The sequence below is a fragment of the Notechis scutatus genome, chromosome 3 (assembly GCF_049901735.1).
Source record: "Notechis scutatus isolate UNSWTSFEM ecotype Mainland chromosome 3, rNotScu1.2, whole genome shotgun sequence".
Taxonomy (NCBI): Eukaryota; Metazoa; Chordata; class Lepidosauria; order Squamata; family Elapidae; genus Notechis; species Notechis scutatus.
In genome coordinates this window covers 196,582,399-196,654,487 of record NC_142011.1, presented here as the reverse complement: position 1 = coordinate 196,654,487, position 72,089 = coordinate 196,582,399, and the positions used below count along the sequence as shown (strand labels likewise).

The 72,089-nt window shown below is 44.5% G+C and overlaps 1 protein-coding gene across 1 annotated transcript; it reads right to left on the bottom strand.

Moving 5' to 3' along the window:
- Window positions 1-38,381: 38,381 nt before the first annotated feature.
- TRIB1 (tribbles pseudokinase 1) lies at window positions 38,382-56,310 on the bottom strand. The gene is made up of 3 exons (XM_026679136.2): window positions 55,597-56,310; window positions 51,442-51,734; window positions 38,382-43,088 (listed from the first exon to the last, which is right to left on the bottom strand). Exons 1-3 carry the CDS (start codon window positions 55,963-55,965, stop codon window positions 42,620-42,622), a joined length of 1,131 nt encoding a protein of 376 aa, XP_026534921.1. The 5' UTR covers window positions 55,966-56,310; the 3' UTR covers window positions 38,382-42,619.
- Between the last annotated feature and the right edge of the window lie 15,779 nt (window positions 56,311-72,089).

Below are 72,089 nucleotides of genomic sequence, written 5' to 3'. Positions count from 1 at the left end.
CTCTTCATACTCTACATAAATGACCTCTGTGATCATATTAAGAGCAATTGCGTTCTCTTCGCTGATGATGTAAAGCTATTCAACACTACAGACAATACTGCTACCCTCCAAAAAGACCTTGACTATGTATCAGAATGGTCAAACAAATGGCAACTTCAAATCTCAACAAATAAATGCTCTGTCTTACATATTGGCAGAAAAAATCAGAAAATAAAATACAAGCTAAATAGTCAAGACCTTGTTGAGGATCCAAACTTTGTCAAGGACCTTGGAGTACTCATCTCAAATGATCTAAGTGCTAGAGCCCACTGTAACTACATAGCCAAAAAGGCATTAAGAGTTATTAATCTAATCCTATGTAGCTTCTTCTCTGGTAATATCACACTACTAACTAGAGCATACAAAACATTTGCTAGACCTATACTTGAATACAGCTCATCAGTCTGGAACCCATATCATGTATCTGATATTAACACAATTGAAAAAGTCTGGAACCCATATCATGTATCTGATATTAACACAATTGAAAAAGTCCAGAAATATTTCACAAGTTCTCCGCTCCTCTACTCATTGCAGAATACCTTATGCCATCAGACTTGAAACTCTAGGCCTAGAAAACCTAGAACTATGCCACGTCCGGTCCAATCTAAATATAGTATATAAAATCATACATTGCAATGTCCTACCTGTAAGTGAATACTTCAGCTTTAATCATAACAATACAAGAGCACACAATAGATACAATCTCAAGGTTAATCGCACCAAACTTGACTGCAGAAAATTATTCAGCAACAGAGTGGTCAATGTTTGGAATAATCTACCTCACTCTGTGGTTTCTTCCCCAAACCTCAAAAACTTTAACCTTAGACTGTCTACTATTGACCTCACCCCCTTCCTAAGTGGCCTGTAGGGGGCATGCATAAGCGCACTAATCATGCCTACCGTCCCTGTCCTATTGGTTTTTTATTTTTCTTATAAGTATCTCATGTATTCAAACTATATTCTGCAAGTTGCAGTCCTGATACATGCTAATGTCTTCAGGTTGGAAATAACTGTTGTAAGTTTGGACTGTTATGCTAAGAGGGTAAGGGAACATTATGTTCACATGATAGCCTAAGCCATAAATCAGCCAACCCTATTTTAGCTTTTTATTGTGCAAACCCAGCTCAGGTGCTCAGTTTATAGTTGCAAAGTATGAGTTTAAAAACCACTTGAATGAATTAAGCTTGTTTAACGTAATGGGATATGAGAATAACCTTGAGGAACAGAAGGAAAAGCAAAAGTCACTTAACAGTTGTCCTGTTTGCAACAAAAATTTTCAGCTCAACTGTAATTGTAAGTTGAGGATTATCTGTAGTGATTTGTGAAGACTACTCAGATCCATGATGACTCTGTCTATGATTGCTTAATTCACAAATATCCTATCTCTTTGTCACTGGGTTTTTATGCTTGCTTCCTCATTATCTTATCTTTGTCTTATATTGCCCAATCAACATTGGTTTGTTTATTCCTTAAGGCAGAACACTGGCTATTTATGATTTCTTTTATACTTAGGTATTCAGGTGCAATAATGTGAATGCTTCAGTCCCCTCCAGCTTTCATTTGAAAAATACCATCATTTGGATCCAGGGACATATTTTAATAGGTGTGGGCTTTTACAGGCTGAAATTTTAAATTTTAACAGGGTAGAAATCTGTTCATGATGATGAGATTAGTTCTCTGACTTTAAGCATTTGCTAACTTCCAGTCCAACTGAGAGTTCTGATTGAGACTATGACCTGTGTCACGAATTGGGCTGGTAACAAACTGGGAAAAATAAGTCCATAATTGTTATGGAAGCCATGAAATCCTAGATCTTCATGAGACATAGCAAAAAAACAATTCCAACATAAATTTTGACAATCATCCAAAGAATCTTGAGGACCAACTTTGAAACCACATCTACCCATTCAGGTCTTGGTGTATTTATTTATTTATTTATTTCTCAAACAAACATGATAACAAGAATAGGTATGAACATAAACATGAACAAAGGAAGTAAATACAGATAAATGGGGACAGTAGGAAAGGGACGGTAGGCCTGCTGGTGCGCTTATGCACGCCCCCTTTAAGGACTTCTTAGGAAATGGGGTGAGGTCCACAGTAGACAGTTTGAGGTTGAAGCTGTGAGGGGTTGAGGCTGTAACAACGGAGTCAGGTAGGGCGTTCCAGGCATTGACCACTCTGTTGCTGAAGTCGTGTTTTCTGCAATCGAGTTTGGAGCTGCAATCGAGTTTTACCTTGAGAGTTTGTATCAGTTGCTTGCCTGTGTATTATTGTGATTGAAGCTGAAGAAGTTGTTGACATGCAAGATGTTATAGCAGACAATTTTGTGAACTATGCTTAGATCGGACCGCAGGCGGCGCAGTTCCATATTGTCCAGGCCCAGAATTTCGAGCCTGGAGGCATAGGGAATACTATTGTGAGTAGAGGAGGTTGCACATGCCCTCTTAACTTCCTCATCTAACCAAGCCATGGTCACTCTCATCTACACACTACTAAAGCTCTGATTCTTGGGCAAAGCTAGTTTTTTAGTTAGTTTACTTTATTTTATTTTATTTTTTATTTATTTATTTTTGTCAATTGCTTACAAGATAATAGGTATAAGTAAAATAGTTATGAATACATGGATACATATAAGAAAACTAAAAAAATTAAAAATTAAAGAAACAATAGGACAGGAATGGTAGGCACGTTGGTGCGCTTATGCACACTCCCTACAGACCTCTTAGGAAAGGGGTGAGGTCAATAGTAGACAGTCTAAGCTTAAAGTTTTTTATCATCATTGCACCTCCTACAATGAAATTAAATGCGTCTTCAGTGTACATTATAACTACAAAAATAAAACACAAACACACATCCTTTGCATTCTATACAATTGAATTGAAAACCCCTGACATTGCATTAATATTGCACTATACAGTAGAATTCAATATAGTTACTGCTCTGGGATAGAAGCTGTTTTTCAGCCTATTTGTTCTTGTTTTTATTATCCTGTATCCTCTGCCAGATGGTAATAGTTCAAAAAAGGGTGCCCAGGATGAGATGGATCTTTAAGGATGTTTTGAACTTTCTTAAGGCTGCGGGAGCTATAAAGCTCTTCCAAAGAGGGGAGAGGGCAACCAATGATCCTCCGATGAGCTAAACTGTGCACCTTAGGCAGAGGTGGGATTCAAATTTTTTAACAACTGGTTCTGTGGGTGTGGCTAAGTTGGTGGGCGTGGCTTGGAGGTCATGTTATTGGCTGGGTGTGGCCAACTCAAATCACTCACATCGAGGCATGCATCTCCTCGCCTGGCCTCTCATGATTGTGGGGATGCTGCAACAGTCGTAAGTGTGAAAAAGGGTCATAAGTCACTTTTTTCAGTGCCATTGTAACTTTAAATGGTCACTCCACACAAGCAAAGTACCAGCAAAGGAGGGGGGAAAAACTCCAGAGAAGTTCCAGAGACAGGAAGTCTAGTCCTGCCAAGAATGTAATAAAGGTTAATGGAGAGGCAGTTTCTGTAAGCAACACCAGAATGTTTCCTTCCTGCCTTCCTTACAGGATTAGACCAGTAATTTCTTCTAACAACCAGTTCTCCGAACTGCTTAGAATGTTAACTACCGGTTCTAGCGAATAGGTGCAAACTGGTAGAATCCCACCCCTGACCTTAGGGCAAAACTTTTGAACCCAAGGTACTTCAAATGGACAAAGGTACAGAATGCATCCAAAATCTGGGATCCATTACTCAAGTGGAAGTGAAATTTGGCAAATGTTGTAAATATTTTATGAGATAAACATTATAATAAATCAGTTTGTGATATAGTACAAAAAGTCATAAAACATTTCCTGTGTTGATTTTGGACTGTGCTATAGTATTCCAGGGAAGTACATCTTTGAATGTATCCCGTAAAAGAAGTATATTAGAGGCTTACCTGTGACAGGTAAGGAAATATCTCTGAAATAATAAAACAATGGGGCATGGGTTATCTACTCTGTATACAGGTAGTCCTTGATTTACAACCACAACTGAGCCCAAAATTTTTGTTGCTAAGTGAGACAGTTGTTAAGTGAGTTTTCCCCTATTTTACGACCTTTCTTGCCACACTTGATAAGTGAGTCACTGGGAGAAGGAGGGGCTTAACCCTCTTTCTACCCATCCAACTTTCTGAGGATGCAGGTCCTCCCTCCTGGGAATCCAGAGTACATTCATCACACAAGCAATCTTCAAAATGGTTGAAGTGGCTCAGGAATGGAAATGAAATCATACGAATGTATTGTAAGAGAGGAAAATTTGTATAAAATTTTGTGCCACTCATCATGAAAGGTTCTTACCAAACATTGCCTACATATTTTTATTGTATTAAGCATATATTTTTTTCCATCTGCTCTTAACTTCAGGAAAGAGTCAGAATAGTCCCTCCTCCAATGAGATTTGTATGAGCCAGAAGGTTGTAACTTGGCCTCAATCCTTCTTGCATTCTAGACGATGCCAAACATTGATTTATTTCAGTGATATTTTGGCTGGTGGGGCGATGCAACCAGCTAATTGTACTGTTGCTCACTGTGTTCTTGTATCACCTGCTAATCTGCTCATTAAAATGTTGTTTGATTGGGATGGTCTACAAATATGGCAAATTATTAACTAAAACTCAGTGTCTATGGAGATTCTCAATCATCCAGGTCATGGTTGTCCCAAAGGTGCTTTTTCAAGAGGCAACTGGACTTTCTTGTTTTTTCTTTGAAGACATTTCGCTTCTCATCCAGGAAGCTTCTTCAGTTCTGACAGAACAGTGGGGAATGGAAGGATTTATACTCCTTGCAGACAGCTGGTCATTTGCATCCTTTTAGAGAGATGTTGAGGCCACTTGGAGGTTTATCTGTGTCCTCAGAGTCACCTGAGTCGTGCTCCTGGTTCCTGTAGTCTGCAATTTTTTCCCCTGGAAATCCAGGTAGTTGTCCAGGTAGTTGAGGACAGGTAGTCCTCTACTGAAAACAATTTTTTTAATGACCGTTCAAAATTATAATGGCATTTTAAAAAGTGACTTAAGACCACTTTTACAACTAATGCGACGTCCCCATGGTCACATGATCAAAATTTGGATTCTTGACAACTGGCATGTATCCCATGTTTATGTGATCACCTTCGCAACCTTCTAGCAAGCAAAGCCCTTTCCTGGACCAACAATCCCTACTCACAGTCACTCATGCCCTGGTCACTTCCAGTCTTGATTCTTGCAATGCGCTCTACATGGGGCTGCCCTTGAAGAGCATCCGGAAGCGCCAGTTGGTGCAAAACGCAGTAGTCTGCATGGTTTTATGCAGACCCCGGTGTGCACATGTGTCACGTCTCCTGTAGGAGCTGCATTGGTTGCTGATTTGCTTCCAGGTGTAATTCAAGGTGCTGGTTGTCACCTTTAAAGCCCTTCATGGCTTCGGACTGGGTTATCTGAGGGAACGTCTCTTGCCGGTCACATCTACACCACCTATTAATGCAGGGAGGCAGGGAATGTTGCGGGTTCCATCCCTGAGGGAGATACACCTGGTGGGACCCAGAAGAAGAGTCTTCTCCGTGGTGGCTCCCTCTCTCTGGAACATCATTCCCCCAGATATTAGAATGGCCCCCTCTCTAATACTCTTCTGGGAGGCACTGAAGATCTGGTTCTGCCAGCGGGCCTGGGGAACCCAGAGCGGGATGGAGCCCATCAAATGGCTCATGTGATCTGTTGTTGTCAGGGCAGGGGTTGGGAGTTGGGGGGTGGTTTTTTATTTTTTATTTTCCAGATTTTGTTCTATTGTACTTTACTAATTTATTTGATTCTTTTAGTTAGTTTTTATTGTTTTTTATTTTTATTTTTTGTTTTAAATATGGTTTTACATTGTGTAAGCCAGCTCGAGTCGCCATGGGTGAATAGGCAGCAATATTAAATAAATAAATAAGTTAGTAAGTTAGTAAGTAAATAAAGTCAACGGAGAAGCCAGATTCACATAACAACCATGTTGGTAACCTAACAACTGCAGTAATTCACCTAATTGTGGCAAGAAAGGGTGAAAAGTGAGGCAAAACTCAATTAACCACTGTCTTGCTTAGCAATGGAAATTTTGAGCTCAATTGTGGTCGTAAGTTGAGGACGATCTGTACATGATCCTATTTTACAATGCACAGGATGGACTTCTGGTTTTCAGCAAAACCACACCATAGTGAACCATTGGTTCACTTAATGACCACCACAAATAAAAGTCGTAAAATCAAGTCAGCCACATAATCAGCCCATTCTACAACTGTTGTAAGTTATGACCATGATGGACAGACTCCATTACAGTCATAACTCAAATACTACCTGTACTTAGGATTGGCTGGTCTTAAGGGTGACACCCCATGGGATAAGGGGCTCCCCAGAGTTAAGTTGCACAATTTCCACAATAGCAACAGCAGTTAGACTTATATACTGCTTCACAGTGCTTTACAGCCCTCTCTCAGCTGTTTACAGAGTCATCATCTTGCCCCCAACAATCTGGGTCCTCATTTTACCCACCTCGGAAGGATGGAAGGCTGAATCAACCTTGAGCCTGGTGAGATTTGAACTGCCAAATTAAAGGCAGCCGGCAGGCAGCAGAAGTAGCCTGCAGTACAGCACTCTAACCACTGTGTCACTGCGGCTCATAACCAGCAATATCATCACCCTCGGAGTGAAGGAAAGACCTGAGAATCTGTCTAAAGGGTCTGTTACAAACATCTTTGTTATGGTATAAATAAACATTTGATACTGTAAGAGCAAGCTTACCATCTGTTTCCCTATACAGAGAACCAGGAAGTGAGGGCACACATAAACACACACACACAAATGTTGTAAGAACACATGCATGGGATAATTGAATCAAGCTGGCAAATAATCTCTCAGCTATACTTGATGGAGTTTGTGTGTAGCCCCAACAACCTAATTGTGTAGACTGGAGAGAAGCAGAACATGAGACTCCCAGCTCTGGATCTGCTTCGCCTTACACACAAAGGGAGTGAACTTTGCCATGTCACTCTCCATTAAATTGCAGGCTGGTGTTGATTGTTTTGTTTTTTAAACCACATTTTTGATATTTTTTTTCTTTCTAGGTAATATTACCCACTCTGGAGATTGGTTTCTACCTGATTTGTTTCTTTGCTTTCCAGTCTGGCCTAGAATTTCCGTGTGTGTGTGTGTGTGTGTGTGTGTGTGTGTGTGTGTGTGTGTGTCTTCAAGTCAGTTGCCCCAAAGGTGCTTTTTTCAGGAGGCAATTGGGCTTTCTTGGTTTTTGTTTTTCTTCGAAAACGTTTCACTTGTCATCCAAGAAGCTTCTTCAGCTCTGACAGAATCCTGTCAAAGCTGAAGAAGCTTCTTGGATGAGAAGCAAAACGTCTTCAAAGACAAACAAAAACCAAGAAAGTCCCATTCCCTCCTGCGAAAGCACCTTTGGGACAACCATGAACTGGATGACTGAGAATCTCTTCAACTGACTTCAAGTCAGTTTTTGATTCCTGGCAACTGCCTGGGCAAGTCTCGGGCTTTTGTTGGCAAGATGTTTAGAAATCATTTGCCCTTGTCGCTTCCTAGGACTGACAGTGAGGGACATGATAGCAGCGTTCCAATATTTGAGGAGCTGCCACAAAGAAGAGGGAGGTCAACTTATTTTCCAAAGCACCGGAAAGGCAGGACAAGAAACAATGGATGGAAAATCATCAAAGAGAGAAACAACCTAGAACTCAGGAGAAACTTCCTAACAATGAGAACAATCAACCAGTGGAACAACTTGCCTCCAGAAGTTGTAGATGCTCCATCACTGGAGATTTTTAAGAAGAGACTGGACAGCCAGCTGTCTGAAATGGTATCGGATCTTCTACTTTAGCAAGGGGCTGGACTTCCAACTCCCTTCCAGCTCTATTCTGATTGAGATTGATTGACTGGCCCAAGGTAATCCAGGTTGCTTTGTGCCTAAATTCAGGGGTGGGCTGCTGGGGGTTTGCGGGGATTCGGGAGAGCCTCTAGCTAAGATTCTGTGCAGTTCAGAGAACCCCCAAATCCCACTCCTGGCTGGCCCCGCCCACCCCACCCTGCCCCTCCCAGGAGTCCCCACGCGGCCCATTTTGGATGCAGGGAAGTGCAGGCCACGCACTCAGGGAGGGCAAAAAACGGGCTTCCTGGAAGTTTGGGAAGGCTGGAAATGGGCCCCTTTCCCACTTCCCGAGAGCCTCCAGAGCCCAGGCAGGCTGTTTTCACCCTCCCAGAGGCTCGAGGAAAGCCCCTGGAGCCCAGGGAGAGCAAAAAAGCCCCCCCCCACCCACCATGGTGCAGGAGGCCAACTAGGCCACGCCCACCATGGCTACACCCACCCAGCAACCCAGGGCAGAGAACCTTTTGCTAAAATTTTTGAAGCCCACCCCTGCCTAAATTGGGACTCGAATCAGTCGCCTGTTTTCCATCCTGATGCCTTAACCACTTACACTAATTTGGCGTTCCGTTAATCCTCTTCAATTCACGCATGAATCAAGTCTGATCCTTCTTAGCTTTAGTTAAGATCAAGCCAAGGCTGACTAAGCATCGGGGTCAGCTGGAACTTACCAGCCAAAAAGGTTGCCCAGCAGGAACAGAACTGGTGGCCCATTGCTCTTTCAAGCCAAAGCGGGTGGCAGATTCCCAGCTCTGAAACAATGTCTTGAGGTGGGGTGGAACAGAACACGAAGAATTAATGACTTCATTCTGAGGAATGAAATGTAACATTTAATTTCAATGTGTGCAATGGGGTCCTATAAAGGGGTGAGATAACACAGAAGGGGAAAGGATGAGGTGGAAAGAAAGACCAAAGGAAAGCTTGACTCATGGTGACTACCTGGGCACGTCCACCTAGTTTTCTTGGCAAAAGGTGTGGAACTAGTTTAACATTAACTCAATAAAAACTTATATTTAGCTTCAATCAGCAGGCACCCATGTGCAAAAGGAAGAAATGATCCAAAAGTGTTTTCTTAGATGGCTTGTGATTTGTAGCTCTTCAGTACAGTTGACCATTGGAGGGCAGTGAAGAGACACAGAAATAAATTCTTTGCTGCCCTCTAATGTTTCTTTGGATTTCTACAACCCCGATTCTGGCAGCCTTAATCCTGACAGGAATTGAGCATGGCTGGCTGAGGAATTCTGGGAGTTGAAGTCCACAAGTCTTATAGTTGCCAAGCTTGGAGACCCCCTGTTCTAGACAAACCACTTGGTTAGATAAGCAGTTATTTGATTGCTCTCTAGCCATTTGAACAGATCAAGTGCTTTGGGAAGAAAACGGTGAAATTATGTTTATCAATGGAATGTGTCCATAATAAATCACTGTGATTCTACCTAGCAGTTCCTCCCAAGTTTCTTGCTCTTCTGCTTCCTCCCCTCCATCTGCCCCCATGCCCAAAATGGATTTTTTAAATACAGGTGCCAGAACAATGTCAGCACCATGACAGGTGAACAGGAGCCAGAATATCTTATTTCCTCAGTGACATCTCCATTACCCAACTTCACATAGTCACATTCCTTCCTTCTCCCAAAAGGTGTAGATCCACTTCTGATGGTTGTTACCTTCCTAAGCAAGGTTTTGCTTAATCCAAGTTGCAAGAATAACTTGTACTTTATCATGAAGGCTCTCCACCTCCAAAGTACTATGAAACAAAGGCCACACCATGCTGGCAAGAAAGCTTAGTTTCTTACAAATAATTTCCCCACCAGTTCTTCTCCTTTGCATCTTCTTTTCAACTTCTCCCTCTACTATTTGAACAGTTTATTCAGGACTTGCTGTTTGGAAGCCAGCTCAACAGAGTGTGTTTAATTGGTTGGCCTTGTTTGGCCACCAGAGGAAACTTGAACCAGATTAGCTCATGAAAAGATGACCACCAGAAAGACACAGGGGCTATAGATTAAACTGGAAGATCAGAAACCATTCTGAGAAACCCAGTTGTCCCCAATTTGGGGTCTGAGCCTGGTGCCGAAGCCAATGAAGAACACCAGACACGAGATGCAGGTTTGCTTCCTTTTATTGAAGCGCTTTATTTATTTATTTATTTATTTATTTGATTTGCCAATTGTTTACAAGATAATAAGTATAAGTGTATACATAGTTGTGAATACATGAAATGGGTACATATAAGAAAAATAAAAGAATAAGAGAAACAATAGGACAGGGACGGTAGGCACGTTGGTGCGCTTTATGCATGCCCCCTACAGACCTCTTAGGAAAGGGGTGAGGTCAATAGTAGACAGTCTAAGGTTAAAGGTTTTGGGGTTTGGGGAAGAGACTACAGAGTCGGGTAGAGTATTCCAGACATTGACCACTCTATTACTGAAGTCGTATTTCCTGCAATCAAGTTTGGTGCGGTTTACTTTGAGTTTGTATCTATTGTGTGCTCTTGTGTTGTTATGGTTGAAGTTGAAGTATTCATTGACAGGTAGGACATTGCAATGTATGATTTTATATACCATGCTTAAGTCAGACCGAAGACGGCGTAATTCAAGGTTTTCTAGTTCTAGAATTTCAAAACCTTGAACAGCAAAAGGGGTCCAGAGGTGGTATTCAGCAGGTTCTGACCGGTTCTGGAGAACCGGTAGTGGACATTTTGAGTAGTTCAGAGAACTGACAAATACCACCTCTGACTGGCCCCACCCCAATCTCTTCTCTGCCTCCCGAGTCCCAGCTGATCAGCTGGGTCTTCTTTTGTTGCCCTGCACAGAAGAACAGAGCTGGAAAGCAGGTTAGTGGGGTGGGGAGAGAATGGGGATTGTGCAGTATCCTTCCCCCAGGAGTGGGGTGAGAATGGAGATTTTACAGTATCCTTCCCCTGCCACGCCCACCAAGCCACACCACGCCTACCAAGCCACGCCTACAGAGCTGGTAGTAAAAAAAATTGAATCCCACCACTGAAGGGGTCCCAGCCAGCAAAATGCCAGCACTCAGACAAAGGATTAAGAAAGCTTTATACCATTTCACTGAAGCAGAAAAAGGGACAAGGCAGGATATATACGGTAAGAAATATCATCTAATAAACATTTTAGTAATGATCTAATAATTTGTTCTATTGGTCTCTGGCCATCCTGATTCCTAAGCCTTGGCTAATGAATGCTCCAGGAATTATTTAATACTCATTCTACTTGTTCCAGGCCATCTCTGTTTCTAACTTTTAGTTGAGGTATGCAGGAGGTCTAACTCTTTGCTACCGCTGTCAGTTCTCTAACTGCCTAGAATGGACACATGCATATTCTCTGTGAATACTTTTTATTCTTGCCAGACTGACTCCACAAATACATGTTTCCCAGTTTTATTTCCAATATATGCCTTGCTTTGTTTTAGTACAGAGGTCTCCAAACTTGGCAACTTTAAGACTTGTGGTCTTCAACTCCCAGAATTCCTCCTCAGCCAGCATAGTTGGCTGTTGTGGTTCACTGGCAGCAGGTGCGGATGGCTGAGGTCTCGGAGAGCGAGGACTCAGATGAGGGGCCTGTGTGTGATGCAGGGATGGGGCCAGGACTATCAGGGAGCCTTCGGAGATTGTAGAGGCTGGCAGCAGTGATGAAGAGGTCCCCGAGGAGCCTGTGCCCAGTGCCCAGTGCACATGCGCGCAGGGCTGCTCAAAGGAAAGAGCAGCTGCAGCAGCATGGGCGACTTGGGAGTAAGGCTGCAAGATAATGGCCCCTCCCTTAAGAGATAAAAGCCAGCTGATAAAGCAGAGTTTTTGCACTCAAGCCGTGTGGACGCTTGGACTATCTTAGTTTGTGTTTGGAGACTCTTTGTGTTTGAAATATTTCTTGACAACTTTATCTAGTGTTCTTGGCAGCCTTGCACAACCTTGGCAAGGCTCATTCTTATCAGAGACAATTAGTTTGAAACAGCCTTTTAACCGTGAAGGAATGGAATTCATAAAGAATCATTAAAAGGTATTGCTGTTACCTCCATTTGGTGTTGGTTTCCTTGGGAAAAGGTTTGGGTCAGAATACTGCCTGAGGAATTCTGGGAGTTGAAGTCCACAAGTCTCTGTGCGGCTATTCCAGAAAATTCTATGGATGCATCCTTAAGTCACTTTGAGTCAAACAGCATTACCACCTTACTGGAAAGAATGGCTAATCTGACTGCTTAATATTTTTAAAAAACGACAGCAATGTTTCCAGCTGTTGACATCTGTGGCAAATGGAAATGCTGCTGAGTCATGATCAAAACTCAAAAGCTTTCAGAGATTCACCGGCTAAGCTATTTTGATACATACATGTGGAATTTATATAATACTGGTTAAACCTTAGGATCGCAACTGGGATCAAGATTAGTCAGACTTCTTAATGCTTGACATGGAAGTCATCTTTTCTTAACTAGAGTCCAGTTAGAGAAAAGTCTAGTCTAGTGAAAAAAAGGACTAGGGGTGACATGATAGCAGTGTTCCAATATTTGAAGGGCTGCCATAAAGAAGAGGGGGTCAACCTATTTTCCAAAGCACCAGAAGGCAAAACAAGAAACAATGAATGGAAATTAATGAAGGAGAGAAGCAACCTAGAACTAAGGAGAAACTTCCGAACCATGAGAACAATTAACCAGTGGAATGGCTTGCATTCAGAAGTTGTGGGTGCTCCATCACTCGAGGCCTTTAAGAAGAGATTGGACAGCCACATGTCTGGAATAGTATAGGGTCTGAGCAGGGGGCTGACGTAGAAATCCTCCAAGGCCCTTTCCAATGCTATTATTCTGTATTCTTTAACCTACTCTTGCTTAGTCTAGTCTAACTCACTGGGTTTTTGTGCAAAGAATATTTAGAGGAGGTAGGAATTTTTCCTCTCACAAAAAAAAAAAAAAACAACAGGGAAAAATACTTATTTTGAATTCATGAGCAGAAAAAGGTTATCTACAAATCTAATAAAATATATTTTATTTACCCCCTTTAGAGGTTGGTGGAGGACTTCTCTCAACTGCTGTGAAAATTACATGATGAGAACTTTTTAAAAAAAACAGTGCTGAAAGCAACAAAAAAAAAAAAATTGAATGATGCTAGTTGAACTTTAAAATATATAAATGGTTACCTAAAACATAGTCTTTCTGTAGAAAAAAAGCAAAGCTTTCAGTTCTTTGTAATTCAAATCAAACAAATTTTGTATGCTATAATATGCTATAAACTAATGCTGTCTTCTGATGACATAAGCAGTGTTTCTCAACCTTAGCAATTTTAAGATGTGTGGACTTCAACTCCCAGAATTCCCCAGTTAATATTTCCCCCTTCCTCAAATACTGACATACAGGCATATAAATGAAAGATTCTATGCAAATGGGGTTCTGTGGCATTCAATTTCTGATCTGTCAAGAGTACGGGATGAGTATTCAACCAATCAAGTTATTAGCCACAATCATGTGATCAAAGCCCTACCCCTTTTTTTTACTTGCAATGTATCACCTATCCAGATGTGTTAGATCAGTGTTTCTCAACCTTAGCAATTTTAAGATGTCTGGAATTCCACACCCAGAATCCCTGATAATTGATGTCCATTCAAAGCTGGTCAAAGTCCATAATCTTTTTTTAATTTGATGTCCAACTTTCTTATAGTTGCTAAAGCTGAGAAATACAAGTTAAATCACAGTGGACTACATCTATCTCCAACATTATGTTTGGAAGAGTTTAGCAGTAAAAGGACACCAGGCCGTCAAAGAACACCGTAGCTGCACACCATTAAAGTTGGTACCAGCCAGAGCACAGAATAATTTCAGAGAAGTAGCAAAAAATCGGAAGATGTGGAGAGATCTGGCCCGTAGAATCTCTAAGAGAGGATGACATCATCATTATCAGAGATAGTATTCAGCAGGCTCTGACCAGTTCTGGAGAACCAGTAGTGGAAATTTTGAGTAGTTCGGAGAATCAGCAAATACCACTTCTGACTGGAGATATTACAGTATCCTTCCCCTGCCACGCCCACCAAGCCACATCCACAGAACCGGTAGTAAAAAAAAATTGAATCCCACCACTGATCATTATCATTATCATTGTTGTCATTTGTTGGCTGCCACGGGAGCCATAGTTCAAACATCTGGAGAGCTGCTTCTGTTGACTCTCATGGAAGCTTCCCTGATATGCCTGCTAATTGTAGCCAGGCAAGTTCCTAAGCAAGTTAGCATTCACAACACTGTCTCGGAGTTGCAAAAGATTACCCTACTTTCAAAGGCCATAGTAAACCTCAGCCAAGTAGACTAGAATTTGAATAGTTTACTAGGAGGCAGAAGCTGACAGTGAAATTTTTCTCTTTCAGGTGACAATTTCTGAAAGAAACTATTTAAAAGGAAAAGAAACACTTGGCGTAATTCTCAAGAGTGAAATGTGATATACTCAGTGAAGATGTAGCTATCTTCACAAACTTTTGAAACTTTGATTTTGGGTTTTACCGATTAGATAGATTTGTAGTTATAGAAATGGCTAGTTTCGATTATTATGAAAAAGTAAAAAGTTGAGGGTAAATGTTAGTGCCTTATTTTACTGCCCCAAAGGAGTTGGAAGTCAATGCCTTTTTTTTCCTTGTTTCCCCCACCATCCACTTTCCCTTTTCCTTCCCTAATTTCCCTAACATTTACTTTTATATTCTCTTTATATGTTATATTATAAATTAATAAAAACTATAAATATATGAAGATGTGGCCATTGTTACGGTTGTAAATGTTCTGCTCAGTCTTCTCATCACCTTTCTATAAGTCTTCCTAGCTTCCAAGCTTTCCATAAAAGAAAACAGGAAGTAAGTCTTCTCTTTTTTTATTCAGTAGTGATTGAATAAAAGTGAGAGTCATGGAAAAGGGTGTGTACACTACATTTATAATCAACAGCAGTATCAAAGCATAGTAGTCTGACTCTAGCAGCTATTGATGTTTGTTATTCTCAAGCTTCAGAAATTGATCTTCTGAAATATTTAACATTTATCCCCAAGCTTCAGAAAATTTATCTTTTAAAACATTTAAAGAAATCTTCCTGAAGATTAGAACTGTTGTAGGGGTGGTGATTATGTTTGGTTGCACAGCCAGCCAGATGTTTAGACTGGATTTGGCATTTTTATCACCTTATCAGGTGGTTGCCAAGGATCTGGGATAAACAGAGGTTGATGTTTAATTGTGTTACAGTTATTGTTATAGAATTTAAGCTCTTCCAAGTGAAGTTGCCTTTTGTGGTTGACTAATGGTGATAACAATGCCAAGGGTGTTCAAGTGATTCTGCAGGTGTTTTGGGATTGCACCCAAGGCGTCTCTCAATCTTGGTACCACCCTTGCTTTCTTGTGCCCCAGTCGTTCTATTTCTATTTGCAGGTCTTTGTATTTGGTTCATTTTCTCCCGTTCCTTCTCCTCTGTTCTGCCACATCCAGAATCCAGACTTTTTTTTTAATCTTTCTTATCAACAATTCTTATTATGCTCCTTGGTACCTGCATTGTGGTTAAGGGAACACTGAAACACCTCTCTGCAACAGCACCATGTTTTGCTTTAGTGGCAGAGTTGAAAGAGCTGTTACCTCAAATGACCGCCTAAGTTGTTTGGGCACTCAGACTGTTCACCACGTTGCAACCTGTCTCCAGCAATAGCTCAGAGCTTGTTTAAACTTTGCACAGAGCGTTGCTCAACTCTACATATTTCCTCTTCCCACCCCCCCACCGGCCACCTCCCAATGCACATACTGATAAAGTTCAACATTTATGCTCTCAAAACAGGTGTTACTAAAAAGACACTATTCTTTCAGAAATGCTGCATTGCCTTCTGTGTTCTGCCAGATATTTACTCCTTTTTTCCTGATCTGAGCCTTGCCAGCATCTCAAAGTCCTATAAAATGGGAATATTCAGCCTGTTCTATACTATTCACAATTATGGACCTCCCCCCTCTGGCCATGTGGAGCTTCTAAAAATCTTGAGGGCATGCCCTCCAGCACCTCACAGATTCTGTTCTTTTGGGTTTTGTAGTTAAGGCACCAGGCTAGAAAGTGGAAAACTGTAAGTTCAAGTCCTGCCTGAGCCATGAAAGCCAACTGGGTGACTTTGAGCCAATCACCATGAGACATTGAGTTCTAATCCCACCTTAGGCATGAAAGCTGATTTGGGGCCAATCACTCACTCAGCCCAACTCACCTCTTAGGGTTGTTGTTGTGAGGAAAATAGAAGGAGGAATATGTGTTGGATATGTTTGTGGCCTTGAGTTATTTGTACAAATAATAAAGGCAGGAAATGATAGCTGATAGAAATGATAGCTAGCTAGATGATTAGATAGGTAGGTAGGTAGGTAGGTAGAAAGAGAGAGAGAGAGAGAGAGAGAGAGAGAGAGAGAGAGAGAGAGAGAGGTATAGATTATAGATAGATACAGATTGATGGAGAGGAAGAGGGAGAGGGAGAGAATTACCACTGGACATCAAGTGAGAGAATGCAAACACTAATAGTGTGGGTTATGCTGTAATCCTTAATTTATTAAGTCATTATATTCATGTTTAATGAATCAAATTGTTATCAGATTCTCACTTCTTTGCCTTTCAAATGTAGCCTTAATCCCTTGGCTCATCCAAGGCAAAAGTTAACGTGGACCTCAACTCAACCAAAGTGACATTCTAGCTGGAGCTGGCAAGCTTGATGGAGGTCAGTTTTGGCCTCTGCTGGGTTTACAAAATGATTGTTGTTGCATGATTTATTTGCATCTGCCGCTAGGTGTGCTATCCTTATGAGGACATATCATTCTCTAAATTGGCCAGGACAACATTATAGTGAACGTACATACCATTTCATTAATTAAATACCATCAACACAATAATATCCTGTGATTTAGTGCAGTGTCTGCTTTTGGAAGGGCTACCAAGATTGCACCCAGAGATCTGGAAGCCAGACATGATAGGAAAGTTTCAAGCTATCCAACCCCAAAAAAATGCATCTTCATCAAAGTGTTCATCTACAATGCATCTTCACTCGTGTAGGACTTTTCTGACCCCAAAAAGGGTGAATCTGTTCCCTTTAAAAGTGGGCAATGCCGCCATGTCTTCTCTCTTTTATCTGTCTAACCATTCTTAGCTTCTGACCATATTTCCTAAGCAGCAGAGAAGGAGGAAAGATATAAGCAGCAGGAAACATGGAGTCCATTTTGGCCAGCTCACCTTCTTCCTGCTGTGAAGTCACTTTCCCCTACCCATGAGCAAAGAGTAGGAGAAAATAAGCTTTTTATTGGCTGTCCCAGGCAGAGGAAAAGTTAATAGAGCTAGCAAAGTGAGAGTAGAACATTTCATAACTGGAAGAATAGCCCTGTTTCTTGTTATTGTCCAATCACTCTGTATGAAATGTTTAACCCACAATCCTTCCATCTTTGCACTGCTTAGGAAACGTCTGAGTAACAATACAAAGGCAAAAAACTATTAGATATTTCCCCTCGGACTATCCTTTTTTAACTGCTCCTTTGTCATTTTTTTTCACTTATTGATTGCAATCCTTCTGAAGAAAATTATATTAGCAACAGAAATGGGCAACCAATCAAAAGAATAACTTTTAGCCCTATCAACTGACCAAACCCTACTTGCAAACTGAGGTTCTTGGGCAAAAGGTATTTGGTCTAAAATTGACTTTAAAATATTCTGGCCCTTTTTTTTTTTCCCCTCCATCCTTTCCTTTCTACTGTAGTTAGGTTGTGACTGTAAAATGCTTTCGCCATAAAGTGACGTGTAAGGGCCTGAAGTAATACCAAGAAGCTTTCGAACCAGTAAAGCTTTAACACTTGATTACATTTACAGTTTCTCTCTGAGTCATCTTCGTTTTCAAAGCTTTGTCATCACTTATCTTTGGACTTGTTTTTTTGAAATATATAGATTGCATTTTGAAATGATTTCCCTGATCTAAAAATAAGATCAGTGCTGTGTCTCAATGGGCCATTTGTATTGTGGCTGAGGTCTTTATTTTCCCCGGTATGAAATGTCCCCTTTTCTCAACTGGAACAGGGCAATATGGGTTTGTGTCCTTGTGGGGTGGGGAATCAATACTTTGTGGCCCACAGAATGAAAGAGATGACATTTTAGCCCATGTTGTTGGTGAGGATTTAAGGGCTTAAAGCAGAGGTCCCTAACCTTGGCAACTTTAAGATTTGTGGACTTCAACTCCCAGAATTCCTCACCCAGCAAAGCTGGCTGAGGAATTCTGGGAGTTGAAGTCCAAAAATCTTTAAAGTTGCCAAGGTTGGAGACCCTTGGCTTAAAGCAACGTCCTCTCAGCATTTGGCACTCTTCTGTCTTTGTGATAAATGGATTTCTTTTATTAGGCCATTCCATAAGTTGATGGATGCACTTTGGATATGGGAAATCTTCGGATCTTTTTTCTTACCTCAGACCCATATTTCTCAACTTTAGCAACTTTAAGGTACGTGGACTTCAACTCCCAGAATTCCCCAACCAGAATTCTGAGAGTTGAAGTCTGAATAATAGAATAACAGAGTTGGAAGGGATCTTGGACATCTTCTAGTCTGGGCTGCCTGCTGAAGCAGGAGACCCTTATACTGTTTCAGACAAAGAAGACAATCTCTTCTTAAAAATCTCCAGTGTTGGGGCACCTACAACATCTGAAGGCAAACCATTCCACTAATTAATCGTTCTGTTAGGAAAATATCTCCAGATTTCTAGGTTGTTTCTCTCCTTGATCAGTTTCCATCCATTGCTTCTTGTCCTGCCTTCAGGTGCTTTGGACAATAGGTTCACCCACTCTTCTTAATGGCCGCCCCTCAGATATTTGGTATTTCACATTTCTTAAAGTTGCCTAAAATTTGAGAAACGCTGCCTTAGACTCATGGCATGGAGAGACCCAACAGCAACTCCCCTTGTTTTCAGGAGAGAAATAGAAGAGCCCCATGGGAGAACTTATACATTATGCTAAACTCAGACTGGAGAAAATTCTGGAAGGAGAAAAGCTCCTAAGGAAACTTTACCCCACATCAGTCCGTTGAAATGAATGATTTCCAGACCTAGGTTTATGAATCCTTTTGCACCACTACATGTGCTTGGCCTACATTTCCCATAATTCAATCTGCTGAGGATTCTGGGGATAGGAACCACACATATTTGAAGGTAAGGTTGAGGAAAGACTGTTGTTTCCCAGCAAAAGCCCATGTTGCTGAGGAGAAATTGCTTCCTTTGAGTTACAAAAGGGTCATTTATCATGGGGACGAGGGCTATATTTGACTTATGAAGCAATGTCAGTTTTTACAGGCTTGAATTCCTTGGCTAATAGCCAGGAGCGATGTGTAATAGTTTAGCCACGCTGTTGTTACTTAATCCTTCCCTAATCTAAAATTTGCGCAATGGGGCAAAAAAAAAATTAAAAAATTACCCAGAGCCGCTGAATATCAACTTAAATGCCAGAATTGGTGGTGGTGGTTGTAACAGATGACTGGAGATGTTGTTTCTTGGAAATTAAGACCTTTTTTGTCATGGAGATTTGAACTAGTGATGAGCTAACAGATAACAGATAATCAGAGTTGGAAGGGACCTTATAGTTCATCTAGTCCAACCCCTCCACCCAAGCAGGAGACCCTATACCATTTCTGACAAATGGCAGTCCAATCTCTTCTTGAAAGCCTCCAGTGATGAAGCTCCCACAACTTCTGAAGGCAACTTCTGTTCCATGGGTTGATTGTTCTCACTGTCAGAAAGTTTCTCCTTATTTCCAGGTTAAATCTCTCCTTGTTCAGTTTCCATCCGTTATTCCTTGTCTGGCCTACAGGTGCTTTAGAAATAGCTTGACCCCCTTGTCCCTAAGAGGGACATCTAATGGTCATGCAGAGTTTTGAAATTCAGATATGATAGCCCTATGCATTGCTTCTATGAACTGCTTTGAAGACATGATTTTCTATGCCTATTTGATATTTGTACCAAATAAGTTTTTTTTTTTTTTGACTGTCCAATTAATGTTCAGTACCTAGCTGGGACTTGTTTAGTGCTTGAATAAAAGACAATCTAGGATAGCATTTCTCAATCTCAGCAACTTTAAGCTGGGTGGTGGACTTCAACTTCCAGCTGGGGAGTTGAAGTTGGCTGCTAGGGCATTCTGGGAGTTGAAGTTCACTCAGCTTAGAGTTGCTGAGGTTGAGAAACACTGATCTAGGAAATTCAGAGATGCTGGCCAGATTGGGGCACTGAAAAAGCATCCTAAACAATGGCAGCGGTAACTATTTGCAAAACATGGGTACGAATCCCGCATGGATGTGTTGATCTAAGTTAGCAGGAGTTGAGCTTAAGGTGAAGAAAACTTTGTAAGTGTTTCATAAGGGCATTTCCTGCACAATGCTTTCAGAGAAGGCTTCTATTTTGCAATTTATGGAAAGGGGAGTCCAAGCACCACCATATTTAATTTCTAAATGTCCTGTGCTTTCCCACCAGGTTTTATTGTGCACATTAAATGACCACGGAAAGACAGAAAGCCTCAATGATCCCTTATGATTAGGTGTACTGTGAGATCTCCATCTAGAGGTCCCTTCAGTTTGAAGAAATTGAAATAGAAGTCACAGTTGATAGGGAAATGGAGGAGGGGGAGGAAGAGGAAGAGGAAGAGGAAGAGGAGGAGGAGGAGGAGGAGGAGGAGGAGGAGGAGGAGGAGGAGGAGGAGGAGGAGGAGGAGGAGAAGAAGAAGAAGAAGAAGAAGAAGAAGAAGAAGAAGAAGAAGAAGAAGAAGAAGAAGAAGAAGAAGAAGAAGAAGAAGAAGAAGAAGAAGAAGAAGAAGAAGAAGAAGAAGAAGAAGAAGAAGATTATTTCCATTCAGTTGTGTCCAATTCTTGTTGATTGTATAAGCCAGGTTTCTCCACATCTTCCAATCTTGCACTATTTCTTTGAGTTTTTTATGCTCTGACTGGTGTCAGCTTTGATGATGACTCGGGGGTGAGGCTGCTCGGGGTTCGCAGGGGCTCAAGAGAGCCCCTAGCTAAAATTCCGCACAGTTCAGAGAACCCCCAAATCCCACTCCTGGCTGGTCCTGCCCACCCCACCCCTGCCACCCTGCCCCTCCCAGGAGCCCCCACGCAGCCCATTTTGGATGCAAGTAAGTGCAGGGTGTGTGCGGAGACTCGGGGAGGGTGAAAAATAGGCCTCCCAGAAGTCTGGGAAGGCTGGAAATGGTCCTGTTTCTGGCTTCCAGAGGGCCTCCGGAGACCGGGGAGGGCAGCCCCCCCTCCCGGTGTGGTGCAGGAGGCCAACTAGGCCACGCCCACCATAGTCACGCCCATCTAGCAACTGGGCAGAGAACCCCTTGCTAAAACTTTTGAAGCTCACCCCAGTGGATGTCCAACCACCATGTTGTTTGATGGCCTGGTTTCGTTTACCATTAACTTTTCCAAACATAATTGCTTTCTCCAGTGAATTTCCCCACATGGCATGGCCAAAAAAAAAAAAAAAACTTCCTGAAGGAAAAATATATACTATATTATCTAAATGTTCATGCATAGGAATACCAAGAATAAAGCTATTTAATGAGCACTTATTGGACTTTTAACAGATGCTCTGGTTGATTAAGCACCTTGGCCAGGAATGGCAAAAGCTTGCATTGATGTGCTTCTTGAAGAAGAATGACAAAAAGAATAGTTCTCAGAAACCAGGAGAAAGTCAAATGGAAAAATATGAGCAGGTAAGGAAAGCTGAGAGTAGGCAGACAAGAAATATTTCTTGTTCTAGACTTGAAGAAGTACACAAGTTCATACACTGATTTAAAGTGAACTTCAAAATCGTTGCCTGCAAACCTCTAAATCAATTCATACAATTATAAATTTAGCCCGTGTGCAAATGTTATTTTGAGCTTGTACAGGACATTACTGATTCAAATATAAACATTAAAGTGCAACCCATCTTAAAAATGTTTCTTTTCCTGCTGCCATTAAACCAGTGGTGGGATTCAAATATTTTTACCACTGGTTCACTGGGTGTGGCTTGGTGGGCACGCTTTGCATGCGTGCATACTCTTTGCATGCATGTGTGCGCCAGACGCACACTTTGCGCAGGCGCAGAGGTGTTTGCACAGGCACACAGGCATTCCAACTCACCTCCTGCAAGCCTGCACTCTCCCTGTCGCTTTAGCAGCTACCGCACGGCACTCTTCTGTGCCGCGCAAAGCAGCTGCGCTTCAAAAGCAGGGAATAAAGGTGAGTATGGGAGCCCAGGTGGGCAGGTGGGCCCAACAGCAGAGCAGCGGAGAGAACCAGTTCAGTCTCTGCTGGTCATCAGTGCTACCAGCTCGGAAGAACCGGGCCGAACCGGTGGAATACCACCACTGCATTAAACGGCAGGATTCAAACAGCCTCCAAATTTTATATGGTTGAAATTTGCCTTTGAGACATCTAAAATGTCAACCCATTCAAGTCAATCCCATTGGTTTCATTAGATGGATGTAAGCAGATTCAAGGGGATCTAAAAGGGATTTTGAATTAAGTTTTTCTAAGGAAAATGATCAAACTCCCTGTTGAGTTCACCTGTTCTCTCTTGCTGGAAATTAATCACTCAGTAACGCAGTGGAGCTGCACCAAGAATTCCAGGCTATCTAAATTAAATGAGCCTTGGGCCATATCCTATCACCTATTTCGTTGCAGTGCGAGAAGAAACACACAGTTAGCCTGTGAGTAAATCCAGTCCTCAGAAATACCTCCCTGTTGGGCAAAAACACAAGGCATGCAAAGAATGCACTTGTCTCTACAACATCAACACCATCACCCTGGAAGAAGTGTTACATCTTGCTCTGTGAATTCTATTTATTTTTGGTCTTCTGTAGATGGCTTGCAGTTGTTAGGAACATGATTGCTTCACGCAGTTATGCTAATGTTTGCACTTCATAGAACGTAATTGATACTCCTGCTGCTTCCATGCCAAATATGGAAGCAGAATGGCCTTGTTTTGTTCCTCAATACTGTAAATAAAAGGAAGAGTCAAGTTACAAAAAAAATTAAAAGGCTTGTATTTTGCAATTGGGGGGTGGGGGGGAAGACCCTCCAACCTCCCTCCCCTCTTTTCCTTAAAAAGAAAAAATTATAACCGTGTGGCTAAAGGGCAATAATTGGATTTCATGCAGTAAGCAAATGTTTTTCTGATTTGGCAAACCCTAAACTTTACAGCCTGTTCTGTAATCGTGTTAAGCTGATATATTTGAACTTAAGGCTACTGGTGTCATTGAAATCCATGAAATAGGCAAATGCTGTGCCAAAAATCTGTCTTCCCCTTTCTCCCCATTTTTTTTCCCTCAAGAAAGCAGGTGCTACCACATTCTCGGGATGCTTGAGAATTTCGTACCAGAATTACAGAATTGGAAGGGAACTTGGAGGTTTTTTAGTCCAACTCCCTCCCCAAACAGGCGACCCTCTACCATTCTGGACAAAATGGCTGTCTAGTCTCTTCTTAAAAACCTCCAGTGACAGACAGAGTACCCACAACTTCTGAAGTTCCACTGATTAATTGTTCTCACTGTCAGGAAATTTCTGCTTAATTCTAGGTTGGATCTGTTGGAAGAAATATCCATTTGGTTCAGTTCCAAGCCGGGAGAAAGGCACTGGAGACAAAATGGAGGCTAGAGGCTGATTGGAAAGAGGGTCCATTTCAGAGGTGGTATTCAGCATTGTTCTGACCAGTTCTGGAGAACCGGTAACGGAAATTTTGAGTAGTTTGGAAAACCACAAATACCACTTCTGACTGGAGATTTTTCAGTATCCTTCCCCTGCCACGCCCACCAAACCACACCCACAGAACTGGTAGTAAAAAAAAATTGAATCCCACTACTGATTTCATTTATTGATGAAGAAGAACCACCAAGCACGTGTGATTCTGGGCATGTGAATGGAATTGAGGGAGGGGGAGGTATTTATACCTTCTCTTGGGCTTTGCACTTGAACTTCCTGTTCCTGTGCAAGAACATGTATTCTATTGGTTGTTGTCAGACTCCCATGGGGCCCTGTAGAAATCCTAGGAGTTTGTCTGAGCTAAGTTTGGTTGAAGTTTTGAGAGGGATGCAATGAAGGGGCTTATTGGGCAATTCCTATTGTGGCTGAGGGCTAACCCTACCTTTGTTCAGACCTTGCTGCAGGGAGTAATGGATTACCAAATCTGCATTTCTAAAAGCTGGCCTCATCTTAGTATCTGCTTGGGGTCAAAGAGCTGGAGCTCTGAGTTTCTGTCTCCCTTAAGATTTTTATTTCTTTTTTAGGGAAAATATTTTATCCTGCCTTTTTAAAATATTTCTCAAAATATTTCATTCTTCTAAGAGAGGGGTGAGTGCTAACTTTCTACAGATCTCTCTTTAAAAAGTTCCCTGAGGCGGCATTTTGAGCTCATTTCATTCTGCAGAAGTGGTAGAATATGTTGAAGCTTTGTTCTCCTTTGTTTCCATTCTACATTTCTCTGATTCTCCGCAGCTGATCTAAACGTGTCCCAGACCAGAGGTCTCCAACCTTGGTAACTTTAAGACCTGTGGACTTCAACTCCCAGAGTCCCAGCTTTGCTGGCTGAGGAATTCAGGAAGTTGATGTCCACAAGTCTTAGAGTTGCCAAGGTTGGAGACCCCTGTCCTAGACAGAGTTCCCCCAAAGTCTGAAAATCTGGGGAAGATGCTGGATGGATACTGGAATTATAATTTTGCTTCAAGCAGCAAGACATTCATTCCAATTCCCCACAACCACATCCATCTCATTACCCAATTACAGCCATAATTCTGGGAACAGGTGACATTTTCTTAAGAAAGGCTGTGGGAAAAAGCTAAACACCATTCTGGTACAGCAGTAGAACAAATATTGGAATCATCCATTGAGATGAGAAGTAAAGATAAATTTCTGCCATCTAAGTCTTGGAGAAAAAAGAAAAATATTCAAGGTTCCCTCCAGAAATGGTAACCATGTTTCAGGTATCCTTGGGTTGGTGTGTAATGTGTAGTTTGACTTATCTTATATATCCTGATATGTGTGTTTCTTGGGTTCAATCCACAGTCCTTCCAGCTGTTACTACTGCTGGACAATCTCTAGTTCTCTCAAACCATCCTACAATATCTGTAGAGAAAAAATGGACACAACTATGAATGAGAATTCGGGTTATAATAATATCAATGTGTCATTGTGTGACTTTATCATTCCACTACAACACCAACATAAATTAGAATTCATCACTTTTTTTCCAGCCTGATATCAATATATTAAAATATGCCTTCAAAATCTGCTAGATGGGCATTCATAATTTTAATCCATGCAGCCTTGCTTAAGCAGAATTTAACAGGGTTAAATATTGGTTTTACTATGACCATAACTTTGGCTTAAACATCAAAACTCCTTCCTTCTCCTCAAGACCATGAGCAGCTGCAAACAAGAAAAGTCCAGAAAGTCGTCTCCTGGGTCAACAAAAGTTAAGCTCATATTTTTAATGGTTTTTCAATTTCCTTGGCTGGACATGTATTTATTTATCTAAAATCACAAGGTTCTCACCGTTATAAGATATGGTATTGTGAAATTTTTTCCATCTAAGATATAGCGTGCACTGAATTGAGAGGGCAATCTAAACCAATATACATAGGTAGTTTGCATATGTATACAACATCAAGATAACTTTAAGGGAAGTAATTTGAAATATGATGCTGTGGGACATCCACTCTGGCATGGAAACTATGCTGGCTATGTGTGGTAACATCATCAGAATAGCAAATTGGAGGTGCAGCTAAGGTAAAAGTATTTTTCTAGAATGAAGGCAAATGTGCCCCCTGGATAAATGTTGCAAGATCCAACCTGGATCTTGGGGATCAGAGGTTTAGTCTCCTGAACTTTCTAACTGGTGCTGGAGCCCATCTTCAGGGAACTTCTCTCTAAAGGAATGTGTGCTGGGCTGTTATGTGAGTTGTTTTTAATGTGGTGATTGTTGTGTTGATATTGGTTTGATTGTTGTGTTGATGGCTGGCAATTGGCTGCTGTTTCTTTGTGCAGCCAAACCCTCAAATCCTGTGTATTTGATAAGCTGGTGGTAAATCAGCATTCCTGTTAACTGGCAAGGGACCCATTTCCCAGGCTTCATCATTTCCCTGGCTATTTTTGACCCTGCTCAGCCAACAGTGTTAGTACCTACAAAATTGAATATGTCTTTGTTCATTGCAGTGTGAGGCTACCAATGAGTTCGGGTCTCCACATCTGACCTCTCGCTTGTGTTCTTGCAATCTGGTAGTTAGCTTCCTTCCCATCTGTCCTACATAGTCACAGGGACAATCCATGCACAGAATCCAGTAGATTCCCTTAAAAATATCTCCCACCTCCGAGTGGTCTTTGCAATGCATGATTTGTCCTCATAAAAGTGTTCTTTCTGTTGTTGGATTGTACACTTCTGTTTTATTTACCTTTTGAATTAACTTTCAAGTTGTATTTATTTAAATACTACCTCGATACCTGTGCTTCGCTATGAAACTACGTGGTCAGGCTTAGTTTTGGGGGAGGAAAATAAGGGGGGGCAGAATTCTGCCTCTGCCTACCAGTATCCATTGGTATTCATCGGGCTAGTATCCTGTTTGGAAACTGAAACAGTATTTGCTATGTGAGCAAGAAGGAAACAGCAAGGAGCCTGGGCGTGGCTTAGCTCAACTGTTCTGTACTAAAACTGTTTGGTGCTGTGAAACTAAAACTAAAACTGAAACTCAGATAACAGATAATCAGAGTTGGAAGGGACCTTATAGGTCATTGAGTCCAACCCCCTGCCCAAGCGAGAGACCCTACACCATTTCTGACAAATGGCAGTCCAATCTCTTCTTGAAGGTCTCAAGTGATGGCGCTCCCACAACTTCCGAGGGTAAGCTGTTCCATTGGTTGATTGTTCTCACTGCCAGAAAGTTTCTCCTTATTTCCAGGTTAAATCTCTCCTTGTTCAGTTTCCATCCATTATTCCTTGTCTGGCCTTCGGGTGCTTTAGAAAATAGCTTGACCCCCTTCCTCTCTGTGGCAGCCCCTCAAATATTGGAAGACTGCTATCATGTCTCCCCTGGTCCTTCTCTTCACTAGACTAGCCAGGCCCAGAGTTCCTGTAACCATTCTTCTTATGCCTTAGTCTCCAGTCCCCTAATCATCCTGGTTGCTCTTCTCTGCACTTTTTCTAGAGTCTCCTCATCTTTTTTATAGTATTGTGACCAAAACTGGATGCAGTATTCTAGGTGTGGTCTTACTAAGGCTTTATAGAGTGGTATTAGTACCTCACTTGATCTCGATTATATCCCTCTGTTAATGCAATTTAGGATTGCATTGGCTTTTTTGGCTGCTGCTGCACATTGTTGGCTCATATTTAGCTGGTTGTCCACTAAGACTCCAAGATCCCTCCCACAGTTACTGCTTGTTACTCCTCTCTTCTGCTTGTGTTTTGCCTTTGGAACAGATTTTTTTTTCAGGTGAGGAGGGGGAATAGAACTCCTTAGCATCAGAGCGTGTTAATAATAATATATGAAATACTAATGCTCTGATGGTCATTTCAAAAAAATCCTTTCTTAGTGAGCACCTAGAAGCTAAGCGGAACATCCATGCCAAATTTCAAGTTTGTAGGTTTTACGGTTCTGGAGATTTTGTGATGATGTGTGAGTGGTATTTCGCTTTTATATATATAGATAGATATTATTTTATTTCATCCCAAGCTGACAAATAATTTCTCCCAGGAGCTTAATATAGATGTTTTATGGGACCTCAACAAAGTCACCAAACTCTTCTTGCCCCTGAGTGGTATTGACCACTCATGGAGGAGCTAAAGTGCCTCCCCTCCAACTCCCAACCTCCCTAGGCAGTCCAGGAAGATACCATGGTCAACAGGATCAAATACAAATAGTCCTTCACTTACGATCAGGTGCTTAGTGACCCTTTGAAGTTATGACAGATCTTCCCCAGAGTTGTTCACCCTTACAACTGACCACTGCAGCACCCTCTCCCATGCCTATGGCACCCATCCATCCCTCCAGGTCTCTGCAGGTCCTGGCCTGCTTCCAACCCAGCCACTCAGCTGTTCAAGGGACCTAAGGCTGGACAGCAGATACCTTCAAGGGTCTCCCGCATTCCTGAGGCACCCTTCGCTCTGTTTAATGACCCAAGCTTTCATTTAAAGGCCAATTAGGGAGATAAGGGAGTGGAAGGGTCTTTAAGTGAGACCATCTTACTTAATGACCATCATGATCGTAATGGGCAGGCTCCATTACCGTCCTAAGCCAAGGACTACCTGTACTACAGTGATATCCAAGAGTATCAAAAGGGATGCTTTCCGCCACCTAGAACTCAACACAGATCATGGGTCAGGGAAACCAAAGCCTTCTTTGTCCCATGGCTAAGTTTGACTCCACACTGAATGAATTATATTTCTCATCTGCTAATTCCAGCAAGCTAATAGGGGGAAACATTCTTTCATCTTGTTAAATTTATTCTCTATTTGGGTGAGGATGTCCTAATTGGGTGGGCTATCTCATGAAAAGAACCTATGTTACCTCTAGGGGTGCCCGGTGTGTGTGTGTGTGTGTGAAAACACTCGGGTTCTCCTCCCTCTATAAAGGTAAAGGTTCCCCTCGCACATACGTGCTAGTCATTTCCGGCTCCAGGGGGCGGTGCTCATTTCCGTTACAAAGCCAAAGAGCCAGCACTGTCCGAAGATGTCTCCGTGGTCATGTGGCCGGCCTGACTAAACGCCGAAGGTGCACAGAACACGGTTACCTTCCCACCAACGTGGTCCCTATTTTTCTACTTGCATGTTTACATGCTTTCGAACTGCTACGTTGGCAGAAGCTGGGACAAGTAACGGGAGCTCACTCTGTTACACGGTGCTAGGGACTCGAACTGCCAAACTGCCAACCTTTCTGATCAACAAGCTCAGCGCCTTAGCCACCGAGCAGGTTCTCCTCTATATGTATGTGCAATTAGCTACATGAACTCTATTTGCACATCAAGATTAACTGGGTGTAATGGTATGTGCAATTGACCTTGGGAGACGTGGGAAGAGATACCGCTTAGAGAACTAGCAGGTAAACAGAGGGGGTGGTGGGGAAGACTGCAGCTGTATCAGGGAAAGAGAAAGACATTCAGAAAGGATCCTCCTCTAACTGATCAGGCTATAAAAAGAGAGCGGGAGAGGGAGATTTGTACTTTCAAACTTGCAAGGTTCTGTAGCCTTACAATAAAGCAGACTTAGCTCATCTGGTTGTATTTCCTGTTTAGTCTACCTAGGAAGGTCAGCATCAATCTTGCAATGCTGAAAGTACAAATCTCCCACCATTTCTTTTTACAGCCTGATCAGTTGAGGGGAGGATTTATTTATTTTATTTATTTTATTTATTTTATTTATTTTATTTATTTTATTTATTTTATTTATTTTATTTATTTTATTTATTTTATTTATTTTATTTATTTTATTTATTTTTGTCAATTGCTTACAAGATAATAGGTATAAGTAAAAACATAGTTATGAATACATGGATACATATAAGAAAAATAAAAGAAACAATAGGACAGGGAGGGTAGGCACGTTGGTGCGCTTATGCACGCTCCCTACAGACCTCTTAGGAAAGGGGTGAGGTCAATAAATAGTAGACAGTCTAAGGTTGAAGTTTTTGGGGTTTGGGGAAGAAACCACAGAGTCAGGTAGAGTATTCCAGACATTGACCACTCTGCTGCTGAAGTCGTATTTCCTGCAATCGAGTTTGGTGCGATTAACCTCGAGCTATCTTACCAATTTATCTTATTATTATCAAGTCATTATTATTATCAAGTTATCTTATTATTGAGTTATCACTTAGATCCTATCTAAGTGGCTCTCTCTCTTTCCCTGATACAGCTGCAAGTTCCCTGCTCTCCTTATTTATTCCTGGACATTTTTTAAAAAAACAAGCTAATCAGTTAGGGAGGATCCTTTTTTGTTCCCCAGTTTATTTTTCTGCCCGTTGTGCAGCTGTGGGTTCCCCCATCCCTTTATCTCAGGGGTCCCCAACCGCCGGTCCATGGACCGGCACGGTCCGCGGAACAAGTCTTACCGGGCATGGTTGCTGGGCGCCGCCATCTTTTTGGTAAAAAGTGCTTCCGGTGAGCTTTTCCGGGTGAAAGCTCACCGAAGCACTTTTTCATCAAAGATGGCGGCGCTTGCCCTCGTGAGCTTTTCCAGGTAGAAAGCCATTTCTGCCCAAAAAGCTCACGAGCGCTGGCACCGCCATCTTTTTGACGAAAGATGGCGGCGCCCAGTTGATGCCGGTACCAGGCGGCGCCCAGCTGATGCCGGTACTGGGCACGCGCGTCAAAAAGGTTGGGGATCACTGCTTCATTTGATTGTTCCATGGGCAGCATCACCCCCAGTCCGCTGCCCCACGTCTCCCAAGATTATCCCCACACATCATTATACTGGGCCCATGTTGTGGCCTGTCGGCCCCTCCAGCAGCCAAATCAGATGAGAAGGAGACATGGTCAGCATCAAGGCAACTGAAGAGCTCTGAGGGGGAAGAAGGAATGGAGCTGGCAGAGAGAGAGGGAGGGAGGGAGGGAGGGAGGGAGAGAGAGAGAGAGAGAGAGAGAGAGAGAGAGAGAGAGAGAGAGGTGGAGCCTGGGCCGTCCGTCAGCCCTCAGATGGAGAGTCATCAGCCCCCAGGTCTGGAGGCAGCTGATGAGGAAGAAGAGGAACAGATGAGTCCAGTGCCTGACACGCAGATGCGCAGAAGGCAGAGGAGAGGAGAGCAGTGGAAATCTATGGGCTGGCCCTTGGGATGGAAGAGCCAGGTCTGCTGATGAGGAAGAAGAGGAACAGATGAGTCCAGTGCCTGACACGCAGATGCGCAGAAGGCAGAGGAGAGAGAGCAGTGGAAATCTATGGGCTGGCCCTTGGGATGGAAGAGCCAGGTCTGGAGGTGGCTGATGAGGAAGAAGAGGAACAGATGAGTCCAGTGCCTGACACGCAGATGCGCAGAAGGCAGAGGAGAGGAGGGCAGTGGAAATCCGTGGGCCGATCCTTGGGAAGGAAGAGCCACCACTGCTAGCAAAGCCCCACCCTAGCTCTGGAGATAAAAGGCAGGGGGCAGAGATAAATAGATGTGGCATCTCGTGTCTGGTGTTCTTCATCTTCTGGCCGGACAGACTTGTTAGCTTGTGGTGAGAGAGAAGCTTTTTGCCGGGGTTGCCGGCACTCTTAATTAAAGGAATCTTTGAGGATTTGTTATGTTTGGGGAGCTGGGTCAGAACAGCCCAGTAGATAGAGAAGGATGTAAGTGTATGACACAAACTCCCAAACAGACCCAGTCTCATTTGTAGTTAAACTACTATGACTCTACTTATCCATTTGTCTCCCACCTTGTCCATTATTTTGTTCATCAAAATAATGAAACCGTGACATGGAGCTTCATCTCACAAGCCCTTTTGTACATTGGTGAGATTTATTTATTTATTTGTCAATCGCTTACAAGATAATAGGTATAAGTATAAACATGAGTAAGAATACAGGAAATAGGTGCGAATAAATGGGGACAATAGGACAGGGTCAGGAGGCACGATGGTGCCCTTACAGACCTCTTAGGAATGGGGTGAGGTCAATAGTGGATAGTTTGAGGTTGAAGGAGTGGGGGGGGGTCACAAATCTAGTTCAAAAAAAGAAAAAAGAGCCAGAGTTTGAGAGGCAATGACACAACATTGCTTTCCTCAGCTGACCTCCCTGTGGAAGTCTTTACAGGTAGTCCTCGGTTTATAACATTCATCTAATGACCATTGGACGTTACAACAGCACGGGGGAGAAAATGACTTATGACCACTTTTCACACTTATGACCGTCGCAGCATCCACGTGATCAAAATTCAGACGCTTGCCGACTGATTCATATTTATGACGGTTGCAGTGCCCTGGGGTCATGTGATTCTCTTTGGCCACCTTCTGACAAGCAAAGTCAGTGGGGAAGCCAGATTCACTTGAGAAGTACTACTAACTTAACAATTGCAGTGATTCACTTAACAACGGTGGCAAGAAAGGTCGTCAAATGGGGCAAAACTCACTTAAGAAATGTCTTTCTTAGCAACAGAAATCTCGGGATCAGTTGTGGTCATAAGTCAAGGACTACATGTACTTCAATTTTCCCTTTTCAACATTTTACGATTTAGTCAGTGATCCCCAACCTTCGGTACCGGTCCACGGACCGGTAGTTGGGGACCCCTGATTTAGATGACATCAGTTACTTCAGCAACTGCCGTGATTTTCTCATATGGCAATATAGGGAGTGAGGAAATGGTTTGGGGACCCTCCATAAGTGGCCTTCAGTGGTGGGAGTCAATTTGTTTTACTACCGGTTCTGTGGGCGTGGCTTGGTGGGCATGGCAGGGGAAGGATACTGTAAAATCTCCATTCCCTCCCCACCCCAATAACCTGCTTTCCAGCTCTGTTCTCCTGTGCAGGGCAACAAAAGAAGACCCAGCCAATCAGCTGGGACTTGGGAGGCAGAGGATAGATGGAGGTGGGGCCAGTCAGAGATGGCATTTGCTGGTTCTCCGAACTACTCAAAATTTCCACTACCGGTTCTCCAGAACTGCTCAGTACCTGCTGAATACCACCTCTGGAGTGGTGACCATCTTAATCACGCTACTGTGGCTTTTTTCACTGAACTTTTTCACTTAACTTCTATTCACTTTCACTTAAAAAGAGGAGGGATGAATGAATAGAAATGGGACAGGAAGGAACAGTTTGGGCCAATTTAAGTGTCTATAAAAATGGGTATTCTATATCCAGCCATTCTCTATCATGCATGAAAATGAGATGGGAAAAGGGATGGCCAGGCCTGGATTTTTTATATATATAAATTTTATTAATTACACATTAAAATACTGGACACAGTGTGACCGTCTTGGCATCGTCATTGCCTTACATACTAAAGTATCAAATATCATACCGTGTTTCTCCAACAATACGGCCTCCACCAATAGGAAGCCCCACCATGTTTTATTGGCATAAAATCAAATTAAGCCCCTCCCCCCAAATTAAGCCCCATATTAAACATGCGAAATGGGGGGAAGCGGGGGCTTGCCGTTAGGAAGTACTTTTGTTGCATGCCCGGATATGGTGCTACCTGCGTTGGTGGGGCACTTCATATCGGAGACCTCCCACCGTTGCTTCTTCCTTCTCCCTTGCTGCCCCTTCTCCCTTGCTGCCGCGGCGTTAGAGTAGCCACGTGCGGCCAGTCAGGGCTCCTCCCTGCAACCGGGCCCTGAGGAGACACTGGCTTCAGCGCTCCCGTCTTCCCTTTGCTTTCGAAGGGCAATTTTTTACAAAGCCTCCCCTGCCCGAGAGGGCAGCCCAACCACGATGGAGGCTAATTTCCCGGGGCCTCTTCCGTTCCTCCCGACCTCCCTACACTGCGCGCCTCTGGCAGCCGGTCCCTTCCAGCCCAGCGAGCTCTTCCACCTCAAAGAAAGGCCAGGCGGGCTGCTGCAGGGCAGCAGCAGTGGGTCTGAGCCGCTCGCAGCGGAAACAGCCACCACCCTTAGCCCGACGCGGGAGAACGAGCGAGGTTAGCGCCCGCCAGCCCGTCCTTCCTGCCTTTGGAGGCACCTGCACCAGCGCCTCCGCGCTCGGTTTCCCCTACCGGCGGGCCCTCCTTTCGTGCGGAGGGCTGCGGGGGAATGCGCTCGCCCGAGAGGATCTCTCCCTCTCTCTTCCCGCGCAAGGTCAACGTCTGCGCTGCAGAGGAGAGGGCTGCAGCCGTTCCTCCCTGCTTGCTGAGAGGTGAGGAGCCGCGGCTCGCCCGGGTGAGATTTGAGAACGAGGGGCAGGAAGAGGCACACACACACCCGCGGCTCGCTTTCCCAGCTCTGCCCAGCATTTACGGCTCTGGCGCGGCCCTGGCGGGCAGCGAGCGCCTCCCGCCGGACCCTCCGCTCATCCTGCCAGGGCCGCGCCAGAGCCGTAAATGCTGGGCAGAGCTGGGAAGCGAGCCGCGGGTGTGTGTGTGCCTCTTCCTGCCCCTCGTTCTCAAATCTCACCCGGGCGAGCGCGGCTTCCTCACCTCTCAGCAAGCAGGAGGAACCGGCTGCAGCCCTCTCCTCTGCAGCGCAGACGTTGACCTTGCGGGAAGAGAGGGGAGAGATCCTCTCGGGCGAGCGCATTCCCCGCAGCCCTCCGACGAAAGGAGAGCCCGCCGGTGGGGAAACCGAGCGCGGAGCGCTCGGTGCAGGTGCCTCCAAAGGCAGGAAGGACGGGCTGGCGGGCGCTAACCTCGCTCGTTCTCCCCGCGTCGGGCTAAGGGTGGTGGCTGTTTCCGCTGCGGCGGCTCAGACCCGCTGCTGCTGCTGCTCTGCAGCAGCCCGCCTGGCCTTTCTTTGAGGTGGAAGAGCTCGCTGGGCTGAAGGGACCGGCGCGTCAGAGGCGCGCAGTGTAGGGAGGTCGGGAGGAACGGAAGAGGCCCCGGGAAATTAGCCTCCCACGTGGGGCTTGGGCTGTCCTCTCGGGCAGGGAGGCTTTGTAAAATAATTCGCTTTACCTTCGAAAGCAAAGGGAAGACGGGAGCGCCTGAAACCAAGTGTCTCCTCAGGGCTCCGGTTGCAGGGAGGAGCCCTGACTGGCCCCACGTGGCTGCGCCAAACGCCGCGCTTTGCTCTAATGCCGCGGCAGCAAGGGAGAAGGGAAAGCAACGGTGGCCCGAACCCGAAGGTCTCCGAATATCCAAGCTGTCGCCGCCGCCCACCCACCCGAGGATGCAAGGGGAATTAAGTCACCCCGAAAAGACGCCCTAGCCGCTTTTTGGGTCAAAAAAATAAGGCCCGGCCTTATTATGTGAGAAACACGGTATATACCTTCAGGGGTGGGATTCTACCTGGTGGGACCGGTTCTATAGAACCGGTTGTTACGATTCTGCGCAGTTCGGAGAACTGGCAAATCACTCCTCTAGCTGTCCCTGCCCTGCCTCATCCACTCACCTGGTATATGCGCCATCAAACTTGTCTGCGTACATTGCTATTTTTTCTCCCCCCCCCAACCATTAGCTATTCTGCTGTGCTGGGGGATTTAAATTAGCTAGAACACAGGAAATCAATGGATTTCTTGTTTTCTAGCTAATCTAAAAGCAGAGCTGAACTTTCCTTAGGACTGAAGCTTCTATTTTTCAGTGCAGACTCAGGTAGCAAATTGCAGAAAGATAGATCTCTGAGTGAATCTGTGATTCTGCAAGCAACTCAATCTGCCTCTGCCTGCTTTGTCTGCTTTTGGGTAAAGTTGCTCTTTTTTAATAAAAAATTCAATATTTACATAAATATTTATATATTTACACACATGCCATGCTCACAGTCACATGACCCCCAAGCCATGCCCACAAATTAGGCCACGCCCACATAACCACAAATTAGGCAATTGCCCATAACTGTTAAGAAATTTGAACCCCACCCTTGTATACATTGCTACCTTTATACCTTTATGCCAGGCCTGTTTGTTCAACAAATTTGTTCAGCAATAGTGGCCAAACAACTGACTCTTCAAGAGTCTTTTTTGGACCGGTTAAGGACCTATTAAGGAAAACAAAATCACAGCATAAACAGTGGTGCGATTAAATTTTTTTTATTACTGGTTCTGTGGGAGTGGCATGGCTTGGTGGGAGTGGCTTGGTGGGTGTGACAGAGGAAGGATACTGCAAAATCCCCATTCCCTCCCCACCCCACTAACCTGCTTTCCAGCTCCGTTCTCCTGTGCAGGGCAACAAAAGAAGACCCAGCCAATCAGCTGGGACTTGGGAGGCAGAGAATAGATGGGGGCGGGGCCAGTCAGAGGTGGTATTTGTCAGTTCTTCGAACTACTCAAAATGTCCGCTACTGGTTCTCCAGAACCAGTCAGAACCTGCTGAATACCACCTCTGAGCATAAATGAAATCTTTCAGCTGAGTAAATCCTTACATTGCTTCACTCGTTGACTAAGCTCTCTGGCAGCAGGACTGGAGGTGGTGAGAAGTATCACAGATGACGAACGGCTTGCTGGACATCAATTATAATAGATGTAACCTTCCTATAATTTGCCTATACAATCCACCTACGGAAAAAAAATATGCATATTCTCTAGCTGAGAAGGCAGGAGTAATTAGCTTTTAGTCCTATAAGAGCAGGAAATGGACTGAAAAGAAAGCTTTGGGTAAACACTCCTGCTCACCAACTAACCAAGTACAGGTAGTCCTCAAACCTACGGCCACAACTGAGCCCAAAATCTCTGTTGCTAAGTGAAAAATGTGAGCTTTGCCCCATTTTACGACTTTTCTCCCCATGTTTGTTAAGTGAGTCGCAGCCGTTGCTAAACGAATAATATGGTTGTTAAGTGAATCTGGTTTCCCCCGTTGGCTTTGCTTGTTAGAAGGTTGCGAAAGGGGATCGCATGACTCCAGGACACTGCAACCGTCATAAGTGTGAGTCACTTGTTAAGCATCCGAATGTAAATCATGTGACCCTGGAGAATGCTGCAACGGTCGTAAAGGTGAGAAATGATCATAAGTCGCTTTTTTCAGTGCCGTTGTAACTTTGAACGGTCACTAAATGAACTGTTGCAAGTCGAGGACTACCTTGTGGAGCCAGGAATAGGCAAGATGACACACTTAGGTGAAAATATACTTGCAGGCACCTGCCATGGTCCTAAAGATTGATTGTGTGTCTGGTCCAAGACACACAATCAAGAGCAACACAAGGAGTTACTTCAGAGCAGTTTCTTGCCTGTGACAGAAATCTTGCCAGGCTAAAGCACCGCATAACCACTAGAAATATCCTGTGAACTGCTTAGGGAGAGCCTACCTTCGCTCTCTTTCTGCATACCAAAGATTCCAAGTTTCTTTGTCACTTTTGCTCTCTGGGAAAGAGAACCTCCCTCCTGCGATTCTGGCCTGCGTCCCATGTCATTCTTGTTATTCTAGTTATTGTGAGTTGGGGGGATTCCAGCGTACACAGCCACAAATGACCGCCACAAATGGGAGGAGCAGCACAGGATTAACACAGCGGTGTCAAAACTCGGTTTCCTTGAGGGCCGCGTCAGGGTTGTTTGACCTCAGGGGGTCAGGGTGGGCGTGGCCAGCTCAACATCACTCCCGTCGGGGGGGCGCCTGTGGCGGCCCGAGCACTCTGCCAGCGAAAACAGAGCTCCAGAGGGTCGCCGGTGGCCCTCCTGAACTCCGTTTTTGCTGGCAAAGGCACCACGGGCCAGTCCTTCACTGTTTCTAGGGTGGCCCCACAGGCCAGATCTAAGCACCCCTCAGGCCGGATCTGGTTTCCCAGGCCTTGACTTTGATACCCCTGGATTAACAGGACTGGAACAAGATTAGGTGGAGAGTGGTGGGGGGATAAATGACCGTTGCTGATGTACAATTCTTCAGTAAGAATTCTACATCACTACTCCAAGTTGTTGAGAGAGATTATATGTATCCTGAAGACTAATGAAGGTCTGGATTGGGGCGGGGGTGGTGGTGGGGGGAACCAGGTTCTAATGGAACCCAAGTAATATGGAACTTCTGTCTGGTTCTCCTTTGGTCTCAGTTGATCCATGGATGGACGAGCACAAGCTACCCAGTAGCAGGGTTTCTGCATCCTTTCTTGGTGCAAGAAGTCCTGGTGACTGCAACTCATACTTGGATTACTGTAATGTCCTTTGCATGAGGCTGCTTTTAAAGGCTCTCAGGAAGTTAGAACTAATCCAGAATGATGGGAACATATATGTAGAGTGTGGGCCCTGCCCTGGTTACCAGAACCCAATTTAAATCGTGTCAACAAAACTCTGGAGTATTTCCCAGACTACCTTCTCTGACTAAATTCCACCTGGCCTACTACGTCATATAAAGAGGGATTCCTTGTTGGTCCAGCTTTCTAGAAGTGGACCCAAACTAGAACTGTTCAAAGCATTGGCTGCCCATCTCTCTCACAAATGAAGGCAAATATACGTACCCCAAGCTAATGCTGCAGGATCCAATTGGAGTCAGTCACCAGAACAAGAGATTTATTCTTATTTATTCTTTCAAGTCTTTGGAGCCCATTCTCAGGGAACTTCTCTCTCCAGAATGACACACCTTTGGGTTCCGGTGACAGATGCACATTGGATCCTGCACATTAGTAAATGTCGCTTTTTTGGAGTAGCACCAAATGTGGTGGAATAGGGCTTCCTTGAAAGCAGAGCAGCCCCTCCCAAGAAACTTTAGAAAGTTATTAAAAACTGAGCCTTTTTTTAAAAAAAAGTTGTTCCAATAACATTATCTACACCTCTAGTTGTTATCATTTTTCTCTCCTCCTTCCAGTTTTGATTTTGCAATTTGCGTTATATTGTTGTTTTAACTCTGACATATTTGTTTTCACTGGGACATCGTAAGTGCCAAGTGTTGCAAGATTGCGGCAGGATCAAAAATGAGGAAATTACATAAAGCTTCAAAGGAGGTGAACAATTTGTTATGAAACCAGATTTATTAAAGTTTTTTGTACAGGAATTTTACAACTTTCGTCATGATAATCCTCAGAATATGTACATATTTACAGAGTTTCAACAGTGTTATTAACTTTCCACCTACCAAAATATACAGATTTATAGGCAGGTCCAAAGATATTTAAAAAAAAAAAACTGTATCACAGATACAAATATATTAAAGCAATCACAAGAGCCTTAGTGCAATTAAGGTCAACAACTTTTCACCTCTAATTATCTTGATTTATCAAGTTAGTATTGCCAGCCATCATTCACATTTAATCTGCTCCTTGCTAACTCAGGTTTGTTTAGGGCACACACACCATAGTTATTAAATTAGAAAAATAGAACTCGGTGACAAAACACTGCATAGGACGTACACTGGAGATGAAGCACACTGAATCTTGGGAGCCCTTTTACTTATTTATTTTTGCAAAAGCCTTGAAATAGTATCGCATGAGATTTTAAAACCTCACTATCACTTTTTCAGCTCTGTCTATAAGAAACTATGGCTATTGCAGTCATTGTATGCCACTTATTATCCGCAATGGTTTCATGGAACTACATTTCCCATTGTACCTTGAAAGATAAAGCTACGTTAGTCTACAGTGCGGTCTTATCCAGCATCTAAGGCCTTTCACATTTAGCTGAACTACAATTCCCAGCATGCCTCACCACCAGTCATACTGGGAGTTGTAGTTTTACTTCTTGAAAGTCCTGGTAAGCTAAGAGCTTTCCCATCAAACATGCTCTTTGTGGATTCTGCACAGACACACTCACAAGCCTGCCCACAACAGATTCAGCTTATTTTGGACTGCGATTATCGACAGCAAAAGAAACCAACTCATCTTCCAATTATCACAAGCTTCTTTCAAATTTTCCTGTCTGGATGAGCTACAATTCGGCAACGAGAGCCTGTTTTTACACTAACAGGAATTGACACGAATGTCAAAGACTTCATTATCCCACTCGGGAAGCTAATGCTTATGCAAAAGACCCATTAATTATGGATCACAAATTAAAATAGGACCATCTCTTACAGCCAGAAAGAAACGAAAATGCAGAAGACAGAAGAAAGGAGAGTTTTATAGATTAGAGTTGGCAAAGTCAAAAGGAAAACACGCTGGTATTGCTTCCTGGTTGAGCTCCTCGGCAAGAACAGAGGGAGCCAGTGCATTGCATCACATACTTGCACAAAAAGCCAAAACACAACTGCCTTTCAGTCTACACAACGAGATACAGCTTATCTTCAATTCTCAGGTTAGGCCACCCCACCCTTAGCTGGTGTGTTTTGTATTCGGATGTTGAGGCTGCTTGGAGAGCAACACCCAGTTCCACAGATACAAGGGAACCAAACAAGGTCAGAAACAGGCCCTTTCACATGACTGCTTGAGAAAGCATGCTTAAAATTGATGGCTTCCGCTAACATTTGGCATCTAAAAGCCAAGACTGGGCTTTGAAAGTGTTATCTGGAATGACTGGATTCTCTGCGGGTGTGGTCTTGGGCCGAGGGGTCTCCAAACTCAGCAGTTTTAAGACTAGTGGACTTCAACTCCCAGAATGCCTCAGCAAGCCACGTTTACGAAATTGCCCTTCACATCCTCTGACATCGTCAGCAAAAAGGACTGGCGGGCTGGCTGAGGCATTCTGGGAGTTGAAGTCCACAAGTCTCAAAGTGGTCAAGTTTGGAGGCCTCTGGTCTTGGGTTGTTAGCACACTTGGGTGACAAAACCAGAGTTGGAGATAGAAGCCCTTTTCTGTTTGTTTCCTGGAACTCCGTTTTGCTGGCGATGTCAGAGGGTGTGAACGTGTCACACCTTGGTAAGCATACACAGATCCTCCCTTGGCTAACACTTGTACTTAAAGACACCAACATATAAACAGTGCGTTATTGTCAAGTCACATGCGCACCCCCATCTGTTCGACTGCTGAGTCATGGAAGAAGTTGAAAGGCCGGCTTCACCTTTTCTATCAAATACGGGCAGCCCTTCTGCCTTACAAGCACAGCTGAGCCCCAAATGTTTCTGTTGCTAAGTGAGACAGTGAGTTTTGCCCCTCCCCATCTTGATTTTGATCGCGCTGGGATGCTGCAACATTCCTAAGTGTGACAAACCGTTGTAATTCCCTCCGTTTTTTGTTTTTTTTTAATCAGTGTAGTTGTAATTTTCAAATGGTTGCTAAATGTACTGTTCTAAGGAGAGGAGAACCTGGTGGACTTCCACTCCCAGAGTTCCCCAGCCAGGCAAGCTGGCTGGGGAATTCTGGGAGTAGAAGTCCACCAGTCTTAAAAGTTGCCAAGGCTGGAGACCCTCCCTCCCTCCCTCACTAGGGGCATATTTCTGTCTGCTTTTCAGGGTTAAAATCCCATGGATATTCAAGAATATAGCTGCCAGAACAGCACTGAGAGCCCCTTCACTCAGATGGCATGGAAGCCATTTTAGGAGGTCCACTGAGGTTGTTACGTATGGAGAGAGACTGGGGTCTTTTTTCTAAAGCCAGGGATATTCCTTTTAATGGCTCTGAACTTTCTTTTTTTTAAAAAAGAAAACACTGGAAGCTAAATGCAGTTTGGCACCTTTGGGACTGGCACCACAATGCAAGGCATTGACATCTGTGGAAACCAGGCCTCAAACGCCCCCAAAGTGAGCAAGTCTCTGTATTCAGCCTCTCAAGGGCACTTAATTCTAGATTATCAAAGGCTCTGCGGGTCAAAATAACAAAAGATTTAGCTGCCGGATTTGTCCCGTCAACGACAGCTCTCTTGAAAGGCTAAGCAGCAGCCTTAAGTCTGGATTAACCAAGTTGGGTTTCGAACTGTAAAGCCTCTAAGATCAACAGGTTTTGCAAGACTGGGATACACAGCCTGTTGCCTTGAAGATCGAAACATTCAAGTTGGACTTTCTGTTGTCTAAGAAACTAACAAAACAACCATTGGACTCTGGCCTGAAAGATAACGAGAGCCCCGTGAGGGAAACGGATTATTTAAAATCATTGTCAGACTCCTATTCCACATCTATATATATATATACATGCCAACCCATCTTTCTAGCACTGGGATCATGTCCTGGTCCTGCCTGGTGTATAGGCTCTCCTGCTTGGGCAGGGGGGGTTGGACTAGATGACCTACAAGGTCCCCTATAACTCTGTTAACCTGTAATCTGCCCAGCTTCGTTAAGAACCTCAACTGCATTTCACTCTTACATCACCAGCTAAAAGATTCTGTAATCAAAGGCCAGCTGGTGATCCTGTCATCTCCATGTGATGGACGGGAGGCAGGAGAATCCTCTGGCACTTCTGTCATGGCTGTAACAGTAAACTGGGCAGCAAAACCAGGCCATGTGGATGTGAACAGGCATAGGGAGCTCAAAAGCTCTTTTCTATTAAGAGGAAGGAAAGAAGGAAAGCAACAGAGGCTGCAATATTTATACAGGAAGTCCTCAACTTATGGCCACAACCGAGACCCAAAATTTCCACGGCTAAGCAAGGCAGGTTGTTTAAGTGAGTCACACCCCATTTTACAATCTGCTTGTAAAGCGCATTAAGCAGTTGTTAAGCCAATCCAGCATCCCCCCCGTTGACTGTGTTTGGCTGGGAAATTCACCAATGGTGACCCCACATGAGGCCAGAGGATGCCGGAACCATCAGGAATACATGTTGTCGAGTGGCCAAATTTTAATCACGTGGTTGTGGGGAATGCTGCAACGCTGTTGTTAAGTGTGACAATCAGTCCTAGGTCGCTTTCCCCCCGCCGCCCCGGTGCTGTTGTAACTTTATAAATGGTCACTAAGTGGATGGCTATAAGTCAAGGACTTGCCCGTACTTCAAATTCCAGCTAAAGCAATCTGATTTTCCAATGAAATCCAACATTAGCTTGCCGTTTCTCCAGATTCTAGTTCAAACGTTCAGCAGCACGCTTGCACTGGAATGGGATGGCAGAGTCCCCCAAACACCAAGGAAGAACCCATAGATTTAGCAAGCCAGGATTTCAAACTTTCTGGAAGCTTTCCATGTGGACGTGGGAGAAGATAAAGAGGCCCTCCACCTGTGGGATGAGTGCATTTGAGGTCTCAGTCATCCTGAGCAGAGGAAGGCTTTTGGAAAGCGATGCATTTACAAGATGGACACACACACATGTGCACCAACACAAAAAAACGGACACAAAAAAACGCGGAACGCAAGAGCAACATTCTCTCGTCCCCGAGGCAAAGGGAGTCGGCGGAGCTAGCAAAAGAAGAAGCTCATATCATCGTCCTCCTTCAGTTGCTCCGGGACCACTTGATCAGAGATCCGTATATCCTGGTCGGCATACCCAGATTCCAAAACAGCCTCGAACCAAGGATGGAGCAAAATTTCCGGAGCGGTGAGTCTTTCAGAGGGTTCTCGCCTAAGGAGGCTGCGGATGAGGCACCGCGCTTTGGGAGAGACGTGCTCAGGGATGCAGAACTGTCCGCGCCGGATTTTGGAAAAGAGGGCGGTAGGATCCGAGTCATGAAAGGGATACCGTCCTACTAGGAGAGTGTACAGCATAACGCCCAAGCTCCAAACGTCAGCCGACTTCCCGGAATAGGTTCCTGTTGTGTTTAAGATTTCCGGACTGACGTACGCCGGACAGCCGTGTTTGTCTGACAAAGCATCATCCTCTCCTTTCATGATGTGGGTGTCTTCCAGGCTTTCGAGTCTCAGCTGCATCCTGGAGGACAGAAGAGGAGAGAACCTCAGTTAGAATGCCAGAGATGTAAACGCCACATTCACACACATAACGTGCAAAGAGAGCACATCCGTGCGTCTCTCGAATGTTCGCCCACTCTTCTGAAACAGCAACCTGCATATCAAAACACCGCGGAGAGTTTCTACACAGGGTTAATCTGCAGAGGTGATAAAAGCATATAAAGCACATGCTATGGAGTTCACCTAAGTTCATCAGCCTCAAGGACACTTCCACTTTTATTATACGTGTGAGCTACTGTTGATTGAATGGTGCAGTCAACAGGCTCGGGAGCCTGGCTTTTGAACCCCAATGGCTCACACACCTGCTCCCTGAAACATTAAACCAATGGAAATCATGGCTCAATGAGTAAAAATGCATTTCTGCTCATTCAATGACACAAAGTTATAAAGGTAGTCCTTGACTTACAACTATTAGTTTAGTGACCGTTTCAAGTTACAGTGGCATTTTAAAAAAAGTAACTTAGGACCGTTTTTCACAGTTATGACCCCAGGGTCACTTAATCAAAATTCAGGGGCTTGGCAATGGACTCATATTTATGACAGTTGCAGTGCGCCTGGGGGGTCATGTGATCACCGTTTGAGGCCTTGTCAAGCAATATCAATGGGGAAGCCAGATTCAATTAAAACCGTGTTACTAACTGAACCACTGAAGTGTTAACAGCTGTGTGCCAAGAAAGTTCATTAAATGGGGCCAAAACTCACTTAGCAACTGTCTTGTTTAGTAATGGCAACCGTGGGCTCCACTGTAGTCGTAAGTTGAGAACTATCTGTAATGCAGCTAAAGGGAATAAGTTAGCCATCGTTTGCTTCCTTTAGAATTGCCACCTCTTAAAACCACTGCAAAACTTCTATGCCTGAATGAGGCCACAAGAGAGTCGGTATCCAACGCACAACTATTTTCAATGGGTTGTCAGTCATCGAAGGAGAAAGGAGGTGAAGGAAATGACCTGCTCATGGAAGAGTCTCCATTACAGCAAGCCACATTCACAGGGCAACGATGGGCTTGGATGAAAGCCAGTTTTGTCTCGGTGACATCGAGCCTTAACTCGCTGATGGGATGGCAGCCAAAACTTACATCCCTTTTGTTCCTGAAATAGTTGTAACTCTCTAGTTCAGTTTATACAACATTTCCCACCCCTCAATTCACAACACATATACAGAAAAGAGCCATGCAGGTTTCGCAGCTTTTATGCGGAATTCTCTTCCACCCAAACCCTGCATTGCTGGAGTGCTGTTTAATCTTATATTTGTGGATTAAATACTTTCTGTGGGGTGGGGGTGCCACTTTCCTGACACAGTTGGCTGGCCAGCCTCCTTGCCCTGACCTTCCCTCCTCCCTTCCCCCTCTCTCCTAGCTGGTCCTGTACATGGAAAATATGACTCAGATTGTACTACCTGCTCTCCAACCGGCTGATGAGATCCAAGTTTCACACCTGCGCTTACTAAGGCTAACCTCTTGCCCAATGTTGCTTCACCCCCGGGGTTACCAAACGCGCGACTCACAACCTCATCCCTGCGCAATTACTAGGTTTCTAAATTAGCAGCGCGGAGTGCAATCTGCTATTTCAGCGAGTGGTTCAGTTTATCACAGGCAGCCAAACACACCAGTGTTTCTCCCTGCAAGGAGAAAAGAGTTGCCAGGTTTTTTAGGTCAATGTGTACTTTCTGATAGATTGCTCTCGTCCGTCCCCAGACTCCGCTGGTTTGCCAAAGGGCCATTGTTTCACCGCAGGCTTTCAACCTTGACTTTGATTGACTGATTCACACATGCCTGTTCAACCCTTCTTGAGCGCCCGATGGCTCGAAGTCATGAAGTCACCTAATGGCACTGAAAACACGAAGCAGGAGAACAAACAGGCCAGAAGCTTCATCTATGGCGCAGAAACCCACCTCCCCAGGAAAGCTTTCACTCAGCAATCTCTTTGTCCCAATTGTCACTCTGGGTGCCTACATTCATGTGCCAAAGCAGGACATTTAATAGAACAGCCTGTTTGTGCTTTTTTTTTTTTTTTTTTTTACAAAACATGTCCCAAAGGAGCTTTTCCCAGAAGACTGAAGCATCTTGGATGAGAAGTTTCCAAAGGGAAAAATAAAATAAAACAAGGAAGTCCAGTTGCCTTTTGGAAGAAAAAAAAAAGCACTTTTGGGACAACCATGACCTGGCTGATGGAGAATCTCCATAGAGATCTTTATAAAATACTTTCCGATAACAGGTGTGCTCACCTATCTCAGTTAGCTAAAAAAAAAAAGAATCAACTAAATTTGCACAACGTAGACATACATTACACCAATAGACCAGAGGTCTCCAAACTTGGCAACTTTTAAGACTTGTGGGCTTCAACTCCCAGAATTCCTCAGCCAGCAATCTACGTAAGGCCCTGATATTCCCTCAGGATCTGGCTCACTGGAAATCTGGGAGTTGAAGTCCACAAGTCTTAAAGTTGCCAAGTTTGGGGACCCCTGAAATAGGCCCTTGCTCTGCTCACAAAAATCCCATTTTACTCTGCAGACTGCTTGCAGCTCCTTCCTTTCACTTTGCCAGCTTTTTGCACCATGTTATTAGCAATTATGAGTCCTGGTGGCGCAGTGGTTAAAATGCAGTATTGCAGGCTGACTGCCCGCTGCCAGAAGTTCAATTCTGACCAGCTTTCTATCCTTCTGAGGTCAGTAAATGAGGACCCAGATTGTTGGGGATAATATGCTGACTGTGTAAACTGCTTAGAGAGGGCTGTAAAAGCACTATGAAATGATGCGTAAGTCTTAAGTGCTAATTATTTGTAGTCCCTCTTGCCTGCAGACATCAAAGTTGGGGCAATGCACCTGATTTCCCTCTTTCTTATTTGTCATGTTAAAGCTGGACTACAGGTTTCGAAAAAGGCAGATAGTCCAAATCCACCTCTCAAGCTTTCTTACTCAGCAACATCAACTTCCAACTTGCTTTAACGTTTTTATTGAGTTATACAATAAAATAAGATACAAAATATCAAAGTAAATAGGAAAACGAGAGGGAGGAAGAGGGGGAAGAGAAGTGAAGAAGGATAAGAAAAAAGAAAGAAAAAGAAACATCAACTTCCAACTTCTTCTGTTGCAGTAAAATAAAGCATTAACACCAAATCACAACTTTCTTGTTTTTTTCATAATAATATGAACAAGCCCTTTCTTCCAACTTGCAAGAAAACTAAAATAGATTTATACAACCATCTCCACAAATACAATGGCAGCCTCTCTGCATCAGTTGGGCAATCCTTTAGCCAGCATTCCCCCTTAAGACCCTCCTGAACAAGTGGTTCTATCCCAGTGCTATTCAGAAGTGCTACTTTGCAAGCAGGAGCCCTGAAACCCCCCACCGCACCCCCCAAAAACCCCAAAAGATTTGGGACTAAGACAGACACAGGAATTAAATGCAAGAAGGCGGCGTAATCTCCTCTTAGGGAAAAGAATGCCATCTACCAGACAGACACAGAACCTCCAGTCCATAGTGAAGTGCAACCCCTACCAGGTTGAAGAATTCAGAATTATGCTGGGAATAATTTGTTCCTTAATGTTAACACAGAACAATCAGCTGCTCCTTCACCCAAACCAAAAACACTTGAAATTAAACACCAAAGGCTTCAGAGCATGCATGCGCATACAGGGAGAATTAACGACACAATCCCTAGCATTCACAAGCAACTGCGCTCCAGCACTTCAAAGTAATGTACGGATTGCAGCAATCAGGCGTGAAATTGCTTTGGATGCCAAAAGCAAGACTCCCACCAAGTTCAAATGGGCTGCTTTTTCCTACCCATTCTGGGCCTGCTGGCACATGACCCAACCATCTTCAAAGAGAGGATCTCAAAAGTTCCTCCCTTCCTCCCTTGTGCCCTCAGCACTCTTTCTTTAAAGGGGGTCCTCCAGTTTATCTCCAGAGGAGAGCAAAGAAAAGTAACCTCGTGTTGTGTTGGCACAGCGGTGAGTTTGGGGTGGGGAGCAGTGTGCACCCAAGGCTGTGAAATACATCCATTAAAACTTCACAACGTTTTCTCTCCCCCCCCCTTAGGGCCAAGATCCAAACGACCGCACAATCCAGAGGTGGCATTCAGCAGGTTCTGACCAGTTCTGGAGAACCAGTAGCGGAAATTTTGAGTAGTTCAGAGAACCGGCAAATACCCGCTCCGACTGGCCCCGCCCCCATCTCTTCTCTGCCTCCCGAGTCCCAGCTGATTGGCTAGGTCTTCTTTTGTTGCCCTGCACAGGAGAATGGAGCTGGAAAGCAGGGTAGTGGGGTGGGGAGGGAATGGAGATTTTGCAATAACCTTTCCCCACGAGTGAGTAGAGAATGGAGATTTTTGCAGTACATCCTTCCCCTGCCACGCCCACCAAGCCACACCTCAGAACCGATAGTAAAATATTTGAATCCACCACTGACCCAATTCTTTTCAAGATACCCAAGAAACTGGGCTAAAACATCACAGCTAACACATCACAAACTGTGATTAACACAAACTACACGATCCGTTCTCTGAAAGTACAATGGAAAGCTACACTGGGGGTAGGAGGGAGATGGTGCCGAACTGCGCATCCGAGAGATAGTCCTTGATTTACAACCATTTGTTTAGTGATGTTCAAAGTTACAACGGCAGTGAAAAAAGATGAGTTATGACCATTTGTCCCACTTATGACAGTGGAAGCTTCCCCAGAGTCACCTGATCAAATTTCAGATGTTCGGCAACTGACTCATATTTATGACGGTATTGCAGTGTCCCAGGGCCCTTCTGCAACCTTCTGACCATGGGGAAGCCTGATTCACTTAATGACCGCATCGTTAACTTAACAACCGGATTCACTTAACAGCTGTGGCAAGAAAGGTCGTAAAATGGGGTAAAACCCACTTAGCAACTGTCTCGTTTAGCAAACTGAAAAATTGGGCTGAAATTGTGTATTAAAACTTGACCCCAAATGCTCAACATTATTCCTTCTACATCAAACCAAGTTGGCATGTAGGCCTTCCAGTCTCAAGACTTTCTTGAACGACAGAATAGCCGGGCACACAAATAGGCTGTACAATTGCAGAAAACACAGTCATTCCTTCCCATTGTGTCACCGATGGCATTCCTGGCTAAGCCTGTAACATCTCTCTGTAGCTTCTTCCATTCTCCCAACTCTGCCATTCATAACAGGTTCTTTATGTAACTCTCATTTGCCGTCAATGCCCAAATACAATTCATTTAAATGCATGACACTTAAAATTACATCAACCTTTCATTCATGTCTATTCCGCCGCACACCTTAACCTTATAATCTAAGTCAAACCGCCTGGGACAAAGTCATTCATAGACCAGTTATGCTAGTTTCTTTCTTTTCTTTTTCTTTTTAAACTTTTTGGGATGGAAGCCCAATTAACCATTGGGAGCTTCAGCTCAATCAAGATGAAGCATTTTGGATTTCAAACATCTCAGCCCCCAACCTCATGCCTGCAGCTCGAGCCTGTTAAGTCGAAATTAAGTTATTCCACTTAGCAATCAGAATCCCGTCCTGGGTTCTGTACTGAATTTATTTGTTTGCAAATATGGCAACTTAACATCCGCAGCACGCATGGCATGATGTGCACAAACGAGCCTCAGTGAAAAAACTTAACAACCAAACATCCAACAAGGATTAACCTAGTCATGTGTGTCCCTGCTGAGAAGCCTGCATCTGGCACCAAACAGCCCGTTCACAACTCTGGGACAAACAGGTTTCTGTTCGTACGCCATCCTGCTTATGTATTTATTTGCTCCAGTAAGAATGTAGATTAAAAAAAGCACAAAAATGACCTTAAGAGGTGGAAAGAACTGCAATTTAAATAAACAAACGTTCGTGCTTCTCTGGGAACCTTTTCGTGATTTCTTTGGAAAGGATATTTATGTGATATTTGTGGAGGAAGAAAAATGTAGAAGGAAGAAAACAGTCCAATAAAAACAGCACCATCAGGTTCAAGGTGTAAAGAGTAGCCCAAGGAAGTCATGAACAGAGAAACCATGTCGGGTTTCCAAAAAAAAAAAGTGCTATAGGTAAAGGTTCCCCTCACACATACATGCTAGTCATTTCCGGCTCTAGGGGGTGGTGCTCATCTCTGTTACAAAGCCGAAGAGCTAGCGCTGTCCGAAGACGTCTCCGTGGTCATGCGGCCAGCATGACTAAACGCCCAAAGGCGCACAGAATGCTGTTACCTTCCCACCCAAAGTTGTCCCTATTTTTCTACTTGCATTTTTTATCTGCTTTCGAACTGCCAGGTTGGCAGAAGCTGGGACAAGTAACAGGAGCCCACTCCGTTACGCGGTGCTAGGGATTTGAACCACCGAACTGCAGACCTTTCTGATCGACAAGCTCAGCGTCTTAGCCACTGAGCCGCCGCGTCCCTATGCCTACATTGCCATTATTTAAAATTAAACATTTCACTAGACCAGTGTTTTGCAACCTTGGCAGCTTGAAGATGTGTGGACTTCAACTCCCAGAATTCCCCAAGAATGGATCAATCCTCCCACACATAGCTTTTGGGTTAATGGAAGAGGAAAAGTCTCCATTACAGGTGGTCTTCAACTTATGACTGGCCATTCCAAGTTATGACAGACCTCCCCCCCCCCCCAAGCAACTTATAACCCACATTCAAAGTTTTGATGCTTCCCCCTGCAGTGACGATTGCTAAACCAGCCTGCATTTACCGCTGTTGGTAGCATCCCCTGGTCCCATATTCTTTTTTGCCAGAAACCGGAATTTATATCTAATTTCCAGCAACAAAACACACGTCGGGGACAATGAGTTCACTTAACAACCATGACATTCGCTTAATGACAGCCACAAAAATGTCCTACGCTTGGGGTCAGTTATGCGAGTGTCACGATTACAACCCCCATAACATACAATGGAAATTCTCAGCTCCATTTTAGTCGTAGGCCAAATGACTACCTGTATATAATTTGTTGTCTACTCGTTCAGCCTGTTTTGCTGATCTAAGAGGCAGGTAGATTGTGTCACATTTGAGGCATTATTTTATGGCTGCTCTTTGTTACAGGGTTGAATGCTTTATCTTCCTTGAACTCACAACCACCCAATAAGTAATTCACAACTCCTCTTCATATTTTTATAACAGTAACGATGCATTAGGAACAGTGGTGAGATGCTGCCGGTTTGGAACGGTTCGCACGAACTGGTAGTTCCGACGATCAGCTAGCCTGCCCACCTGCCCCTGCCCTACTCTGTCCTTTATTTCCTGCTTTGTAGCTCGTCTCTCAATTGCGCGGCACAGCTGATTGGGCCCCCCTCACTGTACTATTTACTGTTGCTGACTTGGAAGGTAAGCAGCTGAGTAATGCTCCATTTTCAGTGCTGCGCAGAAGCACCTTGGGCACGCGCTCGCACAAAGCGCATGCTCACCAAACCGGTTGTTAAACCAGCAGCATCCCACCACTGATTAGGAGGGGGAGTAAAGGCACCCAAGTCTGCACTGGCCTTGGCCTGGAGGGTGCCAGCAAACCAAGGCGCCGGTGCTTCTTGTTAGACAGGAAGCAGGTTATGCTGACTGGGGAATTCTGGGAGTTGAAGTCCACACATCTTCAAGATGCCACGGTTGAGAAACACTGCACTAGACATTTAGACATTTTTCAGTGTAGAATAGTTCTTTGGATCCCAGGCAGAAGTGAGGCAGCTGTTTATGTAACATCACTCACTTACTAGCATGGCAAAAATGTTGGACTTGAAATAAGAAAAGGGGAGGTCATATGTTGTGTCTGGGGTGAGCATTGTCCGTCAAACATGCTCTGCCTTATCTGCCCTTCCCAACAGCAATTAAGGGTATAATTTCACAGGGCTATCATCAGAATCATTGCAGCTTGTGCAGATTATAGCAATAGCAGTTACTTATATACTGCTTCACAGCCCTTTCTAAGCAGTTTACAGAGTCAGCATATTGCCTTCCCCCACCACAACAATCTGGGTCCTCACTTTACCGACCTCAGAAGGATGGAAGGCTGAGTCAACCTTGAGAGGTCATTATGGGAGGTGTTATCAGATATTATTCCGTACAGAAAAGACAAAAGTACTAGTTTCCCCAGACTGGATCGCCATCGTTTCCTCATTCTAAAGAGGCCTATTTGATACAGAGAACTGGTATAGGATTCACAGCAGGGGTAAGCAACTGGCCGGCCATGGGCCAAATCCAGCCTAGTGATGAAAACCAAAAAAAACCACAAAGGCTATAGTTAAGCATTAGACGTGGCAATTGGGAACACATCTTCTGAGGATTCTCTGTGGAGAGAGACCTGAAAGCCAATTATCCCGTAGGCCCATCCGCTCACCTTTCTTCATTAGAAAACACAAATTTCCTGAGTTTGAGGTCCCCCAGCACAATGGCTGACTGGTGGCAGTGAGCCACTGCAGAGACAATCTGTTTGAAGAGTCTAGCGGCTTCCTGCTCCGGCAGGCGCTTGCAGCTCCTAACGTAGGAATGCATGTCACCAAAGTCCTTGTCGAAAAAGACATACGCCTTCGTGTCTCCGAGGATGACCTCCACAATCCCGGTGATGTTTCGGTGTGATGGCAACTGGATGTAAGGCCTGATTTTGTCCTGGTAGTGTTTGAGAGGGAAGACCTAGAGATAGAAGCAAGTGGGGAGGGAGAAAGAGAGAGAGAGAGAAAAAAGAGAGATTAAGTAAGATTTTATTGGAGGATGCAAGGACCAATCCTTGATGGATCCTGATCAAAATATCTGCAGTTGTGGGGTGTCCTTGGTGCTCCCTAAGCTTGGTTGCTTTCTTGTACATAATTCTTTGCCTAAGTACAAAATATCATCAGGATTCTGTTAGAAACCCCGCTCCCTTCTAGCACTGATGACGTTACCTAAGTGGGGTTAATGAAATGTCTACAAGAAAACAGCACCAAAACCCCATGAGTTTAACCTTGAGTTAAAAATACTCTCTTCTATCAGTATATCTACATTCACTAAACCATGTTCTCACAATTATTAGTAAATTGGGACCCGCCATTAAATCACCCACCAAAGAGGAGATAGCAGAAGGTGCCGCCTTGAAGAACGTGGCTATGATCCAAACCGAACAACATGGAAAAAGAGAGACAAATCAAGCTTCTGGAAGAATTATACACTTCCTAGAACAGGCAATGGAAGTAAGATGCATTTTTGTTTCTGTGCATACGATCCTTAGATGAGGAAGGGGAATTCATTTTGGGAAGATGATGGAATCACAATAGTCCAAGTAGCTGAAAGAAAGGGTGCCACCTCCCAAACTGATCATGTTCCCAAGATCTGCATGGTGTCTTGGGCTGCTAGGTTTTGGAAATTACCACCTCTTAGAGGTACATAAGGCTCTTCCTGAGCTAGAGAGAACTTCTGCCTGTACAGCATCTGGCATTAAACACTTAGCACAGACAGCAAGGAAAGTCTTAGTTCCACAACAAGGACAAGAAGTATCCTACGGAAAACATAGTACCATATATAAATCATACCCGATCTAATCTGGCAAAGCAGTTCTGATGTACCATATTGTTTTGGATACATCTCTCCAGACACCGCTTAAACATCACAGCCCTTTGCTTTTAATATTTCAATATTAATATTAATAAACTTTTAATATCTGCAATTCCTGCTTTTTGCACTTGAGCCCTGAATCTTTGCACACTCACTATAAATACTGGCGCAGCAGTTCCCTGCCAGAACAGTAATGTACAGTAATGCTCCTTGCTTCAGTGTCAAGGAAAAATGAAGAGGAGGTGTGTTTGTGGCAGGTTGGGGGGGGGGGTTTGAAGAGCTATTAAAAGCCACCAAAGCAATCACCTCCCAGTGAGTCAAACAAAGGTGAAGGCAACCGAGCTGAAATTTCAAAGCGCAGCAAACATTTAGGCAAGGAAGAAGGGGATTAAAGCCTCTCATGCTTTATTCACGGATATTTTGCAAGACTGCAATCATGTCCTGGGACTTGCAAAGAGCTTACTCACATCCTAAGCCAAGCTGGAAATGGTGACTCTTCCAACTTGGCTCAAGCTCCCAGAGAGAAAAATATATTGCAAAAGGGTCTCCAAACAATCACCCACAGCCCTCTTCTTCCTGGCTACTTTCTCTCTTGACCATCTGGTCATCATTGAAGTCCTCTTCCCTATCAGAACTCCGTCCCCCATACAGCTGAAGCCACGCTAGGCTACGCCAGCCTCCTTGCAAACCCAGCGGAGGTTAAAAATAAATATTTCAAGAGGACGAGATGATTTTCCTGACTTGGAAAAGAGCAATTCTCACCACAGGTCATTGATGAAGAAGAGTTTGCAAGCCAGGACGGGCAATCCTCTCAAAGATTCACAAGCCACTGCAATGTCTCCAGACTCCGAATCCAACTTTAAAAAAAAAAAAGAATTCTACCCACCCACTTACGTCCCTTTTCTTCTCCTTTCTCTATTATTATCTGTACTATGTTAGAATGTAGATTGCAAGGTGTATCAGGGAAGTCCATCTGGCAACTTAAAAGCCTAACCGGAGGCACGCCTGCTAGTAACTACACTTTGAGGAGGAGCGTGCAATTCCAAACGGGGCTCTAAGTATATTTAGGCTGTTTCTAGAAGCAGGAGGAAAGCAGAAGGTTACAAAGGGGAGGCCAGTGGCCTAAAGACTCTAGCGCAGTGTTTCCCAACTTTTAAGAAGTGTGGACTTCGACTCCCAGAATCCCCAGCCCCCATGCTTAAATAACTTTGGTTAAGATGTATAGACCGGCTGGGGGAATTCTGGGAGCTGAAGTCCACCTATCTTTAAAGTTGCCACGGTTGGGAAACAACTGCTCTAGAGCAGGGATGTCCAAACCGGGCCACTTTTAAGGCTCGGGGACTTCATCTCCCAGAACTCCCCAGCCAGGTCACATCTCTTAAAAGTTAAAAGCACAGCGGCTGGGGATTCTGGGAATTGGGGTTCACGAGTCTTAAAAGTGGCTAAGTTTGGGGGGAACCCCTTGCCAGAGGGAGTCGATTATTCGGCAGCAGGTTAGCCAATTTTGATTTTCACCCTCTCCTGCATCACAACAAGTATTCCACCGTGGACTTTGAACTCAGGAGCAGCAGCTCCCCATTCGTTTCCAACGGTTCTGCAGCGAGAGCAAGCAGGCCGGAGAGGCCACCAGGTGGCAGCAGGAAACTTCAGGGCTGCAGCCTCGGCTTCCTTTTCTCTCCCCGGCAAGGCGAGAAAGCGCCGGGGAAGGCAGAGCGCGTGTTTTATTTAAAGAGCCGAGGAGACACCTCATGGAAAACTTGGAAAGCTCTCTCCGCTGCTAGTGGCAGTCCAACTCCTGCTTGCGTACTAGGCTGCAGGAGGGGAGCGGAAAACAAGAGGAGGATGACGGAGGAAACCTAAACCCTTCCTTACTCCCAGGATCTTGGTAGAATAGAAATAGAATTCTTTCTTGGCCAAGTGTGATTGGACACACAAGGAATGTGTCTTGGTGCAAATGCTCTCAGTGGACATTAAAAAAAAAAAAAGATGCATTCGTCAAGAGTAAATAAGGTACAACACTTAATGATAGTCATAGGGTACCTTTCCCGAATGCAGTTAAACACAGACACACACACACACATACACAATACACGCATCCACCGGGGATCCGCTTCTTTTCTTGCAAGGATCGGGGGGGGGGGCGCGGAAAAAACACATTTCTGGGCCAAAATCTGCGCTTGCAAAGTGCAGCGCAGCCGAATCGGGTCCCCAATTAGGAAATTAAGAAAGGCATCGCTTTTTGCAAGGTTCTTTTTTTAAAAAAATAGGTATCTATCTTTCCCGAGACCTTCTTTGGTCCCGATCCCGGCACCAAATCGATGCCTTCTCGGCTTTCAGATGTAGGTTTCCTCGGCCGCTCATAGGCGATCTGGGTTGTTGTGTGGGTTTTTTTTGTTTTTGTTTTTGCTTTTTAAAGCCCCCTTTTCAAAAAGCAAAAGGGCAAGAAGGGAGCCCCGTGGGGTTCGAGTGGCAGTTTTCGGGGACCCTTCTCCTTTCTCCCGTTCACACAAACACACACTCAAAATTGCTCAGACACCCGTCCGATCCAGCACGCTACTTGCTGTCCTAAAAGAAACGCGGCGGCTTGTTTTTTTTTTTTTTGCAAGTCAGATCTTCGCTTTGTGATGCACAACATCCGATCCAGCTTTTGCCCTTGAAACGCCGGATATTCGAGGTGGTTCATGACGGCCGCCTTTAAACCGAGTCCCATTCAAGTCCGAAAATGGTATATATAGACTTTCCTGCTCGAGCAGGGGGGGTTGGACTAGACGACCTCCAAGGTCCCTTCCAACTCTGTTATTCCATGATTCAAGTGGAAGAAGCGCCGCGCTTTTTGTCTCCCACCCCTCTCCAAGGAAGGTCGCTCTGCCTGGCCCCGGCCCGGCCCGGCCGCAAATCCCAAGCCCCGAAGAAGGCTGCAGAGGCTCCCGGATGGCGCCGGGTTTCGGCCGCCACCTCCCCGGCTTACCTTGCAACGCAGCTCCCGGCCGGTGTTGATGTCGAGCGCCCTCGAAACGTGCTCCCGGTCGAGCAAGGGCAACAAAAGGTAGCCGGCCACCAAGCTGGGTCCCTGGGCGCTGGAAAGCGAACCTTCGCCGGCAGGAGCCGGCGGAACCGGAGCGCAAGGCGATCCGGGCGCGCTGAGACAATCCTGAGGGACGGCGCTGGTGTAATCGACGGCCAGGCGGGCGCACTTGGCGGCGGCCGGCGCTTCCTCGCTGGCGGCGGCGGCGTCGTGCAAAAGCAGGCGCTTGGAAGGAGCGCTCCGGCAGCGGGGAGCGGCCGCCGGCGAGTGCAGAAGCGCGGCGGGGCTGCGGGGTTCCAGCTGGCGGCTCATGGAGCTGGAAGGCGGCGGGGGGCGGGGGAGGAGAGCAGGCAGGAGGACCTCGAGCTCCTGCGCCACAAGGAAGCCGGACGGCGCCGCGCCGGGCTCGGGGAAGCGACGGGCAGGGGGCCGAGCGGGCTCTCCGTGCCTTTTTTCCCTTCCCGGCTTGATTCACCGGCCGCCGCCTCAGCCGCCGCTCTCCTTTTCCCCGCGTCCGCCTTAAAGGTAAGGAGGAGCAGCAGCAGCAGCCGCGCGGGCGAGCGAGCGTTGTTGGGCAATGCCGTCCGGGCTGGAGCGCATCCCTTCCTGGGGGGCCCCGACAGCAGCTCCGAGCGCGCCCAGCCGCCCTCACCATCTGCCGGTGCTTCTACCAAACTCCTGGGAGCGCATCGAAGCGCCCCGTGACGCAAAAGGGAAGTGGGCGGGGCCGCGGGGTGCCAGCCCGCCGGCTCATTGGCGGCTTCGGCTCCATTCAGAAGCCGCGGGAGCGAGCGGGCGGGCGGGCGAGGAGGCGCGTGCGCTTCTCTCTCTCTCGCGCGCGCGCTCTCTCTCTGCCCGCCCGCCGGAGCTCTGGCGGCCGAGCCGTGAGGCGCGGTTTTGCGCTCCACAGAGACCCAGACGGAGCGTGGAAGGGCGGGTGGGGAAGCTAAACGAGGGGTGGGGGTGGTGAAGGTCCCAGCCGCCAGGCCCCGAAGCCATCGATGCGCCCCGCTTCCCCACCCACTCACACCGCCGCGGGCGAGTTAGCCGACTTTTTTACTTTAGATTTGATTAACAGAGTTGGAAGGGGCCTTGGAGGTCATCTAGTCCAACCCCAACCCCCACCCCGCCCAAGCAGGAGACCCTCCACCATTTCTGACAAGATGACAGCCCAATCTCTTCTTGAAAGCTTCCAGGGATGAAGCTCCCACAACTTCTGAGGGAAACTTCTGTTCCATGGGTTGATTGTTCTCGCTATCAGAAAATTTCTCCTTATTTCCAGGTTGAATCTCTCCTTGACCAGTTTCCATCCATTATTCCTTGTCTGGCCTTCAAGTGCTTTGGAGAATAGCTTGACTCCCTTCCTCCTCTCTGTGGCAGCCCCTCAAATATTGGAAGACCGCTATCATGTCTCTCCTGGACCTTCTCTTCACCAGACTAGCCGTGCCCAGTTCCTGCAATCCTTCGTATGTTTTAGTCTCCAGTCCCCTAATCATCCTGGTTGCTCTTCTCTGCACTTTTTCTACAGCCTCAACATCCTTTTTTAGTGTGGTGACCAAAATTTGAGTGCAGCTGGTCTGAAGCTCAGAGGTTTGAGAAATGGAAAAAGGCAACTTAACAATATTGCATTTTCATTTCGCCTGTTTGGCAGCCAATATAGTCCTCAACTCGTGGCCACAACTAGGAGCAGAGTTCCCATTGCTAGGCAAAGTGGTCCTTAAGTAAACTCACTCCAGATTTTATGATCTTTTTTGCCATGGCGATTACGCAAATCACTGCAGGTGTTAAGTGAATCACGCAGTCATTAAACAAATCCACCTTTCCCCATTGACTTTGCTTGTTGGAAGCCAGCTGGGAAGGTCACAATTGGCAATCATGTAACTCCAGGTTGCTGCAATCATCGTAAACGCACACGTGTTGTAAAGCCCCTGAATTTTGATCACATGACCACAATGGTCCTGATTGCGGGAAACTGCCATAAGTCACTTTTTCGGTGCTGTTGTAACTTTGAACGGTCGCAAAATGGCTGTAAGTCAAGGACTTCCTGTAATAAGCCCTCGGTAGAAATTGTTCCTTGCACCCTTCCTTGAAATGAACACCAGCTCAGCACAGCATCCAGCGTGTCACTAGCTGAGCAACCTGTTCAATGGAGCATGACAGCCAACAAGTCACACTTTCAGTAAAAGTTTCCTCAGCTGTTTCAATGTGTCATACGTGAGTTGTTCAAAATGAATGCCACTGGCCTCAGCACTGAGAGAGTCAGAGAGAGAGATAATCCAGAATAAAGGAAATAAAAACCTCGACAGGACAAAATGGATGAGAGGCCAACTCTTCATAAATGATGTAGCAGGTGGTCGCTGCAGGATGTGATATTAAAAAAAAAGCCAACCTGGCAATTAACAGTGCAATTGATTGCTGGGTTTTTTTAAAACTTGTGTCACCTGTGCAATGGACCTATGAGCAATGGACCTATGAAAAGGACAGAGCTTCAGTCATATTACCACGACTGCCATCTTATCCTTTACCATATTCTTCAAGATACTCTTAGTATGCAATATAAAATAAGAATTGAAAAGACAACCCTGAATAGAATAGAATAGAATAGAATAGAATAGAATAGAATAGAATAGAATAGAATAGAATAGAATAGAATAGAATTCTTTATTGGCCAAGTGGGATTGGACACACATGGAATTTGTCTTGGTGCAAATGCTCTCAGTGTACATAAAAGAAAAGATACATTCGTCAAGAATCAAAGCGGAGGTGGGGAACTATGGCCCCCTTTATGACTTGTGGACTTCAACTCCCAGAATTCCTGAGCCAGCATGGAGTGCCTATAATACTATACTGGACAAATGAACTGTCCAATCTCATCTTGAAAACCTCCAGAGATGAAGCACCCACAACTTCTGAAGACAGGCTGATTGATCGATTAATTGGTCTCACTTTCAGGAAATTTCTCCTTAGTTGGATTTCTCTTTAATGATCTTCCATTTGTTACTTCTTGTCCTGCCATTGGGTGAAAACAGGTTGATCCCCTCCTTTTTTTCTGGAAGAGCCCCTCAAGTTTTGGAAGATTGATATCATGTCATCCCTAGTTCTTGTCATTAGACTCGACACATTGAATTCCCTCAACTGTTCATTGTATGATTCGGTCATCTTATCATCCTTGCTGCTCTTCTCTGCACTCCTTCTAGGGTCTTAAATTTAATGATTAAAGATATAAATAAAATTCTATCTTGTGTCCAAATTATCTGATTATCAGTATGGGGCTATGACTTTTTGCATGTTTACTTCTATGGTCTAATAATGGAATTAGGTGTTGTGTAAACCATGCACACTCGTTGAGAACATTGAGCAAGCAACTTCTCACACTTTCTCAGGTCATAGCTGGAGACTCCCTGGTTGAGGGATGATTGTTTAGCAATCCTTGACAAAGTTTGCATCTCTTCTAAGGAACTTTTCTTAGACTGAACTTACAACTAACCTCTTACCCAACACATGTTGTGTCAAATGCTTGATGACCAAGCTCAAGCAATTCAGAATGAGTGAAGGGGTGATCTGTATTGGATGGACCTGGATAGGTTTTTCAACAAGCTGCATGTAACATTCCAACTCTGAATGATGGAAAACCATGGTAGATCACCTTATTCCTACTTGCCTATGGAGTGTGATGACCCAGGATGGGATACAAAAGCAACAAAGTCACAAAAACAGGTGAAGTCCCTTTAATTCCTTCCACTTGGCTTCAAAGGTCCAATTATCATTGACTGGAGAAAAAACTCCCCCACAAACAGTTGCCAAAAGGAAGAAATTCCATTCAAACTCACAATACAGATAAATTATAATTAGAAAAAACAGCACAAACCACACTGAAGCAATTAATAAGACAAGGCAGGATAAGGGCTTGAAAGCATCCACAGATATCACAATACACACACTGGGAAGCACGCCAGAACTCAGATAAGAACTGAAAGACTAGAATTATTTCACGCTTTGCTTCCAGCACTGGTCCATGCACAGTTTGTCCTTTTAAACAGTCCTCACAGCTGCAGCCCATGAAGGGGATCAAGGCCCTTTCCTCCCCATAGACCATGCCATTCACGTTTCTCCCTTATCTGCTCCTCCCTGCGTGCCCTAGGATGAAGAGGGGATGGGCCTGGGTCTTCCTCTGAATGCCCAGCTGGCTTGTGCCCTTCCCCAATTTCCTCCACAACCTCCAGAGCCACACTCCCACTCCCTGTAGGCTGTTCCTCCTCTCCCTCGGAGTCAGATTCTAACAGGGGCATGATATGGAGATTCTCAGCCATCCAGGTCACGGTTGTCCCAAAGGTGCTTTTTCAAGAGGCTTTCTGGTTGTGAAGAGGGAAGTCACATCGTAGGAAACCATGGTTTCCAATTTCAATTTTAGTGTACAAACCTTCCTGGCTAAATCCTGTAAATTGTTGATGCGATGGGTGGTGTTGCCAACTAGAGGAGCTAATAAGGTGGTTAGATGTGTTGCAGTGTTGCAGTATTGATGCTGCTGACAATTGGTCTGAGTGGGTTCCCTCTTTGTGGATTTTGGGGACTCTTACATGCATGGTGTGGCTTCCCCAGGATTAAAGATGGTTGTATTATGGCTTGTCAATGGCATTGTCCTTCAGTAGGTGTTGTAAGAAATCAATGCCCTTTTTCTTGTAACTGCTAGTGAGATCTGTCTTCAGAGTCTCATGCGTGGCAGTGTCCTTCAGAAGACTGTTTACCTTGGCCATGTCATCTGTATTCAGGATGACAAGAAAGTCCAGTTGCCTGTTGAAAAAGCACCTTATTCCTACTTGCTTTCAGCCAGTAGCACACCGTATGTTGCAAATCTAGCAGGTGTACAGAAATTAGGAAACGTCAAGACCTCTCAAAACGGACACTCTGAGTGCTAAAGGTTGCTATAAAAACTTGCAAATCGATTCACAAAATCTCTCTCTCTCTTGCTGTGAATGTTTACAGACTTTTCAATTCACCTAAAGCTGTTTGTAATTTATGGTGCTTCAAATAGGGGTTTCAAGGTGAAGAAAAAAGGTTTCTTTTGCAATGTGGTGTACCAGTTTCAATCTGGTCAGCTGGAGGTGTTTGGCATCCTGCAGGTTCTCAAGAAAGTGCTTGTTTGTGAAGCAAAATGGACATATTTGCGGAATAGGCAGATTTTTTTAAAAATAAACTTATTTCAACCTGTAATAATCAGGCAGGGAAATTCATAACCCTCCAACTTAAACCACAAACTCTTATTCTGATGAAACAGTTGTTGATTTGCAGGGCCATTAATACTCTGTGTAAAATTATTCACACAGATATTGTCAATGGGAGTATAACAGATGGGACAGAAATGATAGAATAGATAGATAGATGGATGGATGGATGGATGGATAGATAGATAGAAATAATAGAAACGAAGATAGATAGGTAGATAGAGCGATAGATAAATAGATAGATTGATAGATAAATAGATAGATAGATGATAGATAGATAGATAGATAGATGATAGAATAGAATAGAATAGAATAGAATAGAATAGAATAGAATAGAATAGAATAGAATAGAATAGAATAGAATAGAATCTTTATTGGCCAAGTGTGATTGGACACACAATGAATTTGTCTTTGGTGCGTATGCTTTTTATACATATGTACATAAAAATATAAAAAACATACATCAAGAATCATAAGACACAACAGTGATAGTCATAGGTTACCAATAAGCAATCAAAACTAGTAAGCAATCAAAAAGATAGGTAGGACAGAATAAAAAAGCAAGAAAGAAAAAAGGAAAGAAAGAAAATATAGATGAGAGATGATAGGTAGATGAGAGATACTTGTAAAACCTAGTGTGCTTTTATTTACTTTTTCTCATACACACACACACACACACACATACTCCAAATTAGTTGTGACAGTGGAGCTTGGCTAGTAAGTGATTTATCAGCCAGATCCTTGGCTTGATTGCATGTTCAGCTGGTACAGTTAGTACTATCTGGAGCAGTAAATCAATGAAGATTCTCAGTCATCCAGGTAGACTTGTCTGGAAGTGGAGTCATGCCAACTGGACTTATTTTTGTTGGGTTTGAAACATTTAACTTCTTATCCAGGAGGCTTCTTCAGTCTGTTTCCATCCAGACATCTGGAGCAGCGTTTCTGAACCTTGGAACTTTCGACTCTTACAATTTTGGGAATCGAAGTCTTCCAAATTGCCAAGGTTGAGCAACGCTGATTTGGAGATTCTCAAAGGAGATACACATCTTGAGGCCGACCATTTGCAGGATTTTGGCCTTCAAATGCAGGTATTTGTAGAATTTTCAAATTGACCTATTCACCAACCACACAGCAGGAGCCTGCATGCCATCTGCTGCTTTCAGTATATTTTAAGAGGGACATTAAATCTATTTTGCAAGAGGAATCATTGTGTTTCAATCCCATTAAGGCCTATACATGATTAGGAGGGCTATTCCATGGATTCCATCTGCCATTTCCTCGCAAAACCTAGGAAAAAGGTTTTACAAATCCATTTTCCCCCAGCAACTCGTCTATTTAATGCCCTCTTTTCTTACCCCTTCTGTTGAAGATCTCCTGTTTACCACCAAAGTCTCCATCTTCCTGATCTTCAAACTAGCCATACCCTTCTGGGATTCAAACCTGGGTTACTTGCATATTAGGTAAATGTATTAACCTCTAAGCCACAGGCTCTCCTCGCTTGGTTGGCTATACTAGGGGAGGGATTAAGTGTATTTTTAATCAGAGCAACCTGATCTACCCAAATATGGATATCCTATAATTGTAATTCGGCTTGCAGATACATTAAGATTTCACAACTCTCAGAATTCTTGATTTGGGCTGATAAAGAATTCTGAGAGTTGAGGTGGCAATATTTTTATAGGACTGTTCTGGCCCAAACCTTGTTCCAAGTAAACAAACACCAAACAGAGATAAAAGCAAAACCTTTTAATGCTTCTCTGCAAATTCCGAGTTTAAAAGGCTATTAAAACTAATTGTCTCTTATAAGAACGAGCCTGGCCAAGGTTGTGCAAGGCTGCCAAAAGCACTAGATTAAGTTGCCAAGAAATATTCCAAACAAAAAGTCTCCAAACACAAACCAGGATAGTCTGAACTTCCACAAGACTTGAAGTGCAAGAACTTCTTTGCTTCCTGAATAGAATCCCACCTCTGAGGGCTGACTTTTATCCCTTAAGAAAGGGGCCATCACCTTGCAGCCTTACTCCTGAGTTGCCTGTGCTGCTACAGCTGCTCTTTCCTTCAAGCAGCCCTGCGCGTATGTGCACTGGGCACAGGCTCCTCAGGGGCCTCTTCATCACTGCTGCCAGCCTCCACAATCTCCGAAGGCAGCATTCCACTCCCTGATAGTCCCTGCATCACATGCAGGCCTCTCATCCGAGTCCTCGCTCTCTGAGACCTCAGCCGTCCACACCTGCTGCCGGCGAACCACAACAAGGACAAGTTGGAGAAGATTCACCTAGCAGAACGTTTAACAGGTCCAGCTATTTGCCTGCAGCATGTTCAGTGTAGTTCAAACAACACTCATGCAAACTATAGGGTTTGGGATTAGTGAGTTTTGTGGACCTGATTGCAGTTTGCAAACTCCAATTCATAGCTTAGCGTGATGCAGTGGTGGGTTTCAAATCTTTTTCCTACTGGTTTGGTGTGAGAGCGTACCAAACGCGTGCTTTGCGCATGCACAGCATTTGCAACTCACCTTTTGCTGCAAGCCCTGTGTATAAAACAGCTGATGCGCGGCAATCTGCTGTGCCGTGCGAAGCAGCTGAGGTTGAAAAGCAGGAAATGAAGATCAGTATAGAGCCGGGACAGGCAGGTGGGCCCAGCAGCTGATTGTCAGAGCGATCTGGTTTGCTCACAGATGATCCTCAGAGCTACCGGTTTGGCCGAACCAGTAGAATACCACCACTGGCGTGATGCATGAAGCTAGTCAGTTATGCTTTGGTTTTGATATTTCTTGCACTGAATCAGAACAAGTGTCTGCAGTTTTTTTGGGGGAAAGATTTTGTCATTGCCTCCTTTCTATGGCTGAGAAACAGTGACTGGCACAACACCACTAATCTGGCTTTGTGCCTAAGGCAGGGCTAGAGCTCACTGTCTCCTAGTATCTAACTTGATGACTTAACCCGGGTGTCAGCAACACGCGGCTCTGGAGCTACCTGCGGCTCTTTGGGCCCTCAGCTGCGTCTCCCTGTTGGGTGATCCCACCACCGGCTGGCCACGCCCCTTGCTGTCCCCTTCCAGTCACTCCTCGCCATGCCTGAGAAGATAAAACACACACACACACACACACAAAAAGAGAAATGGGAGGGAGGGAGGGAGACCCATTTCCCACAGAAAATACCGGGAGCCACAAAACCTGGGTAGGGGTGGTGGTGGTGGTAGGGGGTGTCATGTGACTGGGTGGGAGTTTTGTGGCTCCTGGTGTTTTCTTTTCTGTGGAAATGGGGTCCAAGTGGCTCTTTGAGTGTTCAAGGTTGCAGAGCCCTGACTTAACCAATATGCCAATCTGGCTCTCGTGCTTTGTTTAGGAAACCAGAGATAAAGAAATGATGGCTTAATGTCTGGTTTCTATATATGACAAATTTAAAATGATTTATCTGTGTTTCTGGAGGACTGTTCACATTCAATAATGGATGTGCAATGCAATAGCCAAGTCACCCCTAGCATCCCATCAAAGTTTTATTTGGCTTTAGGTGATCCACTTCCCGTGCTCTACTTGAAATACACCCATTTTTAAAGTAAAGCCTCCAAAGAAGCCACATTATTCCCTGTCTCGGAACAAGCTCTGCTCTCAAGAATAAATGAACCGTCCCAGACACAGCTGCTGGGTTAATAGACGAGGCACATTCTTCATTATATAATTGTAGTCAATCGGTTCAGACGGTTTTGCTGAGGTAGGCAGATTGTGTCACATTTGGGGCATTATTTTATGGCTGCTCTTTGTTACAGGTCTGAATGCTTTATCTTCCTTGACCTCACCAACCACCCAATGAGTAATCCACAACTCCTATTAGTATTTTTATAGCTGTAATGATGCATTAGGAAGGGTGGGGGGAAGGCACCCAAGTCAGCCCCACGTCCTCCCTTTGGCCTGGAAGGTGCCAGCAAACAGGTGACAATCAGAGGTGGTATTCTGCAGGTTCTGACCAGTTCTGGAGAACCGGTAGTGGAAATTTTGAGTAGTTTGGAGAACCGGCAAATCCCACCTCTGACTGACCCCGCCCCCATCTATTCTCTGCCTCCCATTGAGCCCCAGCTGATTGGCTGGGTCTTCTTTGGTTGCCCTGCACAGGAAAATGGAGCTGGAAAGCAGGTTAGTGGGGTGGGGAGGGAATGGGATTTTGCAGTAACCTCCCCCTGCCACGCCCACCAAGCCACACCAAGCCACACCACGCCCACCAAGCCACACCCACAGAACTGGTAGTAAAAAAAAAAATGAATCCGACCACTCGTGCCAATGCTTCTTGTTCGACAGCAAGCAGGCTATGCTGACTGGGGAATTCTGGGAGTTGAAGTCCACACATTTTCAAGATGCCACGGTTGAGAAACACTGCCCAAGACCCTTAGACATTCTTCAGTGTAGAATAATTCTTTGGATCCCAGGCAGAAGTGAAGCAGCTGTTTATGTAACACCACTCACTTACTAGCATGGCAAAATTTTGGACTTGAAATAAGAAAAGGTCATATTTTGTGTTTGGGATGAGCATTGTCCGTCCAACATGCTCTGCCTTATCTGCCCTTCCCAACAGCATTAAGGGTATAATTTCACAGGGCTATCATCAGCATTACTGTGGAGTCAAAGACAAACAGCATGGAGCCTATGAGCTACCAGCTAATTTGAGACAAAAAAAAAACAAAGGAACAGACTGAAGATTTCAAGCATAAATGATTCTCAAGTCAAAATGTAATTGGCTTGATCCTGGCTTATGCTATGCTTGGGATGCAGCCTTTCTGGACCTGTTTGTAACCAGGGTTGTAATGTTTTTTAAAATAGAGCAGATCAGGCCCTGCATTTACACACACACACACACACACACACACACAAAATATTAGCATTTGTCTTGGTATCCAAAGACTGCAGAGGATCTGTTAACCCTTTGGAGACATAGCCACCATTTTCAGTCCTTGGGAATGGATGGGAGGTTATTCAAATTTAGCTTGTCTAGTTTGGGATAATTTTTTTGAAATGGAAATTGAAAAGTTTGTGTTGCCAGTAAAACGGAACTGAGGGCTACACAAGAGAGCCATTCATCTTTCAATGTATTGTGAGAATATGGTTGAGTTGGCCTGCATGAGAGTCAGTCAGAAATTAGAAATCAAACGTAAATAAGTGTCCACCATGCACACAATTGCATTGCTTTTATTTTGAAAGTGACTGCTATTCCCTTCCCCATTATCTACATTACCCCATTACCTATTGGTTTGGCCCTCCACAAAAATCCCAGTTTCTCATGTGGTACCTTGGAAAAATTAATTGCTCACCTTGTTCTAAGCACTCACCTTCTTTCTCCGTTCTGTGGTACTAGCACAGTGTTTCTCAACCTTGAGAAGTTTAAGATGGGTGGACTTCAATTCCCAGAATGCCTCAGCAAGTCCACCCATCTTAAACTTCTCAAGATTGAGAAACACTACACTAAAGCAATAAAAGATGGCAAATGTTTCCATTGGAACATTTGTTCAACAGGGAGGGTAGACGTCCCACATTGAGGTGGAACTTGTTAGAGTTTGCAGCAATCCAACCAGCACACAAGTAAAGAATTCAGCAGTTTTCATTTATAAAAGAAACTTCTTTATATTCAACAACATAAAGCATGATGCATGTATACAATACCCATGCAGCAGAACTCAGAATCCAGAAGCAAAGAATCACATATGCACAGAACCACAGAAGCTAAATATTACAGAGGCGATATTCATAGAAGCAGCTATATGCACAACTATTAAGACATGGGAAAATACCCGAAGAAACCTAAATACCATACATATAAATATATATATGCCATCTGAGTCACCAAACAATCTGAGTCACCAAAAGACCTGTTGCCATGTCTATTCCAATTCATGAACTCTCATACACTGACAGAACTCCTTTGAGGAACAGTCCCGAAGGTGCTTTTTCAAGAAGCTTCTTGGATGAGAAGTGAAACGTCTTGAAGGGGGAAAAAAAACAAAGAAAGTCCAGTTGCCTTTTGAAAAAGCACCTTTGGGCAACCATGGCTTGGATGACTCAGAATCTCCATAGGTGTTTGAGGAACAGTCTTAGAAAAGTTCTCTAGAGTGAGAAGGTGACCATTTTAATAGTCTTGATAGCTAGGTGGAACTTCAGTATTCCAAAGTGGTATATAGCAATAGCACTTAAGACTTATATACCGCTTCACAGTGCGTTCCAGCCTCTCTAAGCAATTTGCAGAGTCATCATCTTGCCCCCAACAATCTGGGTCCTTATTCTACCCACCTCGGAAGGATGGAAGGATGAGTCAACTTTGAGCCTGGTGAGATTTGAATGGCCAAATTGCAGGCAGCTGGCAGTCAGCAGAAGTAGCCTGCAGTACTGCACTCTAACCCCTGCGCCACCACGGTTCGTAGCATATGTACGAATGCTTAGTACACAGACAGGAAGGTCCAACCGGGTTCATACTCAATGTGTGGATTTCTTGGGTGTCATCTGATTGTCCAGTGTGGGAATGAAACATTCTTGTTTTTCTTGAGTTCTTATGCCACTACGTTAATCCTTGACTTATTTTAATTTAGTTTACTTTATTGTCATTGCACCTCATAGAACGAAATTTAATACCATTTTCAGTGAACATTCTGACTACGAAAATAAACACAAACACACATCCTTCACATTCTATACATTGAATTGAAAAGACCTGATATTGCATTAATATTGCACTATACAGTATGACGATTGAACCCCAAATTACCACTGTTCAGCAAGGCACTTGTTAAGTGAATTGTGCCCCATTTCACAGCCCTTTTTTTTTTGACATGGTTGTTAAGTGAATCATTGCTGTTGTTAAGTGGATTATGCAGTTATTAAGCAAATCTGGTCAGCTGGGGAGATTGTAAATGCTGATGACATGGCCCTGGGTTCAGGTCAACAGTCATAAATACATGCCAGTGGCCAGTTGATCCCTGGCAAATACATGTCAGTTGCCAGGGGATGCTGAAACAGTCGTAAAAGTGAAGGACGGGCATATGTCACTGTGGTAACTTTGAAGGGTCCCTAAAGAAATGGTTGTACCTCAAGGATTATCTGTACAGTAATCTGTATTACACTAGCAGTCTGAGGCATTCACACTTTCCTTGGTACACCACCACCCACTCCCAGAGCTGAAAGTGCAACTCACAAAAACCTCCAATTGATGGAAAGTTTGAGCATTTGAAAGAGATTCTGAGGCAAAAAGATTGACTGAGAACGTCCTGAAGTGTCAATTCTGTACATTTGGGAACGCTTAGGCGCCAGAGTTGGGGGTGGATAGGAAACACAGCACCCCATCTTGAGTCAGCAGTATCCATAAACGTCGTCGAGAGTCAATCACATGGATGGTCTGATGAGGCCTGCCTGGCACGGGAGAGGAAACAGCGTGAATCTTTCAACTTTCAACAGCTCGACTGGGACGTTTTTTACAGAAAATCCCGATGCTCCCGTAATCCCCCCCCCTTTCCTCTTCACGCTGTCAAAGACATTTCGCAAAATTCACTGGAAGTAGGAGTGAGCTACTACAGAACGGCAGAAAGTATTTTGGTTTCTGATGACGAGAGCGACAAGTTGCTTCATTGCTTGTGTGGTAGCGAAGAAAACCGACAGCAAACTGCTAGGTTGACTCACGGTGGGAAGAATTCCCTCTCTTAGAGAGGGGGGGAGAAGGGAAGGGAGGGATGGGGGAAAGAGGGGAGAAGAGGGGAGGAAAGGATGTGGGAAGAGAAGGGGAGGAGGGAAGGGAGGGAGGGAGGAAGGAAGGGAAGGACGGAGGGAGGGAGGGGAGGGGAGGAAAGGATGGAGAAGAAAGGGGACAAAGGAAGTGAGGGAAGGAGAGGGGGAGGAAGAGAAGGGAAGGAATCAAGGAAGGAAGGAAGGAGGGAAGAGAGATGGAGGAAGGAAGGAAGGAAGGAATTAAAAAGAGAGTGGAAAAGAGAGTAGAACCCCTCTAATAGAGGTCATTTTTGTCATTTGTTTCAAGTTTTATGATGGATATTGATGTTCTTTCTGCCTTTAAAAACAGGGCTTCTTGAGCCATGATTTAACAAGAGCCATTAGAAATTGTTTGGTGTGCTGGACATGAAATGCTGGGAACAGGGGAAGCAAAGATGCTTTCTGACAGGTGTCACTACTGCAACATTATGATCTGCTGAGAAAAATGTGCTTTCACGGCCCATTTCTCCCAAGAAAAAATTGTAGACTGTTAAGGGGAGGATGATAAAATGATGATGAGGAGGAGGAGGATGGGGGGAAGGGAGGAGGAGGAGGAGGAGGAGGAGGAGGAGGAGGAGGAGGAGGAGGAGGAGGAGGAGGAGGAGGAGGAGGAGGAGGAGGAAGAAGAAGAAGAAGAAGAAGAAGAAGAAGAAGAAGAAGAAGAAGAAGAAGAAGAAGAAGAAGAAGAAGAAGAAGAAGAAGAAGAAGAAGAAGAAGAAGAAGAAGAAGAAGAAGAAGAAGAAGAAGAAGAAGAAGAAGAAGATTATTATTTCCATTCAGTTATGTCCAATTCTTGATGATTGTATAAGCCGGAATGTTGGAATGTCAGAAAAGGGGATCCCATGACCCCAAGACACTGCAACTGTCATAAATATGAGCCAGTTGTTCAAGCATTTGAATGTAAATCACAAGACCATGGGGATGCTGCAATGGTCATTAAGAATGAAAAATAAGTCATGTCACTCTTTTCAGTGCCAAATGGTCAAATGGTCACTACATGAACCATTGTAACTTGAGGACTACCTATATCTTATTTTCACTTACAGATACGTCCAAGGATCACCTCCATGCAACATGCATCCCTGCCTCTTTGGTTATTCCACCTTCCAAGTCCCTTCTCTGAGATAAGAGCCATGGTGGCACAGTGGTTAGAAGGCAGTATTGCAGGCTAATTCTGCCAACTGCCAGCAGTTCGATTCTCACTGGCTCAAGGTTGGCTCAGCCTTCCATCCTTCCGAGGTGGGTAAAATGAGGACCCAGATTGTTGGGGGCAATAGGCTGACTCTGAAAATTGCTTAGAGAGGGCTGTAAAGCACTGTGAAGCAGTATATAAGTCTAAGTGCTATTGCTATATACCACTTTGGAATACCTAGCTATCAAGACTATTAAAATGCTCACCTTCTTACTCTTAGAGAACTTTTCTAAGACTGTTCCTCAAACACCTATGGAGATTCTGAGTCATCCAAGCCATGGTTGCCCAAAGGTGCTTTTTCAAAAGGCAACTGGACTTTCTTTGTTTTTTTTCCCCTTGAAGATGTTTCACTTCTCATCCAAGAAGCTCCTTGAAAAAGCACCTTCGGGACTGTTCCTCAAAGGAGTTCTGTCAGTGTATGAGAGTTCATGAATTGGAATAGACATGGCAACAGGTCAGCCAATGGGGACTGTTTGGTGACTCAGATGGCTTGGGGCCTGGGCGTGGCTTACCTTGACTGATCTGTGTATATATACCCTCCCTGTTGAACAAAGGTTCCAATGGAAACATTTGCCATCTTTTATTGCTTTAGCACAGTGTTTCTCAACCTTGAGAAGTTTAAGATGGGTGGACTTGCTGAGGCATTCTGGGAGTTGAATCTTAAACTTCTCAAGGTTGAGAAACACTGTGCTAGTACCACAGAACGGAGAAAGAAGGTGAGTGCTTAGAACAAGGTGAGCAATTAATTTTCCCAAGGTACCACGTGAGAAACTGGGATTTTTGTGGAGGGCCAAACCAATAGGACCCACACATTGTGACTATGTAAACCTCCTAGAGAGGGCTGTAAAGCACTGTGAAGTGATCTATAAGTCTAAGTACTATTGCTTGAATGCTCTATCCTGAACCAACCAAACGTCCCACCAGTCTTTCCCTCCCTCCCACAAATCCTGTGGGCTGAAGCATGAATACCCAGTGACAGGAAGTGGCTGCAGTGCCCAGAGGGAACAGAGCTGCTCCCATGGAGAACCAAGGGAGGCACCTGTGTTCTGCAGGCTGTAGGGCATTCATTATGTCTACAAGTAATGCGGGCGGGGAGGGGGGAGATTTTTGCCAGCACAGCAGAGGGTCTCAGCCAAGGTCTCACGAAAACATGTCTCCTGACTTTGTTGCTTTCAGATCTAAAACAGCCTGAAAGCCTGCTTTGTCTTTGCTATAGGAAACTTGCAAATCAGAGAGTCATACTTTTCACATTCCCAGTCAACCTTCTTTCTCTCTCCCCCTTCCCGCCCCCCTCCTGCCTATCAGAAGTTGGATCACACGACTGAAAACACTTGAGTCAGTCTATTTGGTCCCTTCTTTTTTTTAAAAAAAAAAAAAAAATCCAGGCAAATCTTATTCATCTGTCAGAAATACCTCAGTTTTATGGGGAAATCTTTCCGGGCAACCCCAATTCGCAACCATATTTTCCATCTCTTCTTGGATTTGGAGTTTTATGAAGACAAGAAGCTGGAATCAAGGGGCAGACCGAACAGAAATCGTAAGTTGTTTCAGGGAACCAGTGAGACTGAGTTTCCATGAAGCCAAATTATGGAGCGGCAACCCGAAACACTCATAGAGCCACAAAAGTCCTAATCGGAAGCCCCCTGTTCAATTCTGGAGCTGACCGGAAGTCCAGTTCCCCCGCCATAGAGTTTCCTCCTAGCATGGCATCCTTTTTCCTCTACCTGCCCTAACCAAAAGCCGTATTAATTGTGGAGCCAACCGGAGACAGGGAGCCACAGCAGAGAAATGAAAGAGCCACATGCGGCTCTAGAGCCACAGGTTGCTGACCCCTCGCTTAGCATGTCATATGAAGCCAGTAACAGGGCAAAAAAAAAAAAAAAATGCCTAAAGGAATACTTTGATTAGTTTAACAGCTGTAGTGTTCACTTAACAACCATCACAGAAAAAGTCATAAAATCATGTCCGGTCATGTGAGTGCTTCAACTTGCAACTGTCATGACTTAACGCCAGAAATTCCGGGCTCCATTACAGTAATAAGTCAAGGACTACCTACAACAACTCAAGGGCCATATGTTTTCAACTTCTGGTATAGGAACTGGATTGGATGGATGGATAGATGTCTTGTGACATTCAAGGGTTTCGGTAGCACTCCTGAGGAGCTAAGCATCTCCAAGAATCACATAAATGCAAGTCCAACTTCTTTTGAGTTCTTGTGTAACTAAATTCGCAACAGAACACAAAATGGCTTGAATTCCCCCACCCACCGGCCTTGGCTTCTTGC

What these genes read in the sequence shown, in the direction of transcription:
- TRIB1 (XM_026679136.2), bottom strand. Translation starts at nt 55,965, where the DNA reads ATGAGCCGCCAGCTGGAACCCCGCAGCCCCGCCGCGCTTCTGCACTCG. An exon ending in GCCGGGAGCTGCGTTGCAAG is followed by an intron (nt 51,735 to 55,596) that starts GTAAGCCGGGGA and finishes TTCTATCTCTAG; the next exon opens with GTCTTCCCTCTCAAACACTA. An exon ending in GTGTTTTCTAATGAAGAAAG is followed by an intron (nt 43,089 to 51,441) that starts GTGAGCGGATGG and finishes TCTGTCCTCCAG; the next exon opens with GATGCAGCTGAGACTCGAAA.